The sequence below is a fragment of the Rutilus rutilus genome (assembly GCF_951802725.1).
Source record: "Rutilus rutilus genome assembly, chromosome: 14".
In the NCBI taxonomy this organism is placed as follows: Eukaryota; Metazoa; Chordata; class Actinopteri; order Cypriniformes; family Leuciscidae; genus Rutilus; species Rutilus rutilus.
In genome coordinates this window covers 34,121,491-34,193,579 of record NC_140219.1, presented here as the reverse complement: position 1 = coordinate 34,193,579, position 72,089 = coordinate 34,121,491, and the positions used below count along the sequence as shown (strand labels likewise).

Below are 72,089 nucleotides of genomic sequence, written 5' to 3'. Positions count from 1 at the left end.
CGGCATTTGGGCGAGATTATTCTTTCCCAGTTGACCTGAAGACCCAACTGGCTATGGAGCACTCGAAGGTTAGGACCATGTGCTGATACTTTGTATCTTTGAACGCAAGAACACAGTAAGTCTGTAGAGCAGAAGGATATAGATCTGAAGTACACGTCTTTCAGGTCGAACGCTGCAGACCAAGCTTGGGGACGGGGCTTTGAAAATGCAACTCTGTGTTTACAAGTGAACAAATGATAATAAGGGTACAATGAAGTACGGGCTCTGAAGCCAAACTCCATACAGGCTGGAAGGAACGGCTAGCACGCGTCCTTTCACCAGTAGGACTGCGGCGCACACACACAGGACAGGAGCTCTGCTCAACACCTAGGTGTGATGGATCTTAATAAAAAATCTTTTAGGAGCATTTCTGCTCAACACCTAGGTATGATGAATATCACTGAGCCTGGGCGGAAGCCGAGCGAAATGAATCACAAGCTGGGTCTGAAGGTACCGAATGGGGCCAGGCTGGGCATCGGTTGGAAGCATTTTAGACTTCGACAAAACCGGACCAGGGGCCAGGGAACCACAGACGTACGGAGGTGGGGCAGCGAGGTGGAGGACAGGGATCTGGCTCAAGAGGCCCGAAGGCAGCCCAAAGCGTTATTTGAGTGTGCGGGGGAACAAATACCTGACTCCACTAGGTGGCAGGGAATGCGTGAGAAGGCGGATGACTGGGTCCTCGAACCACACCCAGCTGCCAGCTGGTGAACAAGAGGGGGCTGAGGGGTGCAAGGCTTTACAGGGTCGCACACCACCAGACTTGCCCTCTTGGGGCCCAGGAACAGGGGAATTTGCTCTTTCTTTGAAGTGTGGGTACCGCTTTTTCTCCACCCTTTTTTTGGGAGCCAGCAGTGGAACAGACACACACAAACAAAGACTCCACCTGGCCCTCATCCGGGGGGAGGGAGTGGATGACCAACTCTAAAGCACCCTCCTCCATCCCTGAGCGGCACGCTCAGGAACGCTTTCGCTGTCTCTTGCCACCTGGCTTGGCAGCACCTAGAGCGGGCTGGGCATCCCTACTGCGGCCGGCTCTATGCTGAGGCCTGGCTGGAGGCTGCTGTGGAGGCCCAGCGGGAGCGACGGTAGAGGAAAACCCTCGGCGATGAGCAGGTGGAGGAACTGCCACCGGTGGCGGGGTGGCAGCACAGGGCCGCTGGGGCAGGATGTGCCGGATGGCCTCCGTCTTCGCTTGGGCGGCAGAAAACTGCTACAACCTGGTAAGCTCTCTATGCACTTCGGGGAAAGAAAGGCACTGGGGCAGCGAGCAGAGAACCAGCGCGGCCCGTCCCGAGATACCAATCATCCAACCGAGACTGTTCAGAACACGGTGGAAGATTACAGTCGAGCCCAACAGCCTCGGCAGCCCGATTCAGCCTAGCTGATGTTTCTGGATCTGGATCGGGCAACGTTACACTCTCAGAGGGAGACAACGTAGCCGAGTCATCATTTCCAGAGGTCAGCTCACCCTCCGATGCTGCAATCGGCATCCTGTCCCCTTGAGAGGCCCGAATGAAACAGCTGGTCCATTACAGAGGGACCAGCGTGCTCAACGGGGCTCCACTGTCTGCGATGTGATAGAGGAGTGAGGGGCCCACAGGGATTGGTAACCGGGCGGGGTAGCCTCACTATGATCCTCTGATCACCCATCCCACACGGCGCCATAGCTGGGAGGGGCGTGGTAATGGGGACTCCGGCTTCACGCATGAAGGTGAGTCTCGATCTCAACACCGTGATAGTCATATCCTCACAATGAGAACATAAACTATCCACAAAAGCTGCTTCAACGTGCTGAATATTTACACATAATATTATTTACACATATATAATACAAACACGTGATACAACCATTGTGATCGTCCATACGGGGGGACAGGGAATGAACGCATACAGAAATTGCATGTAAATAAATAGCCATGAATTTAATTCCACTTCCTGTCATTCCAATTCAAGTTCAGTTCAGCAGTCAGGGTCACCTTTTTATGAGTGTTTGAAATTGGACATGGTGTAAGTGCTAGAATGCACTTTGATGATTGGGGTGAATTGGCCTTTAGTTTTCTCTAAATCTATACAGTAAAATTACATGAAAATAAATACAGTAATAGTAAGGGTCACTATGAACAGGAATGGAATGAAAGAATGAGCAAACCTATGAAGGAACACTTTTTATGAGTGTTTGAAAATGGGACATGGTGTAAGTGCTAGAATGCACTTTGATGATCGGGGTGAATTGGCCTTTACTTTTCTCCAAAACTATACAGTAAAATTACATGAAAATGATAACAGTAATAGCCAGGGTCACTCTGATCAGGAATCAAGTGACAGAATGAGCAAACCTATGAAGGAACACTTTTTATGAGTGTTTGAAAATGGGACATGGTGTAAGTGCTAGAATGCACTTGATGATTGGGGTGAATTGGCCTTTACTTTTCTCCAAAACTATGCAGTAAAAGTATTTGAAAATAAATACAGTAATAGTCAGGGTCACTCTGAACAGGAAACAAATGGAAGAATGAGCAAACCAATGAAGGAACACTTTTTATAAGTGTTTGAAAATGGGACATGGTTTAAGCGCTAGAATGCACTTTGATGATTGGGGTGAGTTTGTCTTTAATTTTCTCCAAAACTATACAGTAAAATTACTTATAAATAAATACAGTAATAGTCAGGGTCACTCTGAACATGAATCAAATGAAAGAATGAGCAAACCTATGAAGGAACACTTTTTATGACTTTGAAAATGGGACGTTGTAAGTGCTAGAATGCACTTTAGTGATTGGGGTGATTTGGCCTTGAAATGACATGAAACTGATAACATTAATAGCCAGCGTCACTCTGAACATGAATCAAATGAAAGAATGACCAAACCTATGAAGCATAGGCGTAATTCTATGGGGGGACAGGGGGACACGTCCCCCCCAATATTCAAAGAAGGACATTTTGTCCCCCCCAATATTTGATCATACTGTATGATTATGCGGGCAATATCGATGTGATTGCAAATACGTCTTTCTTTCCAGCTCCGAAAATATAAAATCCCGGCCGGTCCATTTCCCAAATCCATTCGACTGGCCTTACACTATACATTAACAAAACCTATTTCTCCTGAAATCCATGTCATGTTTTCCCTATACCTTTAGTAGCTCGTGCACCGTCAGTGAGTTAGGAAAAACCAAACAGAAGAAGAGTTAGGAGCGCGAAATCTGACAGACATTTGGCCATACCTGTCAACACTCCCGTTTTTCCCGGGTTTCTCCCGTTTTTTAGCCCTATCTCCCGGACCCCTCCCGGTTTGTTATTTCTCCCGGGAAACTCCCGTAATTTGCATGGCCCAAACTCCTTTATGAATAATCGGACCAATATGTTTGTCTAATGTTGACCAGTTGCCAGATCTTGTACTAAATGCATTATATTCACACAATCCACACACCATATACAATTTCAACCCGTTTGTCACCTCAACCTGGCAACCTATAACCCAGTTGCGCAGTCGTGGAAAGTTTAACCCGAAAGCGAGCCGATAGACATGGCAGGTGACGGCGGTGTCCTCGCAAAGAAACCGAAGTACAGTTGTAAATTTATGTTTCCATTTATGGGTATTGCCAGAGTTTTTCCTGCATAGAGAATTATGAGGCGGCCGCCTCCGTCAAATTTCGTGCCGCCTCCGGCTCTCGACAAAACTCGGACAGACAGTCACATGGTCAGATACTCTTTTCCCACCGTGATGGTTCTGTTGCAGTTATACAAATATTTAAAATAATCTAATTTAATACAGTTATAATTTTTCAATGTAAATTATTTAATTTGATTGGTAACAGCCTGTGTCTTATTATTTTAATTGGATAAATTTATCAAATTTAAGAATTTGAAATGAAAGATGGAGCATACTGTTAATAAAATTTAAATATAATTTTGCCAAAAGAATAACTTTTATTTTAAATAAATGTTTATTTTAAATCAGCCTATGTCAGTGTGATATTTTACCATATTATCATGCTTAACACTAAGAATTTGAATAATTGTAATGTGATGATCAGATGCAGATATCTAAATCAGAGAATATCATATAGGTTCGGGCGGTTTGCGGGTGGATTATTTATTTTTAACAGTGGATTCGAGTGACTCAAAGTGCACCAGATTAATGAATTTACCTTTAAAATGTACAAAATTTTCTTCCGGGGGAGCATGCCCCCGGACCCCCCTAGAGGTACCAAGTACACTTAACAGCATGCATGAGCCAACACAAAAAGTCCCACAGCTGTCCCCCCCAATGTGTGATTGACAATTTCGCCCTTGCTATGAAGGAACACTTTTTATGAGTGTTTGAAAATGGGACATAGTGTAAGTGCTAGAATGCACTTTGATGATTGGGGTGAATTGGTCTTTACTTTTCTCCAAAACTATACAGTAAAATGACATGAAAATAAATACAGTAATAGTAAGGGTCACTCTGAACAGGAATCAAATGAAAGAATGAGCAAACCTATGAAGGAACACTTTTTATAAGTGTTTGAAAATGGGACATGGTGTAAGCGCTAGAATGCACTTTGATGATTGGGGTGAGTTTGTCTTTAATTTTCTCCAAAACTATACAGTAAAATTACTTATAAATAAATACAGTAATAGCCAGGGTCACTCTGAACATGAATCAAATGAAAGAATGAGCAAACATATGAAGGAACACTTTTTATGAGTGTTTGAAAATGGGACATGTTGTATGTGCTAGAATGCACTTTGGTGATTGGGGTGAATTGGCCTTCACTTTTATCCAAAACTATACAGTAAAATTATTTAAAAATAAATACAGTAATAGTCAGGGTCACTCTGAACAGGAATCAAGTGACAGAATGAGCAAACCTATGAAGGAACACTTTTTATAAGTGTTTGAAAATGGGACATAGTTTAAGTGCTAGAATGCACTTTGATGATTGGGGTGAATTGGTCTTTACTTTTCTCCAAACCTATACAGTAAAATGACATGAAAATAAATACAGCAATAGTAAGGGTCACTCGGAACAGGAATCAAATGAAAAAATGAGCAAACCTATGAAGGAACACTTTTTATAAGTGTTTGAAAATGGGACATGGTGTAAGCGCTAGAATGCACTTTGATGATTGGGGTGAGTTTGTCTTTAATTTTCTCCAAAACTATACAGTACAATTATTTGAAAATAAATACAGTAATAGTCAGGGTCACTCTGAACAATAATCAAATAAAAGAATGAGCAAACCTATGAAGGAACACTTTTTATGAGTGTTTGAAAATGGGACATGGTGTAAGTGCTAGAATGCACTTCGATGATGGGGTGAATTGGCCTTTACTTTTCTCCAAAACTATACAGTAAAAGTATTTGAAAATAAATAAAGTAATAGCCAGGGTCATTCTGAACAAATGAAAGAATGAGCAAACCTATGAAGGAACACTTTTTATAAGTGTTTGAAAATGGGACATGGTGTAAGTGCTAGAATGCACTTTGATGATGGGGTGAATTGGCCTTTACTTTTCTCCAAAACTTTACAGTAAAATGACATGAAAATAAATACAGTAATAGTCAGGGTCACTCATATGAGTGTTTGAAAATGGGACATTATGTAAGTGCTAGAACGTAAAATAAAATGGCAAAACTGTGACCTTTTATATATAAATATATAATATATATATATATATTCAAACACTGTGTGTGTGTGTGTGTGTTTTGAGTATCATATTTAATACATCAGGTATAAATGTTTATTTCATAGATCAGGTTTTTAGGCAATTCAATGAGAATTAACATTAAAAGGCACCAAAAGCCTGTTGTGTCATATTTGTCATTCACTTTAAAATGTAAGTAAATAAATAGATAAACAAACAAACATTAATACATGATGTATAATTAATGAATACTTTATATATACAAACATTAAAATCAGCAATAAAAATGCAAAACAATTAATGTATGATAATTAACATTAATCATTTTATTTACATAATTGTATTTAAATTTAATTCACATTAATTAATAAAGTATAATAATTAATGTATCATATATTAAACATTCAAATTGACAATAAAAAATGAATGATGTATAATAATTAACATTAATATGAACATTAATAAATTATGTAATAATTAATGTAAATCATATATAGGCCTACAATTATTAAAATAATAAAAAATAAACAAATATAAAAGTCATATCTTAAAAAAATCATGAAAATGTAAAAAAAAGAATGATGTATAATAATTAACATTAATATGAACATGAATAAATTATGTAGTAATTAATGTAAGTCATATATAGGCCAACAAACATTAAAATAATAAAGATTAAACACAATTAAAAGTCGTATTTAATACAAAAATCATGAAATTTAATTATTTATGTCCTAATAAGATGGAAAATAGCAGAAAATGTGTCTTAAAATCAATTTTGGCCTCTTACTGCAATAAAGTAGCCTACTATATTCTTTTTGGCAGAATTTATCATTATAATCAACTTAATTATTTCCTGGATTTTGTATCACCATAGTCCCTAAAGGTATGTAAATGCAGGAAATGTGATTAAAATTGTGAAAAACATTTTTGCTTTTTTTAAAGTGCAAAAACTTTTTCCCCCATTTTATGTGATGATCAAAGGTTGCCCAGATCGCGTTGAGTCTGCCACAGTCAAATGCGGATGCTGAGCGAACCTTTTCAGTTACTGGCCTAAACGAGACTGACACCAGGAACAGACTGGCACTTGATGGCACCCTGTGAGTGTTGGGAAGTTCGGATCATTTTACTCACTCGTCTGTTCGATCTCATTCATTAAAATGAACGAATCTTTTTTCAAGTCATTTCGTTCATTTAAGGGGCTTTAAATGTTATACTTTTAACAGCCAAATTCCCCGGACACATCCACCTACGCAGTCTTTATCATATTCTGAATTAAGAAATCATAATGCAGTCAAAAATAATTTACAGGGAACATAATTACTTTACTTTCCGAGTCTTTCGTTCATTTGTCACGTGACAGACGCAATGAACGTTCATGAACGGATTGAACCCTGCTTCAGATACGAGCTCCTGCAGAGGTGGTGAAGCAGGCTAACACTGCCACTATAGGCTACAACAGGCCTAATGTGTGGAATTTGTGTTGTGGTTTGCTGGGGAGGTGGAGTAATTATTATGTGTCCCTTTTGTTTTGAGATTTTTTATTATTTTGATGTTGTTGTTTTACATGTTTGTTATTTAATCACCTTTATCTTTATTTTTTTATAGTGCAATCAATAAATTAATTGTACATTTTGAAAACTTTTTTCTTCATAAATCAGGGTTTAGGCTATATAAGTAAACAAGACTGATGTTTTTAAAATTAGGGTTAGGGTTACGCGCGCGCGCACTGATGTTTTACAGAGTCTCACTCCAGCCAAAGTCCCAAAGTTGGCAACCCTGCCTCTGTCTCAATTAAACGCGTTGTGTTCATATTCTGTGCTCATCTGCTTTTCTGTAGTATGCATTATTAGTGAAAATCGGCCAATTCCGGTCACCAGCCGATCAATCGGTGCATCTCTGTCCCATGGCAAGCAGTTATCATATCTCCTCTGCCTTTAAAAAACAAAACAGATAAGAACAAATCAATTGTACAATTAGCATTGTGTGTCAAACACAAGGGTTAACCCTTTTTTAACCAACGTGGTCATGTACTTTGTAGTAAGAGCTGCCCTTGAAAGGAAGCTATTGACCTGTTCCACCAAAAAAATAAGATCAAGACCTTTATCATTCAAATCTTATTTATTAGTCTGTGTATCCTCAATTGAATTTGGTGCCATGAGCAAATTTTGAACATATAAAATGTTCTGAGGTAATAATGAAAGAAAAGCTTTCACAACTGCAGTCAGAACTTTTGGAAGGGTTTAGGAAGCATATCCTACAAACAGCCCTGCTGTTAAACCAGAATGATCAGAACTGTTAACAGTATCATCACTGATAGTAATGTTAACTATGTTTTAAAAGTTCATAAGCGTGTGTGTGTGTGTATATATATATGTGTATTGTAGTGACTATCCTTAATCAAATTGTCACTTCTTGGGTCTGTTGAGGGGTTAGACACTTCCTTAAAAATCAATTGTCCACCAAGTTGCACATGCTTTTCTTGTTGTTTATTATAAACTTGATTACAGATAATAAACTGAGAAAAGGTAATGCAAACTTAATGAAATCAAATCAACTTTTGCTGGCAAACAAACAGAAGGCAAGGTCTAAAGAGCATGTACTCCTACAAGCCAGGCCGAGGCCTTTACGCTTCTCCTGTCCTGCAGAGGGTGCACCTCTCAAGAAAGCACAGATTAACACAATTATCCTTTAAATAAGACAAATAATGGCTCCTACATATACAGTATATTCACCCAACACACACACACTAAATAAGTGGTTTTAAACTTGTCCTTGAGGACCCCCAGCACAACACATTTTCACTCCACATACTACACAATCTCACTTATATGACACACTTGATTTAACTCACAGCTCATTAGTAGAGACAGCAAGACCTGAATATGGTGTGTCAGATAAGGGAGACATACTGTACACAATGCAGTGCTGGGGTCCTCAGGACAGGTTTGATAACCACTGCAGTCAAGTATTTCACTAATGTGCACTAAACTGTTTCTGAAACATGCATATTTACAGAGATAAAAATCAAACTACATTTTGTCTGATGCTGCAAGGATATGTTTCTAAAAAACTGTGACGTAAACTTAACTCGCACACTGTACCTAACATTTGCCAGTGTGAGCCTTGGCACGCATTACAGATAGAAAAGGCTTCATCATGGGAAGTGGTTGGAGCTCAGATAACTTTTCTGCCATCTACCGTAAGGAGACAAACCAGGACCTATGTGACTTGTACAATTCCTGTAACCAATCAAAGATCACTACAGTATGTAGTCATATGTATGGTAATCTGTGGTATCAGTAGTATCATATTAACTTTCTAAGTCCATAATATATTAAATGTGTGATTTTTAGCTAGTCATGGTGTTATTCCCATGCATGACATAGATTTAGAAGGTACAACATCAGTAAAAACTTCGGTAACACTTTACAATAATAGTACATGAATAATCATGTACTAATACCTGAATTAATAATTACTTTACTATGAACTAATGATGAGTTAAGACATGTATTAATGAGGTACTAACCTTAATTACGACATGAGTATCATGAATTCCTACATGAATATACCATCTTAACTACGCGTTAGTACATGCTTGTTAATTAATGTATTAATTAACATTTCGAGGTAAAGTAAATCAAACATGCTCTAGATCAGAAGAAAGATGTACTAAAAGGGCACAATGCTAAATTGTTCATAAATTTGACACCATCAATTGTCACATACATCAGTGAATGACACAAGATGTCTTGAAATATTTATATTAAACCTACTCATTGAACACACAATGATGCATTCTTAATTAAAACTATCTCATTCCGTTTTAAGTGATTCCACTGCTGCCTTCAAGTGTAAAATACCTACTACACTAGCATATTCATTAAACAGATGCAATTTTCAAAATTAAAATCAGTGATAGCACAGATGATGGTTATTTTCTGGATTTGTTTACTGTCTTTATATCATAATGTAGTCGGATGTTAGTCTTGTTTGCTGGCTCTTCTTTGGGGCCACTATTGCCCCTTCAAAATTTGTCCACTTTTTTCCTACCGTTCAGTTCCTTCTCCATCTAAATTCAGGCACAGCACCTCTGCTCTTCCACTTCTTTACAAACCACCGACAAGCACCAAATGATATCTGATTTAGAAGAGCTGAATATGTATAAAACATGTGTAATTGATACATTTTTGAAGATTTACTCTTGGAGGGCCAAGACAAGAAATTACATGATACATTAACAAATCATGAATTCATGTTACTTTCCAAGTAATTAATGATGAGTTAGTAATGATGTGCCCCTCCAAGTAAAGTCATGACATTATGATACATTAACAAGTCATGAATTCATGTTAGGGTTAGGGTTTAACATTGTGCCCTTTTAGTACATCTTTCTTTTGATCTAGAGCATGTTTGATTTACTTTACCTCGAAATGTTAATTAATACATTAATTAACAAGCATGTACTAACGCGTAGTTAAGATGGTATATTCATGTAGGAATTCATGATACTCATGTCGTAATTAAGGTTAGTACCTCATTAATACATGTCTTAACTCATCATTAGTTCATAGTAAAGTAATTATTAATTCAGGTATTAGTACATGATTATTCATGTACTATTATTGTAAAGTGTTACCAAAACTTCAGTTATCATTTGGCAATGGCTATCTACCGGCAAGCAATGTCCATACAAAAGAGTATTGCATTTGTAGCTTGTGCCAGCTCCTTCTGCAGGAACATTGGGTTGGCATATATTTCACCACGCTAGTGATTCAAGCCTTGCAGCGAGATTCATGTCTGCACACAGCTATTCTTAAATTTACTTCTGTGATATTTCTCTGCCTGCTGGAAATGTTGCCGTCAACAGACATTATGACCTGTCCTCTGAAAGTAGAAACAATATGTTACGTGTAATCCCAGGAAAAGTAAAAAAAGAAAAAGAAAAAAAAGAAGGGTTATAGAGTTGAATAAATCACTACACTAAACATCTGGCTTCTTATTTGCTCAACAAAGGCAGATACTTTGGCATCTTGTGCGATGAACAGTCCATCAAAAAGAGATGGTTCGTCTGTCCTGTTAAATAAGAGGAATTCATCACCAACACAATTATATAATCATAATTAAATGTTGTATTCACTTAAATTAATATGACAATTAACCATAAAGGTGCCACACATTTTAGTCTGTGTGAATCACATTTGATCTGGAACACTGTGTTTAGAGAATCAGCTTTTATTTGTCCTGTGGAAATGAATAATTTGGCATTGACTTGTGTGAGAAGTTAAAAACATACTGTTTAAAGTACAAAAATAAATAACATCTATATTGTTGTTCATGTCTTCAGGCCACAGAAGGGAGACAAACTTCCTGAACAACTTACCAGATTGTTGTCACTGAACTGTAATATCACAAGCTGGTTTAAAACAGTGCTATATCTTTCAAACACTTTTGTAATTGTAAAAGCATTTACGTTTGAATGTGAAGCAATCACACATTTGACACATTTTGTTACTTTCCATGAATTTCAAATAAAAGTATAATTATATAATGCCTAGAGCCAACATTTTTATGTCAAAGAATTATGTTCAGATACCACAAAATGATTGTTACATGTTATAGCAATAAGGTGCAGCATAGTTTCTCTATAAATAACTATCAGTCCATCCAACCAATAGCTGTACTTGCTTTTCCTTTAGAGGGTCATGGCATGGGGGTCTAGAGCCTATCCCATCATGCACTGGTTGAGAGGTGAGGTGTAGCATGGACGTATCTGCCGCTCTATTGCAGGGCTACACAAATAGACCACTGCACCACTCTGCCACCCTATATCTAAATTGTAAAACAAAAAAACAATTCCACGGACTCTTTGGACTTCTTGAACCGGTATTGTTTTCTATTGCCATCTACAGTCTGGTGTGCATGCTGGGTATTTATAGGGCTCCATCAGGCACAGATCTTTTTTCTTAAAATTGCAGAAGGCAAACTCCCGAAAGACTCTATGGAAGGTATCACCACAAATACTACCCGTCTGGAAAGAAGGATGGTATTATTTTGGTTAATAAAAGATTTTAAAGTCTGGAATTCAAAACCTTTGGAAATGAAAACAGCCCTTACCCAACCCGAGCAAAGAGATCGATGTTCAAGCATTTTGAGAAATGCTTGTTGGGATAAAGCTGGGCTAGCTAATTTCATCTGCTCAAATCATGTGAACACATCAAACTTGAACAGCATTTGGCAGCGGGTGGTTGCTGGCCAGTACTAGCAAGTCACTAATCCCAGGAGTCTATTTAGAAGAACAAAGTGGACAGCATATACAAGGCAGGCACAGGTTGTATGGACCTTAAAACAAACATGTGTTTACTATTTGACCAGTATTTGTAGAGAACAGGACAAAAGTATAAGTCAGAAGTCAGAAGAGTCAATATGCTTGACTTCATCTGGTCGGATATAAAAAGGTAGAAGGAAATGACAACACATATTGTTGATAGTCACCAAGACAGTCTGCATTCCTGGGATAACTGTGAAGTCTTGGTTTGGACCGCAGGAGCAGATTTGCATCGGTGGAGGAATCGGAAGCATACACACTGCAGTAAATCAAATTTCAGAAAGTAATATCAGTAATGTCTACACATTTACTCAACAAAGTAAAAAAAAAAAAAGTTAAAGGAACTGCAGAGGACACACCTACTACATTATCTGAACATTCCTTGTTCACTGAGTTGATATTGGCCACTTTCATCAACCACCACTAAGGATGTTGTTGGATTAGGTTTTAAAAAACCATCAAACATAGCTTCTCGATCATAGAAAAAAAAAACTATTCTGTGGATCTCAGAGTCACATGTTGAACAGAAACCCTGACCTCCAGAAGGAACACAGTCTAGGCACCGGACAACAGCATCAACAGTTTTGCATTGTTGACAGCAATGCTGGGTTACTGTCTCTGCAGCCATCAGGTTGAGCCTGGTTAGTACCTGGATGGGAGACTCCTGGGAAAACCAGGTTGCTGCTGGAAGAGGTGTTAGTGAGGCCAGCAGTGCCTCCAGCAGTGGTCCGTGTGGGTCCTAACGCCCCAGTATAGTGATGGGGACTCTATACTGTAACAAGCCGTCCTTCGGATGAGACGTTAAAACAAGGTCCTGATTCTCTGTGGTCATTAAAAATCCATCCAATGGCCCTTGCCAGTCATGGCCTCCTAATAATCCCCATCTATTGAATTGGCTCTATCATTCTCTCTCCTCTCTACCTATAGCTGGTGTGTGATGAGCGCACTGATGCCATTGTTCTGTAGCTGCCGTCGCATCATCCAAGTGGATGCTCACACTGGTGGTGGATGAGGAGATATTCCCCTGACATGACTGTAAAGCGCTTTGGATGAACAGTAGTACATATGAAAAGCGCTATATAAATGCCTCACTCACTCAATCTCAATCTGCGTTCGCACCCTCACTCATCTTCCCACACCTGTTTCCCATTTGCCCTAATATTCTTGCTATTTAGATCTGGTGTTCTTCTCCCCTCTTTGTCGGTTTATTGTTTGTTCATTCATGCCCTTTACAGACGTGATTGTGATTTACCTCTGCCTAATATTGTCCTGTTCCGTCCTGTGTGTGTATCAGACGAGAGATATCACCTGTTATCCTGTGCCAAGCATGCTAGTCTGTGCTGCTGTATCCGCAAAGTGGAGTCAGAGCTCATCATCTCCTGTGTGAACTTCCTGACAGCAACTACCTGTGCCTTTCACCCTGCCTGGTTGTAGCCTGGTCCTGTTCAGTTTAATTGTCCTGTTCTGATCCTCAATAAACCTCTCAAAATAAACCAACCATGATGGACAGAGCGAACGAGACGACCATCCGCTCAGCTGTTGATATGTGGTGTCCCTTCTTACGAGTCAAGCCCGGGATTGGGGAGCAGCAGTCTGGGAGGCGGGGGCTGATTGCTGTGAACAGTTTGATTTATTCAAGGAGGAGATGTTGAAGGTTTTTGACTGTTCCGTCTTCAGTCGCGAGGCTTCTCGCCAGCTGGCAGCACTTCGTCAAGGAAGGCGCTCCGCGGCTGATTATGCCATTGACTTTAAGACTTTATCTGCCACCTGTGAATGTAATGAAGCAGCAGTCACGGCACGCTTTTTGGAAGGCTTGAATGAGGAGCTGAAGGATGCAACATTTTTTATTTTTGAGAGTGTCCCTCACACCTGGATGAGCTGGTGGAATTATCCATTCGTATTGACAAACGTTTTGATCTGCGCCGACGTGCCAGCTTCGCAGGGGTACCACTTCTGTCACCTGCACATCTGCTCTAATTGACTCAGGGGCTGAGGGTAATTTTCTTGATGAGACGTAAGCTGTTGAACATGTTTTCCCCCTTCACGAGTTAAAAGAGACTTCTACGGCTTTCGCCCTGGATGGCCGCGTACTTTCTAATATTCATTTGTCCACCGTCCCGGTGAGTCTCACCACATCTGGCAACCACCAAGAGACAATTGTCTTGTCTCTGCTGATCCCTCTGCTTCCTCTTTGTCTGTTTTTCAGGCAAATCGATTGATGGTTCCGTATAAGTACCACAATCTGCGAGTGGTGTTCAGTCGTTCCCGGACCGCTTCTCTCCTTCCCCATCGCCTGTATGATTGTAGGTGCATCGATTTGTTGCGTCGTGTTCTGTCTGTGCCCAGCAGAAGTCCGGTAATTCGCCTCCTGATGGTCTGCTTCGTCCCCTCTCTATTCCCTCCTGCCCTTAGTCCCATATTGCCCTGGACTTCGTCACAGGGCTTCCCCCCTCCAGCGGCAATACAGTGATTCTTACTGTCGTTGACCGCTTTTCTAAGGTGGTTCATTTCATTCCTCTCTCTAAGCTTCTGTCGGCTAAAGAAACTGTGCGGGCGGTCGTGGACCACGTCTTTAGGATTCACTGGCTTCCTTCTGATGTGGTTTCGGACAGGGGACCCCAGTTTGTCTCTAACTTTTGGAGGGAATTCTAACAGATTGGTGCCACTGCCAGTCTGTCGTCAGGGTTTCACCCAGAGTAATGGCCAAGCTATAGCGCGCTAATCTGGACCTCAGTCGATGCTCCACTGTTTGGCGGCTCATAACCCCACCTCCTGGTGTGAACAATTGACATGGGCAGAGTACGCTCATAATTCTCTGCCGTCCTCATCCACTGGCCTGTCCCCAATTTTTTTGTTATCTGGGCTACCACCCGCCTCTGTTTCCCTCTCAGGAACCCCATGCCGCCGTTCCCTCGGTCCAGGCCTTTATACTGCGCTGTCGTCGCACTTGAGGTCAGCTCTTTGCCGGACCAGGGAACGCACCGGTCGTATCGTCAACCGTCCCCGGTCCAAAGCTCCCAGGTATGTGTGTGGACAGAGAGTTTGGCTCTCCACGCGCAATTTACCCCTTCAGGCACCCACTCGGAAATTGGCTCCCCGTTTCATTGGGCCTTATGCCATCACTAAAGTTATCAGTCCGCTTAACAGGAGCTCCTGACATCACATCTGTTGTGATCAGCTGCTTCCCAGGCACATGAATTATGTTCATACACATTGTAGACTCTTTTGAAGGTGGACAGGGGTCATCATAGGCACTCTGATTGGTCTTTGGCCCTATATGCAGCAGAATGTGATGCACTGTGTGTTGTGACACATTCCTCCCATGTAAAGCGACCTTGAGCTATGGAAAGGCGCTGTATAAATAAAACTACTTCTTCTTCTTCTTCTTCTTCTTCTTCTTCTTCCCAAAACATCATTAGTTGACCAGACGGGATAGGCTTCATTGCCCTCGTCCATCGATGAGTCTTGGGTGTCCAACATCTTGTCGCCGGTGTGTGTTCGTCCCTCCTCGGACACTGTTGGTCAATCCTCACCACTGCTGACCGGGAGCGACACACAAGCCTTGAGTTTCAGAGATACTCTGACCCAGTCACCTCGCCATAACAATCTGGCCCTTGTCAAAGTCGCTCAGATCTTTATTCCTGCCCATTACACTGACAAAGATTTGAGCATGACAGAAAATTAATGTTGAATTTTATGATTGGTGTTTTTGATGTAAACTCCCTTTGAGCTCTCTTTTTGTTTTTTTAGATATTTATTCTGTTGTACAGCACAATGGCCAACTACTGTTGTTTTTATGTGCTACATAAATACAATTTTATTTTATTTGATCATGACAGACCTGGAGAAACTCTGACAAATAAAGAGCAATAAATAAAACATGTATAAGCATTTTGAGTTCGTTTATAATGAATAGTTTTGTATTGTAATTGTTCTTTTGTGTTTTATTCAAAGTTTTACAGCATTATTTTTTAACATTTCAATGCATGTCCATTTTAAATACATTTTACCTGAAGAAATCCTGATGTTCCTGTTTGATCTGTTTGTAAACCCAAAGGTGATCATAAACTCCTCCCTCTTACAACACTAACCAGGAAGAAACTGACTTGTTATTTCTCCTTTCTGTCACACCGACTTTGGCTCAACAAAAGCAATAAAGAATAAGCAATCAATGTTCTCCACACAGAGAAAAACTTTACAGAAGGATTTTTGTGATGTTCATTTCTGAACAGACAGCAGATCTTTGATTCTCATCTTGATTCATTTTTGAAAACCGTCGTTCAGAAAGTAAAAGTAAAGTTTAGTTTGCGAGACTCAAACGGTGAAAATGGCTTCAGCAGCTGAAGATGATTATATTTGTCCTGTTTGCTATGAAATCTTCAAGGTTCCTGTTCTTCTGTCCTGTAGTCACAGTATTTGTAAAGAGTGTCTACAACAGTTCTGGAAAACTAAGAAAACTCAGGAGTGTCCTGTCTGCAGGAGAAGATCCTCAAGAGATGATCCTCCATTCAATCTGGCGTTAAAAAACTTGTGTGAGTCATTCCTGAAGGAGAGAAATGAGAAACGTTCATCAGGATCTGAGGAGATCTGCAGTTTACACAGTGAGAAACTCAAACTCTTCTGTCTGGAGGACAAACAGCCTGTGTGTTTAGTCTGTACTAATTCACAAAAACATGACAATCATAAATTCAGACCCATCGGTGAAGTGCTTTCATCTTACAAGGTAAGACAAATGTTTCTTGTTTCACATGTAAAGAACAATAATTAGTCATAAACATAGATATCATCACATTCATGCATTACTATTTCAATGTCATTTTACTCAACTTTATATGACATTTACTGTGCTGTAAAAGTATTTGCCCATCCTGATTTCTTATGTTTTTGTGTCTCATACTAAATAGTGGCGCCTTTTTCATAGATATCATTATTTTGCAAAAAAAACTAACAAAAAAAAACACAATTGAGCGGACAACTTTAGTTCAGCCTCATTGGAGGGTTTTCAAGCATGAACTCCCTGTTTAAGGTCCTGCCACATCATCTCAATTGATTTCAAGTCAGGCCTTTGACAAGGCCACTTTTGAGCCGTTCAGAGGTGGATTTACTCACTATTCTTTGAATCATTGTCTTGTTGCTTGAGCTTCAGTTTGCAGACTAAAGATAGGATATTGTGCTTTAGCATTTTCTGATAGAAAATAAGAAAATTCAGTTCTTATGATGTTGTTCTTGGCCCTTTGGTGACTTTGAGCCACTTCTGGGAAGGTTTGCTACTGTGCCGAGTTTTCTCCATTTGGATATAATGGCTCTCGCTGTGGTTCTTTGAGTCCAAGAGCCTTTGAAATAGCTTTGTAATCCATCACAGACGGATGTATTTCAATCACCATCTTCATCATTATTCCTGGAGTTTCTTTCACCGTTGTCAATAGTGTGTTACTGTTTAAGACCCTTTAACCAACTTCATGCTGTTAAAAAAGTCCTATTTAAGTGTTTATTTGATTGAACAGGGCTGCAGTGATCAGGACTGGTTGTGTTTAGTCCAACTGAACAACATTATAAATACAGTTTCAGAGATTTGAGGAATTAGTAACTATGGGGCCAAATACATTATCACGCAGGCCCAGTTAGTATTGGATAACTTTTTTGCTTCAGTAAATAACATTGTCATTTACAAACTGTACTTTGTGTTCACTCAGACTGCCTTTGTTTTATGGTAAGTTTTAATTTCTGAATCAGTTTAGTATGAGATTTACACAAAAACAGAAGAAATCAGGGTGGGGGTCAATACTTTTGCACAGAATTGTATGATCATATCACTGTATTTTCTTCTCTTCACTGTAATCTGGTGTTTAATGTATTTTTGTTCAATTCTAGGAGGAGCTCAATACAGCACTGAAGTCCTTACAACAGAAACTTCAACACAATGAAAAGAAGAAAGGAGAGTTTGAGGAAACAGCTCAACACATCAATGTGAGGAAACAGAATCAAGAGTCATTTTCATTACAGCTGGAGGATCACTTTATACTGTTATAAATTGATATATTTAATATAATGGATTCCAGTTGATTATTTCTGTAAATGACAAGCAGCTTCTGCTTCTGGATCCGTTATATGTCGGGTATCCGAGATTTGTGTTGATTGAGATGATTGAAGTGAATGTGATTTGATTTCAGTCTCAAGCTGAGCACACAGAGCGTCAGATTAAAGAAGAGTTTGAGAAGCTTCATCAGTTTCTCAGAGATGAAGAAGAAGCTACAATCACTGCACTGAGAGAGGAAGAGGAGCAGAAGAAGCAGAGGATGAAGGAGAAGCTGGAGGAGATGAACACACACATCTCAGCTCTTTCACACACAATCAGAGACATGGAGGAGATGATGAAAGACAATGACGTCTCGTTTCTAAAGGTGACAAATCAATCTGGCTTCATTCTTTGTGCATAAAACAACTTGTATAGAGAGACTCACTGACAATGAAGAGTGTTTGATAAGATATTAAAATGTTTCAAACTATATTTTCCAGAACTTTAAGGCCTCAATGGAAAGGTAAGTGAGCTGCTCGTATCTCTTCTCTCAGTGGATCTGAACTCAAATTCACTGCAGTTCTGACTCCTGAATGTTCCTCAGAGTCCAGATCTCACAGCCGGATCCACGGATGAGTTCTGGAGCTTTGATTCATGTGTCGCGTTATCTGGGTAACCTGCCGTTCAGAGTCTGGAAGAAGATGCTGGAAACTGTCCAACACAGTGAGTCTCAGCAGATTTGACACCAGTGCAGAAGATAGTTCAGATATAAACACACACAACATCAACATTTGATGAGAAATATTGAGAAATATATTTAATAATCACTTGAATTACCAAGTGAATGTAAACTGAATTTCAGAAAATCATCAGATCATACAGCGAACTCATAATGAAAAGTCTATTCCTCATGGTTTATGTTTATGTATTAGGATACAATCGGGTTTATTGAATACTGATATTAAACCTGAAGCCTCAATCCGTTCTGACAGTAACTGAGAGACCATTGTTATGATAGCATGATTTATGCTATTTAACTCTTTCAACAAAAGAAAAATGTTTTACATTTACATTTCTAATACATCATATCTCATCCTGTAATCTGATGTTATTCTCTTTGCAGCTCCGTTGACTCTGGATCCAAACACAGCAGATCCTCGTCTCACAGTCTCTGCTGATCTGACCAGTGTGTCGTACAGTGATGTTTATAAATCACTTCCTGACAATCCAGAGAGGTTTGACTATTATATATGTGTCCTGGGATCTGAGGGCTTTAACTCAGGAACACACTGCTGGGATGTGGAGGTTGGTGACAATACACTCTGGAGTCTTGGAATAACAACAGCATCAAACCAAAGGAAGGGAGAGGATTTCTTGAAGTCTAATGTCTGGTGTGTAGGGTACATGGACAGCGAATACATCTCACAATCCCCAGAGCAACCCAGCACTTACTTTCCTGTTAAACAGAAGCTTCAGCGTGTGAGAGTTCAGCTGGACTATGACAGAGGAACAGTGTCATTCTCTGATCCTGTAACTAAAGACTGTCTGCGCAGATTCAGGACATCCTTCACAGAGACTGTCTTTCCATTCTTATCTAATGGCTGCACAACTTCTCCTCTGAGGATCTTACCAGTTAAACTGTTTATTACAGCAGAAAATCACAGTTAAATCTGCTTCAGCTTCTAGATTAATACAGTTTTGCAAATTATGCTTCAATAATAACACTGTAATCAAAGGGTCTCATTGATCAATCACACTTCAATGTAAAGTTTACAACCAAATTAACCCTTGTGTTTCCTTAAGGACATGTTTGTCTCTTTCAGGGATTTCTTTCAATATTTTTTTTTCCTGTGTTAATGCCAACTACATCAATTTTGGCACAAGTGTATATTTTTATTTGAATTTTCTTCTTTCCTTTCCACATTGTACACAAAATATTTACACTCAGGACCTCAAGGACAAAAATGTCCCCATTGAAACCCGTTAAAACTGCCAATTTCTTTTTATCCCAGGGCCATTTAACTATAAAATGATGCAGTCTTTGTTAATAGACTTTTGTTCTGTTGGCAAGGCTTCAAAATAAAAATAAAAACTATATATTTTTTTACAAGATGATGCCATTTTCTCAGGTTTGGCCTATAAAGTTTTCTACTTCTGCATATTAGAGTCAATTGGATAAATTGTGTAATAATTGTGTTTGTGTTGCTGTGAGGTTTTGTGTGAGGAAACTTGGAGTAACTACAGCATTAAACCAGAGGAAGGGACGTGATTTCTTCAACAGTGATGTTTGGTGTGTGGAGTATGGATGTGTTATTGAGTCTGGATTTCATATTGAACAGAAGCTTGATCGTGTGAGAGTGTATCTGAACTATAACAGAGGAACGGTGTCATTCTCTGATCCTGTAACTAACCACACATCTACACACATTCACAACCACCTTCACTCACACACTCTTTCCATTCTTCTTGAGTTTAGACTCTCTGAGGATCTTCATATGGCGCTTTTCCACTGCATGGTACGGTACGGTACGGCTCTCTTCGGCTCGCTTTAAATGGTACCACCTCTGTTGAGGTTCCAAGCGTACCGTACCGATACTAAAATGTGACGTGAAAACACTGCAGATCACTGATTGGTCAGACAGAAACATCACTACCAGCGTCATTGTATTTACGACAGGAGACACTAAACCCGCTAGATTTAAATAGCCAGTAGACAACAGCCAACGCTGTAGCACTTGTTTTAAAAGTACTTGTTTTACTTGTTTTAAAAGAGTATAAACTTCAAAAAAAGAAATGGCTGAATCGTGGTCAGTGGACGAGGTGCGTACCTTCCTCTCGTTGGTTGCCGAGGAGCGGATGGGGTAACACGGAATGAAAAATTCGCATTTAATATGATGATGTCTTTGCAGTAAAGACAGCAACTATAACGATCAGTCCCACCCACTTTGAAGCGGTACTAACTGCAGTGGAAAAGCAACCGAGCTAAAGCGAACCGAACCGTGCCGTACCGAGTCGATTCGTACCACGCAGTGGAAAAGCGAAGCGAGCCAAACCGTTCTGCGCCGAGTCGAACCGTACCGAGCCGAACCGAGCCGTACCATGCAGTGGAAAAGCGCCAATAGTGAATAGTCAGTAAACGTTACTCCTGTAGATCTGGATCTTCCTGCTTTGATCATGTTTCCAATATTTGATCAATATCAATATAACAACACACGTTTTCATTTATATTTCACTTTACATAATTAGAGCTTTTAGAGACCATTTTAGCATTCATGTTTTCAGGCTAATTATCATTTACCAGATACATTTTCTAAAATTTTCACATGATAATAAAGTATAATTATATTTCTAGTCACTGAACCAGTTAATTTTAAACATTGAGTGAGTGAGGCATTTATATAGCGCTTTTCATATGTACTACAGTACACTCAAAGCGCTTTACAATCATGTCAGGGGAATCTCTCCTCATCCACCACCAGTGTGAGCATCCACTGGGATGATGCGACAGCAGCTACAGAACAATGGCACCAGTGCGCTCACCACACACCAGCTATAGGTGGAGAGGAGAGAGAGTGATAGAGCCAATTTAATGGATGGGGATTATTAGGAGGCCATGAATGGCAAGGGCCATTGGAGGGAATTTACATCCATACTCTTTATGCCATGGGATTTTTAATGACCACAGAGTCAGGACCTCGGTTTAACGTCTCATCCGAAGGACGGTGCTTGTTACAGTATAGTGTCCCCATCACTATACTGGGGCGTTAGGACCCACACAGACCACAGGGTGAGCAGCGCCCCCTGCTGGCCTCACTAACACCTCTTCCAGCAGCAACCTGGTTTTCCTAGGAGTCTCCCATCCAGGTACTAACCAGGCTCAACCCTGCTTAGCTTCAGTGGGCCACCAGTCTTGGGCTACAGGGTGATATGGTTGCTGGCATTGTGTTCAGCGGTGCGAGAGCGCATGTTAAGGAGAGGGAGAAGAGAAACAAGCTGAGGAATCAAACTTGACTCCTGACAGTGCAGAGTCACAAAAGTCACAGAAACAAGGCTGAAACAAATAGTTGAAGAACAAAAAGCTGACTCCGTGTGTGAGAAAATCCGTCAGTCCTGCCAGTCTGGGTGGCCAGAGAAAAGTCACCTGCAGAAAGAGCTGTAGCCATATTAGCAAGAACGAGGGCATTTTTCCATAGCTGGAGACCTCCTTTTAAGAGGACAAAGGATTGTCATATCCAGATACATGTGGCAAGAGATACTGAATATTTTTCATGACGTTGGAGAAAATGCAGCGATCTGTGATGTCGTCAGTCCTGAGATCTTATCTGACTGGCACAGAGAATGGAGTGATTCGGACAATCCGGGCTTATCTCCGCCCGATTCATCAGTGAGACAACCCGTGCCTGAACAAACTGAGGGACGTTCTTATGTGACCCGCTCAGGAAGAGTGTCACACCCACCTAAGAGGATGGAAAAGGAAAAAGACGAAAAGAAAAAAAAGATTGATACTTAAGTATACTTCATGAAATGAACTTGAAGTATTCTTCTTTTTCGTAAGGGTACTGTTGTTCACAAGTGTTTATGCTTTTAGTCAGCAGTAATGTTTGTGTTTATGCATTACATTTTGTGTTTGCAGTTAAACCTGTCGGCACTAGGGAGCTCTCAGAGGTTGAGGAGGTGCAAATTAATGACATTCCGCAAGAGGTCCCAAGTCTTAGTAAGCATATTGAATTGCAAGCCTAAATAATTTCAGCCTTTATATTTAAATTAAAAATGTCACATATAGGCAACTGTCAAATGTACGCCCATTTCCAACATGCATATGAAGAGTCAAAGCCATATAAGAAATTGCTAATTTGCAGCCAATACACCTAATTGACTAGATCAACATCTTCAGAGACTAAAAAACCTGCTAACTTCTGTCACTGTCTCTGTATCAGTGGAAGTAGAAGAGACATCCACCATGTCTGAATGGACCTAAAGACAGGTCATCTCTGAATAGAAATTCAGGGCTGCAATGCCAGAGATCTTGAATTGCATGTTGGCTGCAGAAAGTTGATGCAGTTGTCCGGTGCCTAGACTGTGTTACCTCTGGAGGTCAGTTTTTCTGTTCAACATGTGACTCCGAGATCCACAGAATTTTTTTTTTCTCCATGATAGAGAAGCTATGTTTGATGTTTTTTAAAAACCTGATCCAACAACAATTTACTTAGGGGTGGTTGATGAAAGTGGCCAATATCAACTCAGTGAACAAGGTATGTTCAGATAATGTAGTAAGTGTCCTCTGCAGTTCCTTTAACTGATTTCTTTCTTTTTTACTATATTGAGTAAATGTGTAGACATTACTGATATTACTTTCTGAAATTTGATTTACTGCAGTGTGTACGTGTCAGGAAGCATACAACGGATCCAGTAGCGAGTCGAAATAAGGTTTACTGTAAACAGTTAGAAGAACAAACAGAATGGCTGGCTAATAATGGGCACCCAGCAGGTCCTAGGAAACACAAGAGCTGCAGAGTAGAATCCAAGCAGGGTAGAGGAGAATTGACGCATCCTGAATGTCCTCAACACAGGCAGACCACAGCTCAGGCAGGACGTCAAACAGGAGATCCGTGCGAACCAAGAGCAGGACCAGAACTGCACAGAACAGACATCAGCACAAGAACCAGCAACCAAAACGATCTGACACAGAACATGAGTAACACAGCTCTACATATAGGACTAATAAACGAGACACACCTGCGACTGATCTGATCGCTCGTCAGCGCAGCTGGTGCTGATAGGCAATCAGATCAGCGCAGTACACACTGAGGCTGCGTTCGAAACCGCATACTCAATGAGTAGGTACTTAATTTCAATAAGTACTTACTTAACGAGCGCTAAAAGAGTACTTTATAGCCAGATCTCGTTGAGCATGAATGCGAACCGGACATCTGCCATGTTGACGTTATCATGTGACCTACGACGCGTTATCACACACGCAACAACTTAAAAGATTTGAACGACACGTTTAATTCATATATCTGTAAATATCTTGATATTGATTAAACTTGCTCATTTTGTGGTCTTTTTGAAGAAACTGCTGCCCATTTATTTTGTGAATACATTTAGGGTTGATTTAAGTTCCTATATTTAACTCTATTATGTGACCCACCGTTTTATCCTTAACGATATTATTTATTTTTATTACGAAATCGTAATAAAACGAATTGTCATCTCTTGAATATGTTGTTAATTTTACATCCAAACATTTTCATCCACAAGCAAAAGTGGCTTACTGCTTTATGTTTTTCTCTTTTTCTTGTTGAATTTAACTGTCGTTTCATCCCTCAGGCAAAAAATGCTTTTTTAAATGTATTATGATGAATTATTTAAGAAAATATATATTAAGATATTCAACCTTGTAGGTTTTTTCCTGTGTAAAAAATCTCATATTATGTATGCAAACCCATAATATATATATATATATATATATAAATATATATATATATACCTCATAACATCAGTAACTCTACAGCCCTACCTGGTTTTCCTCAGCGTTTGTAATGTCTGCACAAAGGGCAGCTGTGTGAAGATTCGCCTTTGGAGGAAAACTGTTGATTTTGTACTCGAAAAATTTAAGTATCATTAATATTAAAAATTAATATTACCTCAGAATGAATTGCATTGCTATCCCACCCCAAAACAATCAATAATAACAATGATAAATGCTGACCAATACTTAATTATATTACTTTTTACTGAAAATGATATAATTCAATAAAACAAACAAAATGTAATGTATGTCATGACATAGCTATGCATGATTGAATACACTCTAGATGTGTATAATGAACATATCTACATTTTCTTTCAAACAATTAAATAAAACATTATTTAAATAATTATATTTTATTTACTGACAACAATGAGAAATATTAATACATTAGTAAAAGAATGAATGAAAGTCACCATCACAAAATAAACAAATGCATATACAAGTGAACACATGAAACAAAGCTTTATTCAAACTACAATAATGTATGTAGACTACAGGCGCTGAACCCCACATCCTTCTGCCATCTCAACACAGCGGTTCCCATTCTGCGGCTTTATTCTGATGAATCAGCTGACCGCCAGAGTTGTTGCGTGTTGTGTTGTGCTTCACAATCTGAGGCAATAAGGGCAGGTGGAGTGATGGAGGGTCTTATAAGGGCAGGTGGAGTGATGGAGGATCACATAAGGGCAGGTGGAGTGATGGAGGGTCTTATAAGGGCAGGTGGAGTGATGGTGGGTCTCGTAAGGGCAGGTGGAGTGATGGAGGGTCTCGTAAGGGCAGGTGGAGTGATGGAGGGTCTCATCCATGGCACCATCTCCAGGATTCAGCTCTGGGCTCCTCATCCTCAGTGCTCACACCAGCCTGCTGACATTTCAGATCCTACAAAAATACATAACACAAAAGAAGTCATTTTAACCGCACAATGTCATTTGATTTCAGTATTATTTAGAAGACAAAAACGCTTTTTCACAAATGCCGCCATCATCTTTCCTTGCAGGTCCTGCTCCACCACAAAAGCTGTGCAGCAAATGCACAGAAATCAAGAATCAGAAAAGTGCTGTGATAGCTCTGTTTGAAATTACAATAATTAAAATAAACTACAACTTAATATTTAAATAGTTGTTGTTATTCATTTCTGTAGAATGCTCACTCAAAGCCTTTGATGGCAGCATTCAGCTTCATGAGCCACTCTCCACCGGATAAACACACATCTGTTCATCTGTCCCTGTAACATCCAGACAAGATTCACAAAACCTCTGTGATTTATGAGCTCAACACTACATTTAAATGTTGAGGTTGTTTTAACTTTTTATCCAACATAAATGTCCCTCAATTTATCAACAGTAATGGACAAATAAAATAGATAACTTATGTTTAGTTAACTGTTACTTATAGATTTGTTCGTACATAATAGCACACATTCATCACTCAGATGTCTATTTCATGTTACATTTCAAGATTTTCCTGTCAGATGTAAATAGACATTTAAAATAAGCGTCTTTATGATGTATATGTTTTATGTAAATCCACTTTAGAGACGTAACTTACGTGTCCTTACTGGAGCTCCCCTGTTAGCTAACGTTATACATAATAAAACGTGTTTTTACAGCAAAATCACAACTATACTTTACTGTGTAACGTCTTTACACCTTCAACAATTCAACAGTTTACTCTACAGTAGTTCAACACATGCAATTTTAACAAAAGGAACCGTGTTTACTCACATTTGAAATCACCCGCGTCACTGATCTCTTCTTCTTCTTCTTCTTGAATTTTATTGGCGGTTGACAAACAACAAAATGGTGTATTTCCGCCACCAACTGGTATGGAGTGTGGATCAAGACGACTTCTTTTTTCTTTTTTTTTTTGCGTCGCTGATCTCTGCGATGTTTGATAATGACGTATCCTCTCGCGTGGCCTCCTGGGATAGAAGAGTATCCATCGGTCGAGCACTCGAAAATCTGGCCGAAAGCAGTAAGCCATCCGGGAACTTCTCGCCTACTCTTTTATGAATACTGATGTTTCGAACGTACTGCTTCCTTCACGTACTGTTTTCGCCAACTATATAGTAGGAAAGTAGGCATATTCGAACGCACTTAAGTCCGAATCTCGCGATAATTAGTACGTCACCCAGGTAATTCTCGCCTACTCTTTTGGATCCGTACATACTTTTTCGCTCGCCTACTCTTTTTCCCATACTAAATAGTAGGGAAGTATGCGGTTTCGAACGCAGCCAGAATGAGCAAGCAAACCCGTGAACCGTGGCATGTCAACCGCCAATAAATTTAAAGAAGAAGAAGAAGAACCCGCGAACCGTGACAGTATGCTTCCGATTCCTCCACCGATGCAAATCTGCTCCTGTGGTCCAAACGAAGACTTCACAGTTATCCCAGGAATGCAGACTGTCTTGGTGAGTCTGTGATCAAAGGGTCTCATTGATCAATCACACTTCAATGTAAAGTTTAGAACCAAACTAGATGTACCGCATGGCGGTACAAAATATGACCGCCGCTCAGGCCTGCACTGGCTTTCCACAAAAATAAATGACGTGGAGCAATTTGGCTGTATTGCGTGTTTATGTATATACCTAAAAAAAGTAGTAGTATGTGCATGTCTGTGTGTGTCTGTGTGTGTGTGTGTCTGTGCGTGTATGTATGCGTGCGTACATGTGTGTGCGCGTGTGTGTGTTTGTGTGTGTGTGTCTGTGCATGTGGATTTGTATGTGTGTGTATGGGTGTGTGTCTGTGCGTGTGGATGTCAGTGTGTGTGCATGCTTGCGTTTGTTTGTATTCCTGCATGTGTGTGTGTGTAACAGTTAGGGTTGCCAACTTCAGAAAAGGAAAATGCGGGACAATCGTGGTTATTTATAGGAAAATGAGGGACACTCAAAATATTTGTACTGTATCACACAGTGTACGTCATTTCAGTGTCTGCAGTTAAGTTTGTGTTTAAAAGGTTATCAGACATAAACACATTTGTATTGCTTAACCTATTTATGTATTAAATTCTAAAAATAATTTTAATGTCATACATGAAAAAAGTCACATTACAAACAAACCATAGTTCAAAATAACAGCATTTATCTAAAATAGAAAGCTTTTTTAACATTATACACTAGGCTTACAGTTCAAAAGTTTGGGGTTAGTAAGATTATTTTTTGGGAAAAAAAATAAAGAAAGTAATTGCCTACTTTTATTCAGCAAGGATGCATTTCATTAATCAAATGTGACAGTTAAGATAATGTTACAAAAGCTTTCTATGTACTTTCTAAAAGCTTTAAAACATTAATAATAATCAGAAATGTTTTTTGAGCATATTATTCCCTCAGGTAGATTACATGTTTTCTTGCGTGGCTGGATGTTAGACTCATGAACAATAATCACGTTGTTTGCATTCGCCAAAATTGATTAGCCGAAATCAAAACGTGGACAGTGGAAAGAAATTACCGTTAGCGCGAGACGAGTCCGGCTTGAAGCGGAAGCGACCAGACGGCAGAGGATGTTCGCAAATCAAACAATGATTTGTCTCAAAACAGTGATTAAAAAAAGCTGTGATTGGATGATGACAGGTGTCGGTGATCATTCTCAAGTGTCGTGGTCAGCACTGCTGCTGTTGCTGTTGTATCAGTCAGTGGTTTATCAGCTTGTCAAAAAACGGGACACGGGAGGTCACGCACGGGACAAATAAATTAGGCCATAAATCTGCTCTAACTGTCTCCGGGGCTGAGGGTAATTTCCTCGATGAGACGTGAGCTGTTGAACACGGTTTCCCCTTCACAAGTTAAAAGAGACTTCTACGATTTTCGCCCTGGATGGCCGCGTACTTTCTAATATTCATTTGGCCACCGCGTCTGGCAACCACCAAGAGACAATTGTCTTGTCTCTGCTGATCCCTTTGTCTGTTTTTCAGAAGGAATCGATTGATTGATCTGGCGTTCCGGATCAGTACCACGATCTGCAAGCGGTGTTCAGTAGTTCCCGGGCCGCTTCTCTCCTTCCCCATTGCCTGTATGATTGTAGGTGCGTCGATATGTTGTGTCGTGTTCTGTCTGTGCCCAGCAGAAGTCCGGTAATTTGCCTCCTGATGGTCTGCTTCGTCCCCTCTATATTCCCTCCCGCCCTTGGTCCCATATTGCCCTGGACTTCATCACGGGGCTTTCCCCGTTTTTCTAAGGCGGTTCTTTTCACACCTCTATGTAATTTAGAGCGTAAATGGAAACAAACTAATTTAGAGGTCTTTAGAACCGCGTGGAAAGACAGTATGTCACGTTATAAAAAGGCCCTAAAAGCGGCCAGGGCTGAGCACCTCCGCAAACTAATAGAAAACAACCAAAACAATCCAAGGTTTTTATTTAACACCGTGGCTAGACTAACAAATAAACAAGCGTCATCTGAACAAAATATCCCGTTACAGTTTAGTAGTAATGATTTCATGAACTTCTTCACTGAGAAAATAGAAAGCATCAGAACCACAATTGTAAACGTTCGATTTTCAATCGCGCCTTATAATTTAGCCTCAATTATCACCCCGCAAGAACAATTACAGTGCTTTACAACTATAGAACAAAAAGAGTTAAATAAACTTATCACTTCATCTAAAACAACAACATGTTTATTAGATCCTATACCAACTAAACTACTGAAATAAGTGTTACCTATAGTGGAAGAGCCTCTCCTCAATATTATTAACTCATCTTTATCTTTAGGTCATGTTCCAAGAACATTTAAATTGGCAGTTATAAAACCACTCATTAAGAAACCACAATTAGATCATAATAACCTAGCAAATTATAGACCCATTTCAAATCTTCCATTTATGTCTAAAATATTAGAAAAAGTTGTGTCCGCTCAACTGGGCTCTTTCTTGCAAGAAAATGACATCTATGAAAAGTTTCCGTCTGGATTCAGGCCGCACCATAGCACTGAAACTGCACTCGTTAAAATCACAAATGATTTACTTTTAGCTTCTGACCAAGGCTGTATCTCAATATTAGTTTTACTTGATCTTAGTGCTGCGTTCGATACTATAGATCACACAATACTCTTAGATCGACTACAAAATTATACTGGTGTTCAAGGACAAGCATTAAGCTGGTTCAGATCATACTTATCTGACCGCTACCATTTTGTCTATTTAAATGGAGAAAAATCGATCATAACTTCAGTAAACTATGGAGTGCTGCAGGGATCTGTGTTAGGCCCTCTATTATTCTCAATATACACTCACCTAAAGGATTATTAGGAACACCTGTTCAATTTCTCATTAATGCAATTATCTAATCAACCAATCACATGGCAGTTGCTTCAATGCATTTAGGGGTGTGGTCCTGGTCAAGACAATCTTCTGAACTCCAAACTGAATGTCAGAATGGTAAAGAAAGGTGATTTAAGCAATTTTGAGCGTGGCATGGTTGTTGGTGCCAGACAGGCCGGTCTGAGTATTTCACAATCTGCTGAGTTACTGGGATTTTCACGCACAACCATTTGTAGGGTTTACAAAGAATGGTGTGAAAAGGGAAAAACATCCAGTATGCGGCAGTCCTGTGGGCGGAAATGCCTTGTTGATGCTAGAGGTCAGAGGAGAATGGGCCGACTGATTCAAGCTGATAGAAGAGCAACTTTGACTGAAATAACCACTCGTTACAACCGAGGTATGCAGCAAAGCATTTGTGAAGCCACAACACGCACAACCTTGAGGCGGATGGGCTACAACAGCAGAAGACCCCACCGGGTACCACTCATCTCCACTACAAATAGGAAAAAGAGGCTACAATTTGCACGAGCTCACCAAAATTGGACAGTTGAAGACTGGAAAAATGTTGCCTGGTCTGATGAGTCTCGATTTCTGTTGAGACATTAAGATGGTAGAGTCAGAATTTGGCGTAAACAGAATGAGAACATGGATCCATCATGCCTTGTTACCACTGTGCAAGCTGGTGGTGGTGGTGGTGTAATGGTGTGGGGGATGTTTTCTTGCCACACTTTAGGCACCTTAGTGCCAATTGGGCATCGTTTAAATGCCACGGCCTACCTGAGCATTGTTTCTGACCATGTCCATCCCTTTATGACCACCATGTACCCATCCTCTGATGGCTACTTCCAGCAGGATAATGCACCATGTCACAAAGCTCAAATCATTTCAAATTGGTTTCTTGAACATGACAACGAGTTCACTGCACTAAAATGGCCCCCACAGTCACCAGATCTCAACCCAATAGAGCATCTTTGGGATGTGGTGGAACGGGAGCTTCGTGCCCTGGATGTGCATCCCACAAATCTCCATCAACTGCAAGATGCTATCCTATCAATATGGGCCAACATTTCTAAAGAATGCTTTCAGCACCTTGTTGAATCAATGCCACGTAGAATTAAGGCAGTTCTGAAGGCGAAAGGGGGTCAAACACAGTATTAGTATGGTGTTCCTAATAATCCTTTAGGTGAGTGTATATGATGCCACTTGGAAATATTATAAGGAAACATGGAATTAGTTTCCATTGTTATGCTGATGACACTCAAATATATATTTCATCACGGCCGGATGAAAACGCTAAATTATCCAAATTGACAGAGTGTGTTAAAGATACAGTGCTATGCATAAGTTTAGACACCCATGCTAAAGTTGACTAAAAAGAGGAATAAAAATTTATCTTTTGGAAATTGAACTTAATGCCTTAATTAAAAAATTTAGGAAAAATCCAACCTTTAAGGACACCAATTTTCTTTGTGAATGAATAATGTATCGTAAATAAATAAATGTTCTTCCTTAAAATACAGGGTGCATAAGTCTGGACACCCCTATGTTAAATTCCCATAGAGGCAGGCAGATTTTTATTTTTAAAGGCCAGTTACTTCATGGATCCAGGATACTATGCATCTTGATAAAGTTCCCTTGGCCTTTGGAATTAAAATAGCCCCACATCATCACATAGCCTTCACCATACCTAGAGATTGGCATGGTTTTATTTCACTTAGCCTAATAGCTGGTTTGATTTGCATTGAGAGATGATCTTATGGAAAGTACTCCATGCCAATCTCTAGGTATGGTGAAGGTTATGTAATGATGTGGGGCTATTTTAATTTCAAAGGCCAAGGGAACTTTATCAAGATGCATAGTATCCTGGATCTAGTATAGTATCTATGGGAATTTAACATAGGGGTGTCCAAACTTATGCACCCTCTATTTTAAGGAAGAATATTTATTTATTTACGATACATTATTCATTCACAAAGAAAATTGGTGTCCTTAAAGGTTGGATTTTTCCTATTTTTTTTTTAAATTAAGGCATTAAGTTCAATTTCCAAAAGATGATTTTTTATTCCTCTTTTTAGACAACTTTAGCATGGGTGTCTAAACTTATGCATAGCACTGTATAAAAGATTGGATGATGCGTAATCTTCTTTTATTAAATCCAGACAAGACAGAGGTACTACTTATCGGTTCAAAAAACCACCCACAAAGCCTCTCACAATACAACTTTAACATAGTAGGATGTCCTGTTACTTTATCCTCTACAGTAAAAGACCTGGGTGTTATACTAGATTGCAACCTGTCTTTTGAAAATCATATTTCATGTTACAAAAACAGCCTTTTTCCACCTTAGAAACTTTGCTAAGCTACGTAATATGCTATCAGTTTCTGATGCAGAAAAGTTAGTTCATGCATTCATGACCTCGAGACTAGATTACTGTAATGCTTTATTAGCTGGCTGTCCTGCATCCTCAATAAACAAGCTACAGTTAGTCCAAAATGCAGCCGCTAGAGTTCTTACTAGATCAAGAAAATATGATCATATAACACCGATTTTAACATCACTACATTGGTTACCTATAAAGTCCCGTATTAATTACAAGGTATTGCTACTGACTTATAAAGCCCTAAACGGCTTAGCTCCAGTCTATTTAACGGACCTTCTATTGCCCTACAATCCATCGCGCACTTTAAGATCACTAAATTCGAGGCTTTTGGTCATACCTAGGATATCCAGATCCACCAAAGGAGGGAGAGCATTTTCACATTTAGCTCCAAAACTCTGGAATAGCCTTCCTGATACTGTTCGTTGCTCAGACTCGCTCTCCCAGTTTAAAACTAGATTAAAGACGCATCTCTTAAGCCAGGCATTCATCTAAAAATTTTAATCTTACAGTTAAATCCGGCCTCTAGTTCATAAACGCCAAAGGAGAACTGGCCCCCTGACTGAGGTTTTTTTTTCTCCATTAGGTCACCTGATGGAGTTTTAGGTCACCATTAGGTCACTTGATGGAGTTTTTCGGTTCCTTGCCACTGTTGCCTTTGGCTTGCTCAGTTGGGGATATTTTGGGGATATTTAATTTAATTTTATCAATCAATAAATTCCACTAGAAACAAACCTTGTTGCATTATTTTAATTTAATACTGTGAAGCTGCTTTGATACAATCTGTATTGTGAAAAGCGCTATACAAATATACTTGACTTGACTTGACTTGACTCTCTCTAAGCTTCCGTCGGCTAAAGAAACTGTGTAGGCGGTCATGGACCACGTCTTTAGGATTCACTGGCTTCCTTCTGATGTGGTTTCAGACAGGGGACCCCAGTTTGTCTCTAACTGTTGGAGGGAATTCTGCCGACAGATTGGTGCCACTGCCAGTCTGTCGTCAGGGTTTCACCCTCAGAGTAGTGGCCAAGCTGAGCACGGTAATCAGGACCTCAGTCGATGCTCCGCTGGCGGCTCATAACCCCACCTCCTGGTGCGAGCAATTGACATGGGCGGAGTACGCTCATAATTCTTTTTGTTATCTGAGCTACCATCCGCCTCTGTTTCCCTCTCAGAAACCCAATGCCGCCGTTCCTTCGGCCCAGGCCTTTATACTGCGTGAGGTCAGCTCTTTGCCGGACCAGGGAACACACCCGCTGTATCGCCAACTGTCGCCGGTCCAAAGCTCCCAGATACTGTATGTGTGTGGACAGAGAGTTTGGCTCTCCACACGCAATTTACCCCTTCAGGCGCCCACTCGGAAATTGGCTCCCCGTTTCATTGGGCCTTATGCCATCACTAAAGTTACAAGTCCACTTAACAGGAGCTCTTGACATCACAGCTGCTGTGATCAGCTACTTCCCAGGCACATGAATTATGTTCATACACATTGTAGACTCTGTTGAAGGTGGACAGGGGTCATCATAGGCACTCTGATTGGTCTTTGGCCCCATACGCAGCAGAATGTGATGCACTGTGTTTTGTGACACATTCTTCCCATGTAAAGTGACCTTGAGCTATTGAAAGGCTCTATATAAATAAAACTTCTTCTTCCTATAACATCATTAAAGTTGTGTGTGACTTATGACACACTAGACCTTCTGTTGGCTCGGACCAGTCGGGATAGCCTTCATTGCCCTCGTCCATCGATGAGTCTTGGGTGTCCAACACCTTGTCGCCGGTGTGTGTTCGTCCCTCTTCGGACACTGTTGGTAAATCCTCACCACTGCTGACCGGGAGCGACACACAAGCCTTGAGTTTCAGAGATACTCTGAGCCAGTCACCTTGCCATAACAATCTGGCCCTTGTCAAAGTCGCTCAGATCTTTATTCCTGCCCATTACACTGACAAAGTTGAGCATGACAGAAAATTAATGTTGAATTTTCTGATTGGTGTTTTTGATGTAAATTCCCTTTGCACTCTTTTTTTGTTTTTTAGATATTTATTCTGTTGTACAGCACAATGGTCAACTACTGTTGTTTTAAAATTTGAATTGATTTGATCATGACAGACCTTGAGAAACTCTCTGACAAATAAAGAGCAATAAATAAAACATGTATAAGCGTTTTGAGGTCGTTTATAATTAATGGTTTTGTATTTTAATTGTTCTTTTGTGTTTTATTCAAAGTTTTACAGCAATATTTTTTAACATTTCAATGCAGGTCCATTTTGAATACATTTTACCTGAAGAAATTCTGACGTTCCTGTTTGACCTGTTTGTACACACCCAAAGGTGATCATAAACTCCTCCCTCTTACAACACTAACCAGGAAGAGACTGACTTGTTATTTCTCCTTTCTGTCACACCGACTTTGGCTCAACAAAAGCAATAAAGAATAAGCAATCATTGGAGACCAAAGAGAAAAACTTTACAGAAGGACTTTTGTGAAGTTCATTTCTGAACAGACAGCAGATCTTTGATTCTCATTGTGATTCGTTTTTGAAAACCATCGTTCAAAAAGTGAAAGTAAAGTTTAGTTTGCGAGACTCAAACGGTGAAAATGGCTTCAGCTGCTGAAGATGATTATATTTGTCCTGTTTGCTGTGAATTCTTCAATGTTCCTGTTTTTCTGTCCTGTAGTCACAGTTTTTGTAAAGAGTGTCTACAACAGTTCTGGAAAACTAAGGAAACTCAGGAGTGTCCTGTCTGCAGGAGAAGATCCTCAAGAGATGATCCTCCAGTTAATCTCACGTTAAAAAACTTGTGTGAGTCGTTCCTGAAGGAGAGAAATGAGAAACGTTCATCAGGATCTGAGGAGATCTGCAGTTTACACAGTGAGAAACTCAAACTCTTCTGTCTGGAGGACAAACAGCCTGTGTGTTTAGTGTGTATTAATTCACAGAAACATAACAGTCATAAATTCAGACCCATCAATAAAGTGGTTTCATTATATAAGGTAAGACAAATGTTTCTTGATTCACATGTAAAGAACAATAATTAGTCATAAACATAGATATCATCACAATCATGCATTACTATTTCAAAGTCATTTCACTCAACTTTATATGACATTTACTGTGCTGTAAAAGTATTTGTCCATTTTCTTATCTTTCTATTTATCTATTTCTTATGTTTTTGTGTCTCATACTAAATAGTGGAGCCTTTTTCATAGATATCATTATTTTGCAAAAAAAAAAAAAGTGCACAATTGAGCGGACAACTTTAGTTCAGCCTCATTGGAGGGTTTTCAAGCATGACCTCCCTGTTTAAGGTCCTGCCACATCATCTCAATTGGTTTCAAGTCAGGCCTTTGACAAGGCCACTCCAAAACTGTAATTGTGCTTTTTTGAGCCGTTCAGAGGTGGATTTACTTACTATTCTTTGAATCATTGTCTTGTTGCTTGAGCTTCAGTTTGCAGACTAAAGATGGGATATTGCCCTTCAGCATTTTCTGATAGAAAGTAAGAAAATTCAGTTCCTACGATCAGTTCCTTCTTGGCCCTTTGGTGACTTTGAGCCACTTCTGGGAAGGTTTGCTACTGTGCCGAGTTTTTTCCATTTGGATATAATGGCTCTCGCTGTGGTTCTTTGAGTCCAAGAGCCTTTGAAATAGCTTTGTAATCCATCACAGACGGATGTGTTTCAATCACCGTCTTCATCATTATTATTCCTGGAGTTTCTTTCACCGTTGTCAATAGTGTGTTACTGTTTAAGACCTTTTAACCAACTTCATGCTGTTGAAAAAGTCCTATTTAAGTGTTTATTTGATTGAACAGGGCTGCCGTGATCAGGACTGGCTGTGTTTAGTCCAGCTGAATAACATTATAAATACAGTTTCAGAGATTTGAGGAATTAGTAACTATGGGGCCAATTACATTATCACACAGGTCCAGTTATTATTGGATAACTTTTTTGCTTTAGTAAATAACATTGTCATTTACAAACTGTACTTTGTGTTCAATCAGGTTGTCTTTGTTTTATGGTAAGTTTCTGAATCAATTTAGTATGAGATTTACACAAAAACAGAATCAGGATGGGGTAAATACTTTTGCACAGAATTGTATGATCATATCACTGTATTTTCTTCTCTTCACTGTAATCTGGTGTTTAATGTATTTTTGTTCAATTCTAGGAGGATCTCAATACAGTACTGAAGCCCTTACAACAGAAACTTCAACACAATGAAAAAAAGAAAGGAGAGTTTGAGAAAACAGCTCAACACATCAATGTGAGGAAACAGAATCAAGAGTCATTTTCATTACAGCTGGAGGATCACTTTATACCGTTATAAATTGATATATTTAATATAATGGATTCCAGTTGATTATTTCTGTAAATGACGAGCAGCTTCTGCTTCTGGATCCGTTATATGTCGGGTATCCGAGATTTGTGTTGATTGAGATGATTGAAGTGAATGTGATTTGATTTCAGTCTCAAGCTGAGCACACAGAGCGTCAGATTAAAGAAGAGTTTGAGAAGCTTCATCAGTTTCTCAGAGACGAAGAAGAAGCTACAATCACTGCACTGAGAGAGGAAGAGGAGCAGAAGAAGCAGAGGATGAAGGAGAAGCTGGAGGAGATGAACACACACATCTCAGCTCTTTCACACACAATCAGAGACATGGAGGAGATGATGAAAGACAATGACGTCTCGTTTCTAAAGGTGACAAATCAATCTGGCTTCATTCTTTGTGCATAAAACAACTTGTATAGAGAGACTCACTGACAATGAGAGTGTTTGATAAGATATTAAAATGTTTTCAAACTCTATATTTTCCAGAACTTTAAGGCCTCAATGGAAAGGTAAGTGAGCTGCTCGTATCTCTTCTCTCAGTGGATCTGAACTCAAATTCACTGCAGTTCTGACTCCTGAATGTTCCTCAGAGTCCAGATCTCACAGCCGGATCCACGGATGAGTTCTGGAGCTTTGATTCATGTGTCGCGTTATCTGGGTAACCTGCCGTTCAGAGTCTGGAAGAAGATGCTGGAAACTGTCCAACACAGTGAGTCTCAGCAGATTTGACACCAGTGCAGAAGATAGTTCAGATATAAACACACACAACATCAACATTTGATAGAAATATATTTAATAATCACTTGAATTACCAAGTGAATCTGAACTGTATTTCAGAAAATCATCAGATCATTCAGCGAACTCATAATGGAAAGTCTATTCCTCATGGTTTATGTTTATGTATCAGGATACAATAGGGTTTATTGAATACTGATATTAAACCTGAAGCCTCAATCCATTCTGACAGTAACTGAGAGACCATTGTTATGATTTATGACCTCTTTCAACAAAAGAAAAATGTTTTACATTTCTACCACATCATATGTCATCCTGTAATCTGATGTTATTCTCTTTGCAGCTCCGTTGACTCTGGATCCAAACACAGCATATCCTCGTCTCACACTCTCTGCTGATCTGACCAGTGTGTCGCTCAGTGATGGAGATAAAACTCTTCCTGATAATCCAGAGAGGTTTGACAGTTATGCATGTGTCCTGGGATCTGAGGGCTTTAACTCAGGAACACACTGCTGGGATGTGGAGGTTGGAGACAATACATGCTGGAGTCTTGGAATAACCACAGCATCAAACCAAAGGAAGGGAAAGGGTTTCTTTAACTCTAATGTCTGGCATGTGGATTACATAGACAGCAAATACATCTCAAAATCGCCAGAGAAACGCCTCACTGTCTTTACTGTTAAACAGAAGCTTCAGCGTGTGAGAGTTCAGCTGGACTATGACAGAAAAACATTGTCATTCTCTGATCCTGTAACTAAAGACTGTCTGCGCAGATTCAGGACATCCTTCACAGAGACTGTCTTTCCATTCTTCTGTAATCTCTGCACAACTTCACCTCTGAAGATCTTACCAGTTAAACTTTTTATTACAGCAGAAAATCACAGTTAAATCTGCTTCTGCTTCTAGATTAATACAGTTTTGCAAATTATGCTTCAATAATAACATTGTCATCAAAGGATCTCATTGATCAATCACACTTAAATGTAAAGTTTAGAACCAAATTAACCCTTGTGTTTCCTTAAGGACATGTTTGTCTCTTTCAGGGTTTTTTTTAATAGTTTTTTTCCTATGTTAATGCCAACTGCATCCATTTTGGCACAAGTGTGTATTTTTATTTTGAATTTCCTTTCCACATTGTACACAACATATTTACACTCAGGACCTTAAGGACAAAAAATGTCCCCACTGAAACCCATTAAAACTTATTTTTATCACAGGGCATTTAACTATAAAATGATGCAGTCTTTGTTAATAGACATTTGTTCTGTTGGCAAGGCTTCAAAATTAATAAAAAAAAAAAAAAAAGTATTATTATTTTTTTACAAGATGGTGCCGTTTTCTCAGGTTTGGCCTATAGAACGAATACTCGCTTTTTTCCTGTTTTCTGCTTCTGTATATTAGAGTCAATTGGATAAATGATTGTGTAATAATTGTGTTTGTGTTGCTGTGAGGTTTGTCTATATGTACTAAAAGTTGTATTTGTGCATGTAATAGTTGATTTATTTATAGTTTATATTGATTTATATTTGAATTATAGTATTGTAAAACCCAAATCCCAAAGTAATTATTATTATTATAAATTTAATACTTAAGTAACCATTAAACAAGTCATGCAATAATGAAAGTATGTTTAAATTCATGTTTACAATTTTTACAATATGTAAGACAAGATAAAGCATTGACACATTTTAGTAATCTTCTTGCCAGTGAAATCCTCATACGTTCATATGTATATTATCCTATAACTCGAGCTCTGAAACATATGAATGTACTGAGGCAGCAGCTGTTTATATATTCATGTTATGATGTGGAAAGATAAGACCCAAAAGCGAAGTGCAAGAACAGTCTCTTTAATTGAGAGAAAAAGTCAGTCCAACAGAAATATATTCTTCTTCTTAGAAAAATAACAGAAAAGTCACCATCAATGCTGACGCTCCAATAACATGAAACTGAAAGTCTCTTTCCGAGTAGACAGCAGCAAACAGTCAGAGAAAGGGATCCAGCGGGCACTGTCCTCTGATCTCCTTAGAGAAATAGTGGCAAACAGTTGGAGAGGAGAATGCTCTGGGTGTTCGTCAGCAACTGGCAGGCTGGACAGAGTGTAGAACAAAAGGTTACAAACGAACAGATTGAAATAGACCTGTGCCTGGCTGGATGTGTGATCGGCCTTGCATAAGAATAGACTCGGACAGCACTCAGACAGGACACGGACAGGACTCGGACAGGACTCGGACAGGAGGATAAGGTGAAGCCACTTGCATGAGTTGAGTACGAAATAATCTGGCAAAGAAGCAGGGAAAAGGGGAAGCTAGAAGTAGCAAGCACAATTAGAGAGAACAGAGAACAGGTGTGAAGGAATGAGCGTGATGAGAAGTAGTAACTAGAAACAGCTGGGGATGAGTAAAGGTGAGCTAAGGTTATGTGTGTGTGTGGGTGTGAGTGTGTGTGTGGGTGTGACCAGAAGAGGGAGACAAAGAAGGATACCAGAATGATGACAGTACCTTAGCGTATCTAGGGCTCCTGACACAACGTTTGTTAGCGGTTCTTTGAGTACGTGCCCTTGAACGACAGAGAGTCGACCTAACTCTTCTCCAGGTGCACTTACAACGTTGAATAAATGCCTTTACCGATGGTACATTGGATTCGGCATCCTGAGAGGAAAACAGAGGGGGCTGATACCCTAAGCAGCAGTGAAACGGGGAAAGGCCGGTAGCGGACGTAGGCAAGGAATTATGGGCATATTCGGCCCAGGGTAGTTGTTCTGCCCAAGATGAGGTGTTACGAAAAGCCAAACTACGCAGGAGTCGACTGATGATCTGGTTGGTGCGCTCAGCCTGACCGTTAGTCTGGGGATGAAACCCAGACGAGAGGCTGACGGACGCACCGATTAGACGGCAAAACTCCCTCCAGAACTGTGACGCGAATTGAGGTCCCCTATCCGAAACAATGTCTGAGGGAAGACCGTGAATCTTGAAAACATGAGTAACCATTATCTGGGCCGTTTCTTTGGCAGAGGGAAGTTTAGCGAGCGGAATAAAGTGCGCAGCTTTAGAAAATCGATCCATGACGGTCAGGATGACGGTATTACCGGTCGACGGGTGAAGACCAGTAATAAAGTCAAGAGCGATATGGGACCATGGACGAGACGGAACGGGGAGAGGTCTAAGAAGACCGGCCGGCGGAGAATTACTTGACTTTGTCTGAGCGCAAATGGTGCACGAGGCAATAAAGCGTCGCGTATCACGTTCGAGAGTGGGCCACCAAAATCGTTGACGAATGACGGAGAGCGTGCCCCTAATGCCGGGATGGACAGTCAATTTAGAGGAGTGAGCCCACTGAAGCACCGCTAAACGTGTAGTAACTGGTACAAAAAGAAAATTCCTAGGAATGTTACGTGGAACGACAGAGCGGGAAAGAGCGCGCTTACCTAGTCTTTCGATTCCCCAGATAGCCGCTCCAATTACTCGACCTGGCGAAACGATCACCTCGGGAGTCGAGGCAGCGTCTGTGGGATCAAAGAGGCGAGAGAGAGCATCGGGCTTTATGTTCTTAGAGCCTGGGTTAAAAGAGATAGTGAAATCGAAACGACCAAAGAACAAAGCCCAGCGAGCCTGACGAGCGTTAAGTCGCTTGGCGGAGCGGATGTATTCTAGGTTCTTATGGTCTGTCCAGACAACAAATGGAACTGTAGACCCCTCTAACTACTGTCGCCATTCCCCCAAAGCCAAACGGATGGCGAGCAGTTCTCGATTTCCAACATCATAATTACGTTCCTCGGGCGAGAGACGGTGGGGAAAAAAAGCGCAATGATGAACCTTGTCGTAAATAGAAGAGCGCTGAGAAAGAACTGCTCCGACGCCGACCTCAGACACGTCAACCTCGACTATAAATTGTCTTGTAACATCTGGTGTCACAAGAATGGGAGCGGAAGTAAATAGAGACTTTAAATGATCGAAAGCCTCCTGGGCAGACTTTGACCATTTAAAGCACAACTTGACTGAAGTAAGAGCTGTAAGGGGCGCAGCTACTTGACTAAAGTTACGTATAAAACGGCGATAGAAATTCGCAAAACCAAGAAAGCGCTGAAGCGCAACACGAGAGTCAGGAACTGGCCAATCGGTTACCGCCTGTACTTTAGTGGGATCCATTCCAATGCCCTCTGCCGAGATAACGGAACCCAGAAAGGTGACCGACGGTGCGTGAAAAGTGCATTTCTCTGCCTTAACAAAAAGACGGTTCTCTAGGAGACGCTGAAGGACTCGGCGTACATGATGTATGTGAACCTGGAGAGAGGGGGAGAAGATCAATATGTCGTCAACATACACAAAGACGAAAATATTGAGCATGTCCCTTAGGACGTCATTGATTAAAGCTTGAAAAACAGCGGGAGCGTTTACCAGCCCGAACGGAAGAACCCGATATTCGAAGTGACCTAACGGAGTATTAAACACAGTCTTCCACTCGTCCCCCTCCTTGATGCGAATCAAATGGTAAGCATTACGCAGATCCAATTTAGTAAAGACTCTTGCCCCTTGTAACAACTCAAAGGCAGATGACATAAGCGGCAAAGGATAGCGATTCTTAATGGTTATGTCATTGAGCCCCCTATAGTCTATACAAGGGTGCAAAGAGCCGTCTTTTTTCTTAACAAAGAAAAAACCTGCGCCGGCCGGAGAGGAGGAAGCAACTATAGTACCGGCGTTGAGAGACTCAGAAAGATACTTCTCTAAAGCATCGCGCTCGGGAGCAGACAAGGAGAAAAGCCTTCCGCGGGGAGGTGTGGTACCGGGAAGGAGATCAATACCGCAATCGTAGGGATGGTGAGGGGGGAGAGAAGTGGCCCGTGAACGACTGAAAACCGCCCGCAAATCATGATACTCCTCTGGGACCCCGGTCAAATCACCCGGTTCCTCCTGAGACACAGAGACAAGAGAAACAGGAGGATTAGCAGACAATAAACATTCGACATGACAAGACAAGTTCCATGAGAGAATACAATTATTAGACCAGTTAATGTGGGGATTATGCTTAACTAGCCAAGGGTGCCCTAGTACTACTGGAGAGTAAGGGGAGTGAAAAACTAAAAAGGAAAGAGTCTCTTGGTGGTTGCCTGACACAGTGAGCGATAAGGGAATGGACTGCAGATGAACCCTAGGAAGGGAACTACCATCTAGGGCAAAAAGGGGAGTGGTCTCCTCACGTCTCTTCAGGGGAATACCTTGTTTAAGCGCCCAAGACTCGTCAAGGAAATTCCCTTCGGCACCAGAGTCAATCAAAGCGTTACGTGAAACGAAGGAACCAGACCAGCGTAGGGTTATAGGAATGATGGTGCATGACTTCGATGGAGAGATCAGAGAGGTAGCGCTCGCCAGTAATCCCTCCCCTACTGGCGAGTGCTGGCTTTTACTGGGCATGCAGATACAAAATGGTTAGGTGCCCCGCAATACATGCATAGACGATTGATGACGCGGCGTTCCCTCTCCTTGGCGGAAATGCGAAGACCACCAAGTTGCATAGGCTCAGGCTCAGGGTTGGAAGGAAGGGAACCGGAGACAGCTGACACAGGAGGTTGCGAGGCGGAATCCATACATCTGGCGCGACGGCGGAGATCAAACCGCTTCTCTATACGGATGGCCAGTTCGATAAGAGGATCAAGACGGGTGGGTAGTTCGCGGGCGATTACCTCATCCTTGACGTTGGCGTTAAGCCCCTCTAAAAAACGTGCGACTAGGGCTGGCTCATTCCATCCACAGGTGGTCGAAAGGGTGCGAAACTGAATGGAATAATCAACTACAGTCCCTCTGCCCTGGCGGAGAGACGATAGAATGCGAGAAGCCTCCTCCCCATGGGCAGAGCGGTCAAACACCCGTATCATCTCCTCCTTGAATGAATCAAAACGGGTGGTGAAGTCTACACCAGCCTCCCAGGCGGCGGTCCCCCATTCACGAGCACGTCCAGTCAAGAGAGAGATGACGTAAGCCACCCGGGCTCGCTCCCTCGAGTAAGTTGTAGGCTGAAGGGAGAACACAACCTCACATTGAGTGATAAAGTGATAACCGGCGTAGCATGGGGGGTTGTTAATTCTGGGCTCAGGGGCTTCCAACGACCTGGAAGGAACTGGTGGATCACTTCTGAACTGGTGGACCTGTAAAGACAGATCTGTGAGTTGGGCAGCCAGCGTCTCAACCAGCCAGCGTCGGGCAGCGGTCAGCTCCTCATCATGTCTGCCGAGCATGGCACCTTGCAATTCGACCGCCGTGTGAATCGGACTCTCCTTCGCTGGGTCCATGTTGGCCAGATTATTCTATGATGTGGAAAGATAAGACCCAAAAGCGAAGTGCAAGAACAGTCTCTTTAATTGAGAGAAAAAGTCCAACAGAAATATATTCTTCTTCTTCGATATATAACAGAAAAGTCGCCATCAATGCTGACGCTCCAATAACATGAAACTGAAAGTCTCTTTCCGAGTAGACAGCAGCAAACAGTCAGAGAAAGGGATCCAGCGGGCACTGTCCTCTGATCTCCTTAGAGAAATAGCGGCAAACAGTTGGAGAGGAGAATGCTCTGGGTGTTCGTCAGCAACTGGCAGGCTGGACAGAGTGTAGAACAAAAGGTTACAAACGAACAGATTGAAATAGACCTGTGCCTGGCTGGATGTATGATCGGCCTTGCATAAGAATAGACTCGGACAGCACTCAGACAGGACTCGGACAGGACACGGACAGGACTCGGACAGGACTCGGACAGGAGGATAAGGTGAAGCCACTTGCATGAGTTGAGTACGAAATAATCTGGCAAAGAAGCAGGGAAAAGGGGAAGCTAGAAGTAGCAAACACAATTAGAGAGAACAGAGAACAGGTGTGAAGGAATGAGCGTGATGACAAGTAGTAACTAGAAACAGCTGGGGATGAGTAAAGGTGAGCTAAGGTTATGTGTGTGTGTGGGTGTGAGTGTGTGTGCGTGTGTGTGTGTGTGTGTGTGTGACCAGACGAGGGAGACAGAGAAGGATACCAGAATGATGACACATGTATAATGATTGTCAGAATAACAAGACAAACTAGTCTAAAACAGTTTGAAAATGTTTGAAAATGTGTATATTTTTACTTTATATATATTTATATATATATATATATATATACACTCACCTAAAGGATTATTAGGAACACCTGTTCAATTTCTCATTAATGCAATTATCTAATCAACCAATCACATGGCAGTTGCTTCAATGCATTTAGGGGTGTGGTCCTGGTCAAGACAATCTCCTGAACTCCAAACTGAATGTCAGAATGGGAAAGAAAGGTGATTTAAGCAGTTTTGAGCGTGGCATGGTTGTTGGTGCCAGACGGGCCGGTCTGAGTATTTCACAATCTGCTCAGTTACTGGGATTTTCACGCACAACCATTTGTAGGGTTTACAAAGAATGGTGTGAAAAGGGAAAAACATCCAGTATGCGGCAGTCCTGTGGGCGAAAATGCCTTGTTGATGCTAGAGGTCAGAGGAGAATGGGCCGACTGATTCAGGCTGATAGAAGAGCAACTTTGACTGAAATAACCACTCGTTACAACCGAGGTATGCAGCAAAGCATTTGTGAAGCCACAACACGCACAACCTTGAGGCGGATGGGCTACAACAGCAGAAGACCTCACCTGGTACCACTCATCTCCACTACAAATAGCAAAAAGAGGCTACAATTTGCACGAGCTCACCAAAATTGGACAGTTGAAGACTGGAAAAATGTTGCCTGGTCTGATGAGTCTCGATTTCTGTTGAGACATTCAGATGGTAGAGTCAGAATTTGGCGTAAACAGAATGAGAACATGGATCCATCATGCCTTGTTACCACTGTGCAGGCTGGTGGTGGTGGTGTAATGGTGTGGGGGATGTTTTCTTGCCACACTTTAGGCCCCTTAGTGCCAATTGGGCATTGTTTAAATGCCACGGCCTACCTGAGCATTGTTTCTGACCATGTCCATCCCTCTATGACCACCATGTACCCATCCTCTGATGGCTACTTCCAGCAGGATAATGCACCATGTCACAAAGCTCGAATCATTTCAAATTGGTTTCTTGAACATGACAATGAGTTCACTGTACTAAAATGGCCCCCAAAGTCACCAGATCTCAACCCAATAGAGCATCTTTGGGATGTGGTGGAACGGGAGCTTCATGCCCTGGATATGCATCCCACAAATCTCCATCAACTGCAAGATGCTATCCTATCAATATGGGCCAACATTTCTAAAGAATGCTTTCAGCACCTTGTTGAATCAATGCCACGTAGAATTAAGGCAGTTCTGAAGGCGAAAGGGGGTCAAACACAGTATTAGTATGGTGTTCCTAATAATCCTTTAGGTGAGTGTATATATATATACTGTATATATATATATATATATATATATATATATATATATACTATACTATACTATACTATACTATACTTAATACTATATATATAAGCACCACACCAGATGCAAAATGATGGACACCAGATGCACTTCAATGGATTTGAACATTCCGTCAATGAATCTGTAATTTTTTTCCCGTCATTTTTAGGAAAACCGTAAGTCTGATCATTTATAAAAGATAAAGCAACCTAAGTCAGAAAAGTGTGAAGGTCTGAGCCTAATTTGGTGGTTGTTAGGAGTTACAATTGAAACCTTTAGCCTCAGATTAATAATATTATATATGTATATAATAATATAATACTTCTGTGTCTTCAGCAAGCGCTCTCTGTATATCTGTCCTTGTCATATTTATTGTTGTCTATTTGAGTTGTAATAGGGGGTGACTGTGTGCATTGCGAGAAGCTGTGAGGAGGACGGTTCGGTTTGCGTTCCCCGAGGTGCGAGTCCTGCTGCTGCCGAGGCACAGCGGCAGCTCACATCTTGGGGTTCGCAGATGGATCTAGCAGCGTGGTTTGAGATGGGCCCCGCCCTATCTCAGCCCTTACCTGCTTGATCCAGTGCCTCTGCCCAGGAAGGAGCCCACTCTGCGGTTTCTCCTCCCCAGGTTGAGGCACCAATGCTGCGGCTATCCAGTTCTGAGAAACTGGATGTCTTAAGTATTGATACAGTGGATTATGAGTCTTCGCCAGCTCATACCTCTGGTGATGAGGAGCTTATGGAGGTTATTTCCTGTGCTGTAGCTAAATTATATAAACCGGCATCTTTCAGAGTATTTAACCCTCAGACAATCTAATTATAGTAATGTTATGGGAATATCACATCATGGTTATATGACAATGCCTCAGGCGGAAGAGACGCTTGCGAGCTATCTCTCCCCCGAGTCAGCGCCATCATTGAAAGCCCCGACGTTACCCTAACTTTAGTTAGGACACTTAGGCACTTCGTGGGACCTCGGCCCATTCAAATAAGTTGCCATATGACGAATAGGCTGTACAAGGGATCGTAGGCTACATTTGGATCCATTTTCGCACTTAAAGGAGTCATGACCTCGTGTTACCTTGGATACCCAACGCTCTATTATAGTCTTTCAGGCACTTCTAAAAAAAAAAAGTGGAAAAAAAATAAACACAGAGCTCCTCAGACCCTTATTTCTAAAGGCATTATTGTCTCGCGAGATCTGATGCGATGTTTTGGCTGTCGTGGACGGTCATTATAATAATGCAAATGAGGGGCGCGTTGATTGGTTGCAGGAAGGAGGGGGGTTGACAGCGTTGCATGCTCGTAGTTTCTTTTGCCCTTGATCAGTGAGGCGATACACAGCGCGGGCGCCTCCGCATTTACGCGTGTATTGAGTGTGCGCTCCGAGCACAGGATAACGGCTGACAGGACAAGAAAGTCAGTTTTTCTGAAGTGAAAGACTTCATTTCAGCGTACACTAATGTCACTGTCTGGTAGTTCCTATTGTGCTGGGGTTTCTGAAGTAGTCATAATTCATCTCTCATAACATAACATGCTCTAAACACGCACGCAGAGTGGAAAAGGAAGAGCGGAGGCGCGGGGAGCAGAGCGCAAATTTGAACTATATCGATATATGCGATATGGTCTAGCAAACAGTTTTAGCCACTGACCATGGACTCCTGTACCATCACTACTGTTGTGTAAAACAAAGTGGAAAGATGTGGATAGCATTCGTAGAGTCCATTCACCGTGTTTATCTCGAAGCTAACGTTACATACAATAGCCGCATTAGCAGTTAGCTGATGTTTGTTAACGTACAAACAGTAGAGCAATAAAAACACAGTCTTACCGTTTCAATTTCAGGCAGGTCTCTGATGGTGGGGATGGCACCTTTTCCCAAACGGAGCTTCGAGGCCAACTTCGCCTGATATTGTCCCAAATTACTAAATTAATCCTGTGTAAAATGTTTAGCGCAGACACCAAACGTTAGGCCAGTTGAAAGGGTTGTTGGGACAGCGTCATTAAAAATGAATTTCATCCACTGATCCCTGATAGTTTCGTCCGTTTTGGGTAGAGAAAACACATTAGAATGCTGTTTATGGCAGTCAACCACAGAGCAACGCAGGTGTGCACTTGGTTTCTCCATCTTTCTTTGCCGAATGAATATGAGGGGGAGAGGGGTAGGGCGTGGCTTCCTGCTGCGCTGTCCATATATGGCATATCCTCCACCGTCGTGACGTCAAGCCAGGGTAGAAATCAAAATCTCGTATTTGAGTGCGCGTGCACGTGGGATATTTTACAAACCCTGAGGTAAACAAACGCTTCACTTTTAAATATCGGCTTCCCGGCCAGTGTATAATCGTTAGGCAATCATAACATACATTGATTCTCGTGGAAAAATGCAAAATGTGGGTCATGACACCTTTAAATAGGTTACGAATTGGATGTTTTTCCCTAAAGACGTATATGAGCGCCAGCTGTAAGTGGCAGCTCCTCCAGTAGCTTTGTTTGTGCTCTTGTGTTTTGGGGTTTTTATAGCCTAATCTTATTTTTAACTGTGTTATTTATACGTTTTTATTCTATCCTATGGATATGGATTTTATATTGTTATATTATATTATATTTTATATTTTATATTATATTTTATATCACGGTGAACGGATTTTTTTTCTTGAGCACGTCTATAAACTGAAACAAAACTCAGCGAATACTTGTCACACATTTATGAGCCATACACCTTTATAAACATTTAAGTGTGTACTTTTAAATGATCGGATTCAAACTGAAAACAAATATTCTCTGTTTAAGTAATTTGTATAAAACCAACAAGATGTCCAGCTTCTCAAACGCTTCCTAATTACTTTTAATTTGAACACGCCCACTCGCGCAAAAGATATTCACATGCAAATCTCCACATGGAACGCGATCGCACTCATTACCTCAAAAACAAAACACCAAAACACTTCATCAGGCCCCGTCCACACTACTGCGTTTTCGTTTAGAAACGGAGAATTAAAACGAATACGATCTCCGTCCACACTAGCGTTTCCACACTTCATTAACCCTCTGGGGACCAAGCTGTTTTTGGGGCCCTTGAGATGTTCTGACATGCTCTGACATTTGTGCTTTTTTCAGTTATTTATAAACATGTTAATGGCAAAGGTGTAAATTCACTCTATATAGCACAAACAGGCCTACCATAATGTGCGAGCAACATGTATGTAGATGTTTGTATTTTTAAGAGAATAATGTTTATGCGTGGTTATTTAAAAAAATTAAAATGAAAGTTGCTGAAATAAGACCACAAAACTCATACAAAATATGTGCCCACAAGACTTTTGACTAATGGATGTTGTCTCTTCGAGTTCTAGCTTCAAAATTATGTGAAAATAGTCTTGCTTTATCGTTCACAAAAAAAAATACATTGATTTAAATGGTGTAAAACAGGTTTTGCTTGGAAAGCCAATATGCGAGGGGGAGGAGTAGTTTACACCTTAGATTACAGTGTCCCACCCACTCTGCATAATGACTCTGCATAATTAGCCATTCATTCAGGTGTGACACTGACTGAGCCACAATGCAAGGACAAAATATATATTTTGAAGAAGACTTATATTGACCATTTAAGATTAATTTGCTTACATCTATCTTGTAAATATGTTTTGCTATTTTATTAAAAAGGTTACAATTACAACAATAATTACAATTTCAGCAATATTTCTGCAAAAAAGTACTCTTTCTTTGTAAAAAAAAAAAAAAAAGAAGATTATAGGCCTACATTTTATCATATGTATTCATTAGTTTGAATATAGCCAACATTGGAACATCTTAGTCTATGATTTTATTTTTGACAAAATAGTATTTTATATATATGAGCAGAAAAGCTTATTTGATGTGACAGTATATTCTACAGTAAAAACTGTACCCAAATCTAGTCAACAAAATGTTGTCTTTCATACTTCGCCTGACTGTAACGTTGTTTTTATGAAATATTAGGGCATAGCCTATAAATGTTAATTTGCAGTTTAATACGTTGCTTATACAAATACATTTTATTTCAACATATTTCAGTCGATTTTTACTCATCTCAGTAGGCTATAGCAAAGCAGTTTATTCTTTCACACACAGACGCGCGATTCATATTTAGGCTAAACAGTCTTTACAAATATGTACCCTTCATTCATCTCACAGAAACGCGATTCATATTTAGGCTAAACAGTCTTTACAAATATGTACCCTTCATTCATCTCACAGAAACGCGATTCATATTATAGAAACACGATTCATCTTTTTGTTTACATAGGCCTACACTAACGTTATTCCATAACGTTATTCCACATTAACACTTGAGAAAGGATAACTTAGCCTACCTCACTCCTCAGCGGGATCTGCTCCTCATATTGCTCCTCATATCAGCACGGAAACTTTTCTCCATAAGGTAGGCTATATTATGCCTCTTTGTTTACAGCTGATGTGGGGGCGTTTCACAGACTGAAATGGTTCTCAGAATTTGCGTTTGAATAGCACGCGCTCTCCGGGGCGTGGTCAAATTACTTTTGAATGGCTCGTAATGAGCTCGACTGGAGTCGCTCTCTTTTTATACAGATTACAGAAGCTGATAATATTTGTTTTTTATATAAATTACTTCATTTAAAAGCTGCGATCTCAAGCTTTATGCCCGTGGGTCTGTTTGCCTGTTTGACTGAATCTTCGCGGAGTTATAGATCATTTTCGAACGCGTTTCAAATGGGAGTTTACTGACAGAGAGAAGGCAGAAATAGCATCATGTTAATTTTTCTTTATTTGTCAAAAAGCAAAACACTTTATTTTTATTGTGAGTATACAGAAAAAAAATAGAAACTGAACAGGATCGATTGATGTATTACACGAAAATGAAAGATCAAAATTAACAGAGCATTTTGTGTTTATTTTTCATTGCTAAAAAAAAAAACGAGCAAAACGCGCGGGCGCGTTTTTGGTCCCCAGAGGGTTAATCTCCGTCCACATTAAAACGACTGAAAACGCGGATCACGTGACCATTCACCAACACTGGGCATGCGCGTGCCGGTGTAAACAGGAAACGGATTGACTATTCCTCAGATTTGATTAAGAAGTAGCTAACGTTACCTCTGCAAAGATAAAAAATGTCGAAGACCAGAGATTTCTTGTCATGGACCGATGACGAGGTGGAACTTTTACTTAAAGTTACAAGGGAATACAAAACAGCCATGGCGGCAGAAAACACAGACTGGGAGTCGTCGCAAACCAAATACGGTGACATATTGGAAAGGTACCGGGAGCATTATCCATCGCCAGAGGAAGCCACAACAATGGGAAAGGTGTACCCCCACAATAAGGACGAAATCACTAAAGGTATGTATGGTAGGCAAAACTTTAACTATAACGTATAACGTATAGCCTAACGGTCGATTTTGGGGGGGGGGGGCTAACGCTAGTTGTACAAAAACATTAACGTTAAACTGTTTCGTGTTTTGTGTTCACAGGGCAATTGACTACAAAACTCAAGGCAGTACGAATCAACTACAGGCGAGCTGTCGATGCTGGTCGTCGAAGTGGCCATGGGCGAGTAGTTTTGCTCTATTTTGAGCTCTGCGAGTCGATTTGGGGAGGCTCTCCTGCAACGCATGCGATTCATGGGGGTATCGAGACCGGCGACGTGGCGGTAGAGGCCCCGGAGGTGGTCTCCAGCCCAACTGGCGCTGGGTCATCGCCGGACCAGTTTCAAGAGAGTGCTGTGTCTCCCGAGATGACGGAGAATCGACGCCAGAGACTCACCGCTACCCTGTGTGGCCACAGGAGAGAACGACTAAAGAGAAAACTCTCCGCAGCTTCCGTTGCACAGGAAGACCTGGACATAAAAAGACAGCTCCTTAACAGACTACAGGCAACAGATGACGACTTTGTGCAGATAATGGGCCGGTGGTCATCTACAATGGACCGTCTGAACTCAAACATTGAACTGCTAGTACAGCATATTGTGGGTTCAGGCAGGCCTACACCTCAGTATATGCCTCCACAGTCACCACACACCATTCACGATAACCCATATAACTATGGACATATGCCAATAAGAAGGCCACTCCAGGAATACAAATCCCCTGGACATAGGTCCACCTGCAAAGCACAGAGACTACACACATTTGTAAATGTTTTTTTAGTACAGCCAACTTAAAAAGCAGTGCTCTTGTAGTTTTGTATTTGCATAGTGTGTTTATTTGGGTGTTGTAAATTATTTCAATAAAGACAATAAAAAAAACTTATTCATTGTGTATTTGCTGTCTTTTGCATCTATAAATATCTGTACCTCTAGGTATATAGATATATCTACAGAGATATTTAGATACAGTACAGGTCAAAAGTTTGGAAACATTACGATTGTTTTATATTTTTGAAAGAAGTCTCTAATGCTTTCAAGGCTGCCTTTATGTTATCAAAAATACGGGGAAAAACAATATCTTGAAATATTATTACAACTTAAAATAATAGTTTTCTATTGTAATATACTTTAAAAAATAATTTATTCCTGTGATGCAAAGCTGAATTTTCAGCATCATTACTCCTGTCTTCAGTGTCACATGTGACATCCAGTCTATCACATGATCCTTTAGAAATCATTCTAATATTCTGATTTATTATGAGTGTTGAAAACAGTTCTGCTGCCTAATATATTTGATGAATAAAATGTTAAATGATTAGAATGATTTTAGAATGATTCATAAAGGATCATGTGATAGACTGGAGTAATGATCCTGGAAATTCAGCTTTGCATCAAAAAATAAAATAATTTAAAGTATAATAAACTGAAAACCAATTATTTTAAATTGTAGTAATATCACAATATTACATTTTTTTCTGTATTTTTGATCAAATAAATGTAGGCTTGATGAGCAGAAGAAACTTTTCAAAAACATTAAAAATAGTAATGTTTCCAAACTTTTGACCTGTACTGTACACACCAGAAAGAGAGGATGACAACATCTATTTCATCAGTGTACAAACTCACATACACAATTTTAGAGTCAGAAATTGTACTTTTTATTCAGTCACATCTTTTTTTAGGTTGCATTTAATAATAATAATAACCATATACACATTTAAAAAACACACGACAGTCAGAGCAAAGGGGAAAGGAATACTTTCACTGTACTGGGAAACCTGTTTTTTATAAACGTTAAAAATAAACCTTTTAGTTAAGGGTCAAGAAATGTCTTCAACACACGTCTCACTCGTTTCCCTTCGTTTTCATTGCTATCTGCTCTCACACTACAATCTCTCACGTGTGGCTGGAAATCCCTGTCGTACTGGTGTGCAGCATTTATGCATTGCTCGTTTACAGGTTCATTGTGCATTTCACAATAATTGTGCAGAACAAAGCAAGCATATATCACAAAAGGAAGGTCCTTCATGTTTATGTCCATCGGCCTTCTCAAAGCCGCAAACCGTGCCTTCAAACGTCCGAATGAACATTCAATCACCATGCGCGCCTTGCAAAGAGATAGGCCGTAATACTGCTCCTGTGGAGTAACTCCGCCGGTGGGGTACTCCTTCATAAGGTACGGCATAAGGGGATAAGCTGGATCCCCCAGAAGATACACGGGGACAGCATCTTCACCTTCCACTAACTCTCTAGGGCAGGAGGGTATTGTCTCATTTTTTAGGTCAGCACACAGTTTTGAGTTGGCAAATATGCGCGCGTCGTGCACACTCCCCGGCCATTTTACAACAACATCCATGAAACGATACTGGTGGTCACACAAAGCTTGTACATTCAAAGAATGTTTTCCCTTTCTGTTGATATAACTTAGTCTGTTGAGTTGGATAAGGGTTGTTTGATCTCAATGTGTGTACAGTCAATTGCCCCCAGGCATTGTGGCATCCCGTGTGTCCGATAGAAGTTCACAACAAGATCCTTCACCTCGGCCTCTGTGCTCGGTGTTTTAATGTAGTCTGGACCCATGAAAATGACGATGGCCTTACAGACCTGTCGGATGATTAATGAAACAACTTGTCGGGATAGTCCAAACGCATTTGCGGTTTTCCGAAGTCTCCCTTCGTCACTCAGGTAATATAACGTGCACGCTACCTTTGTTAGTACATCCACGGGGGCCCTCATTTTTGTTGTTGCTCCTTCCAAGTGCAGACGTAGTCTTTCGCTGAGGTTGATAAGTGCCAATCTGGACATTCGAAAGTTTTGGCACCATTCCTCAGGAACCACAACTTCATTAATAAAATTATCCCACCATGCGCTGGTTCTTCCCGGCTTAACCCAAAACCGACGCTCCATGTACGGTCGATACCGCCGCTGCACACGAGAATTGTCAAAGATCGATCGAACAATAGCTTGCCTCCGGCGCATGTAGGCAGTTATAGCATTGTAAAATGCAGAATTTACTTGAACAACAGCTGCTAACAAAGACATCAAAGTCAGTAACGCTTGTAATTCGTTATCCATGTTGCAGTCTCTAACGTAACGTACTCCAGGCTGTTTTTGTTTGTTTACTTCCGGGGACGGGTCATGTGATGGGTGGCTGACGAATCAGGGAAGGATTCGCCATGATCGATGACACCCAATCATAGAGCCGAGCGTGAGCTTCTGCGTCATCGTTTCTAAAGTCCTCCGTTTTGACCCGTCCACACTAAAACGCCCTCCGGAGATTCAAAACGAAAAACGGGTCGGCAGCGTTTCTAAACTTCTAAGACGGGAGGTGCAAACGGAGCAAAAGTTCTCCGTTTTCAAACGAAAACGCAGTAGTGTGGACGGGGCCTCAGTCTCTGCTTTTCGTCGAGTTTGAAAGACGCGCCTGAGCTTACATTGGATTTAGGCTACCTCAGAAGAAGAAGAATGCGATTTGAAGACAAGAAAGATGTACAAGGTAAGAAATTCTTACATATTAGTTTGTTATTGTTGCATAAATTTCACATTGCAGTTGAACTGTTGCTAGATATATGGTGAATATTGTAATATTTAGACCCGTGTTTACTGTTACTGTGTTTGTGGATATCTGCTCAAACGTAGATATGTATATGGTAACCATAATGTTTTATATTTGAGCGCGATCGCGTTTGAATGTATCATATTTGATACATGCGAAAAGCAAAACGCACCAAACGGCTTCATGCTTTTACTATTATCTCATTTCATATCATCATAACGAATGGAAACATTTGAAGTAACATGATAATCAATATATTTTTCTCTTGCTTAGTTGTTACTGAAATATTTTGGAAGATTTATAGGCTGCTATGGTTATTGTTATTATTATTTTATGCAGCACTGCACATAGCCTATGCTTACAAGGCACAACAAACCTGGTGTTCATTATATTATTGTTGGAAACATTTGTGTGTGTGTGTGTGTGTATTCTGTGAATTTTAAAAAGCAATTTTAACCAGAAAAATCTATATCTAAATGTATTCCCAAAATCGTGCAGGCCTTTCTCTTGATATCAGTATGTTCACTTTTTTTTTCTTTTTCAGGGCCCAGATGCCACTGAGTCCTGCTGACTTCAACATTCACATCAGTCTCTGTACATGGACATGGTAAAGTGAAAATCAAACACCTTGGAAATGAAAGGTATGTACAATGTTTTTAGGAATGGCACAAAGGTCTCTGTCTTTGGATCATTGGTTATCTTTGGATTATGTTGTGTTGTAAATAAATCAAACAATCTAAAAGCCATTCTTTTTTAAATCTCCTCATTCTTTGTGCAAGTTTGCACAGAATGACAGGGGCCTGATAGCTCCTAATAGGGCCGTTAGGGGAGTGTCTTTGTCTTTCTCAGGTGTGAAAAGCTTACATATTAATGAGCTCCCGCATAAAGCTTTGTGGCACAAAACACGTCGTAAAATTTTTAAATCAATATATTGTCTTATCTGAATGAGCAGTCAGGGTGATTTTCACATAGTTTTAGAGCTAATATTCTAGGCTACGTGATACAATTTTCAAAAGTCTTGTGAAGAAATAATCAATATGGGTTTCATGGCCTTATTTCAGTGAGAATTTTTTTTTGTATTTTCACAAACCACGCATAAATGTCATTATCTCAAAACTACAAACTTTTACATACATGCTGCTGATATATTATTGTAGCAGAGTTTGTGCTGAATACAGTGTAATTAGACTTTAGCCATGAAAATGTCACAAGTAACAGAAATAAGCACAAATGTCAGAGCATGTCAGAACACCTCCAGGGCCCAGAAAACAGCTCAGACCCCAGAGGGTTAACATTAGGGGTGGGAATCTTTTACCATCTCACGATTCGATTCGATTCCGATTCTTGAGGCCACGATTCGATTCAAAATCGATTTTCGATTCAAAAAGATTTTTGATTCAAAACAATTCGATTTTATTCATAATGATTTCTAATCAGGTTTCTGATCATGATCTACTCTCATCTGCTTTGCAATACAGAATGACAAACGGAGACATTAAAGTGTCTTTTTCACATTTATTAAGTTCAATTCTCAGGGAAGTGCCTTTTATCAAAAACATTGAAAAAATATTTTTACTTGGTACTTTTAAAGCAAAGTATTTATGATGACCCATAACGAACTTACTTCCAATACTTCCTATATTAATTGTATTAATAAAACAAATGGAAGTGATTTGGCAAGTCAACTGTAAGGTTACATTTGCCAGCATATGTCCCAACATTGCTGAGAACCAACAGGAAAATAAATGTGTGCCTGTACTAGCAGCATTGTAGTAAATTAATACAAACTTCAGCATATTCTGAATCTCTAGCATTTAATAATAGACTTCTAACCAACATCCTCTTGTAATTTCCAATGAGCAATATAATCCTTCAGACAAAAAAAAAAAAACATTTTGCTGTAGCAAATTCACAAACAGTTTTCGTTCAAAAATATAGAATTATGTACCAGAAGCTATCATAACGTATAATGCTTGTGGACTTATGCATATTCTGAATAATTAGTAACATACAAAGTCACTCTTGACTTATACACAACTAAATAATAAAGAGTTATGACTTGAAATGTTTGCTGTATACCACAATCAAAAATAGCAAAAAAAAGTGAATGAACATCTGCAGAGAGTAACTTACAGTCAAAATGTAACTTTTTGTGACTGGCATTGCACATACTGTATTGCATACAGATCAGATCGGTTTACACAGCATATTGATGTGAAAACTAAACAATACAGAAATTAGCTCTCATACAAAAAAATACTAAATAGATCACAATGAAATTGCCAATGTTCCATACGTTAGCTTTTAACGAAGACATTCTCTGGTGCCGTTCGGATTTGGCGCTCAGCCATCATGCGTCTGTTATGTGCGCGTCTCTGTTATGTGCACGCCACAGACTGTCCGCGCACTGCACGTCCGCTTCAGAGTTCCGCCTTTTGCGTTCCTTCAATGTTACGTTATTAGATTTTTTTATTTATTTTTTTAAATCGATTTTTGACATTTGTGAATCGATTCAGAATCGTCCACGTCCCGAATCGCGATTCATCTAAGAATCGATTTTTTTCCCCACCCCTAGTTAACATGTTTATAAATAACTGAAAAAAGCACAAATGTCAGAGCATGTCAGAACATCTCAAGGACCCCAAAAACAGCTTGGTCCCCAGAGGGTTAAGAAGAGGATCTATGACCTCTGGAAGCATCTCTTTCAGTAGCTTAGTCGGTATAGGGTCTAACATACATCTTGTCGATTTAGATGATTTAATGAGTTTAGTAAATTCTTCCTCTCCTATAGCAACGAATGAATCAAATTTTTCCTCAGGGAGACTACAATGCACTCCCTGATGCGATACTGTAGTAGATGGTTGCATAGTTATAATTTTGTCCCTGATATTATCAATCTTATAAGTGAAGAAGTTCATAAAATCATTACTGCTGTGCTGCTTGGAAACTTCGGTGCTTGAAGCTTTATTTTTCGTTAGTTTAGCCACCGTTTCAAATAAATACCTAGGATTATGTTTATTTTCTTCTAATAGGGTTGAAAAATAAGCAGATCTAGCAGCTTTTAAAGCCTCTCTGTAAGTAATCGAGCCCTCCTTCCATGAAATGCGAAATACCTCTAGTTTTGTTTTCTTCCAGTTGCGCTCCATTTTTCTGGCTGCTCTCTTAAAGGTCCCGTTCTTCGTGATCCCATGTTTCAAACTTTAGTTAGTGTGTAATGTTGTTGTTAGAGTATAAATAATATCTGTAAAATTATAAAGCTCAAAGTTCAATGCCAAGCGAGATATTTTATTTAACAGAAGTCGCCTACAGCAAACGGCCCGTTTGGACTACATCCCTCTACTTCCTTCTTTAATGACGTCAGTAGAACCGTTTTTTGACTAACCTCCGCCCACAGGAATGCTCCCTAAACTCTACCGAAATTCGCTTATGTACTTGCGCACTTCTTATAACTTACTGTGTTTACACAGCTCTTACGGTGATTTTCTGAAGTAAAACTGACACTTCATCTTTTGTGTGATGTACAATAAACTTTATTAAACTCATCAGTATATGTTTGATCATCATTCGGACCTGGTCCGAAACAGCAGACTTGTAGGCTATTAATAAATAATGGATACATACAAGCAGATGACAAATACGTTATAAAAAACGTAATTAAACTACTAAACTATACAGGTTCCATCTCTATACAGCACTCTGACTCTGTAGGCATTATTGTCTGACTCGAAATGAGCACCGTTACTGAGAGTTTCTGATATTATCATCATTCCGTGAGATGAAATTGTCCTGAGAGACTGAGCGCGAGCTCATGAAGCTCCGCCCCCTGTGTCGTGCAGCAGCAGCTTATTTGCATTTAAAGGGCACATACTAAAACGGCGCGTTTTTCTGAGCCCCAAAAAATGACAATTTAAACATGCTTTAAAAAATGATCTGTTGGGTATTTTGAGCTGGAACTTCACATACACACTCTGGGGACATCAGAGACTTATTTTACATCTTGTGAAAAGGGGCATAATACGGGACCTTTAAGGGCCCGAGTGTGCTCGTTGTACCACGGCGTTGGACTAATTTCTTTAATCTTCTTTAAGCGCAACGGAGCAACTGTGTCTAAAGTGCTGGAAAAGAGAGAGTTTCTGTTGCAATATCGAGTTCTTCTAAGCTATCTGGGATGCTGAGATGATGAAACTGATCAGGAAGATTATTAATAAAGCAATCTTTAGTGGCAGAAGATATAAAAGATTGGATGACGCGTAATTTTCTTTTATTAAATCCAGACAAAACAGAGGTACTAATCATCGGTTCAAAAAACCGCCCACAAAACCTCTCGCAATACAACTTTAACATCGTAGGATGTCCTGTTACTTTATCCTCTACAGTAAAAGACCTGGGTGTTATACTCGTGTCATGATTCCTGTCCTGTGTTTCCCTTGTCTAGTGTGCACTTTTGTTATTTCCTGTTCTGTGCCATGTTTTGTAGTCCTTTGTAGTCTTTCTTGTTTATTAGTCTCCCCAGGTGTTTCTTATTAACCACGCCCCCTTATTACTTAGTTAAGCTTGTTTGTCTCTGTATTTATAGCCCTTGTGTTTCACTGGTTAGTTTGAGTTGTTGTACATGTATGGGTGCTTCAAGTTCAGTCCTTCTCGTGGTTTTGTTTCTTTGTCCTTCGTGTTCTTTATTTGTACTACGTGTTTCTTCATTAAAACCCTGCTAATAGATCCTCGCTTCCGCATGCTTTCTCCGGCACACAACAGAACAACTCACCAACATTATGGATCTAGCAGGTAGTAACCGGTATCCACTGAGCAGACTTTGTTCAATTTATCAACATGATCACAACATTGAGAATTACGTGGAAGAGTTCCTTTTTTACAGTCACCTCGTTCCTGGTGACGATGCGATGCTTAAGGACTGTTTCTGGAGTGGACTGGAACTGGACATTAGCCTGAATCTACCGGAGGAAGACCCCAACTGGACCCTGGCACAGTATCTTGATTTTGTCCTGCTGTTTTGTGGATCTTCCTTCACTGTAGGAGAGGTGGAGAAGGAGGTCGTCACTTCTGCCGATCCAGAGACTGAGCTTCACGTCACTTCTGCCGATCCAGAGACTGAGCTTCACGTCACTTCTGCCGATCCAGAGACTGAGCTTCACGTCACTTCTGCCGATCCAGAGACTGAGCTTCACGTCACTTCTGCCGATCCAGAGACTGAGCTTCACGTCACTTCTGCCGATCCAGAGACTGAGCTTCACGTCACTTCTGCCGATCCAGAGACTGAGCTTCACGTCACGTCAGCCGATCCAGAGACTGAGATTCACGTCACGTCCGCCCGTCAAGAGTCTCGTCCCGCCGAGACTGAATCTGTTACTGTGCCTGAATCTGTTCCTCTTCCTCTTTCTGCGCCTGTGTCTTCGGACAAGATGGCCGACTCCACGCCTGTGTCTTCGGACAAGATGGCCGCCGCCGAGCCAGTGTCTCTGGACAAGATGGCCGCCGTCGCCGAGCCAGAGTCTGTGATGGTCCTGCCCAGCTCAAAGCCCTCTTCGCCGCTGGTCCCGTCCAGTCCAGAGCTTCCTTCGCCACTGGTCTCGTCCAGTCCAGAGCTTCCTTCGCCGCTGGTCTCGTCCAGTCCAGAGCTTCCTTCGCCGCTGGTCTCGTCCAGTCCAGAGCTTCCTTCGCCGCTGGTCTCGTCCAGTCCAGAGCTTCCTTCGCCATTGGTCCCGTCCAGCCCAGAGCTTCCTTCGCCGCTGGTCCCGTCCAGCACAGAGACTTTTCCGCCACTGGTTCTGCCCAGTCCTGAGCCTGTCTCCATCCCAGAACCTCAGCCCTCACCAGAGATGGCCGCCAGCATGCCAGAACCTCAACCCTCACCAGAGATGGCCGCCGACGTGCCTATTCTTGAGCCGGTGTCTGTTCCTGAGCCGGTGCCTGCTCCAGCCTATGACTCCGTAGCTGTCCCCAAGAAAATTTTGGGGGGGGGCAGTAGGTCCCGCGATTGGACCATGGAGGCCGCGCCGCCATGGTCGCCTCTTCAGCCAGCTCCGCCCTGGCCGCCCGAAGGGTCGTCTCCGCCCTGGCCGCCCGAAGGGTCGTCTCCGCCTGAAGGGTCGTCTCCGCCCTGGCCGCCTGAAGGGCCGTCTCCGCCCTGGGGGTCGTCTCCGCCGGAGGGGTCGTCTCTGCCCTGGCTGCCTGAAGGGTTGTCTCCGCCTCAAGGGTCTTCTCCGCCCTGGTCGCCTGCACTGCCTGCTCCGCCCTGGTCGCCTGCACTGCCTGCTCCGCCCTGGTCGCCTGCACTGCCTGCTCCGCCCTGGTCGCCTGCACTGCCTGCTCCGCCCTGGTCGCCTGCACTGCCTGCTCCGCCCTGGTCGCCTGCACTGCCTGCTCCGCCCTGGTCGCCTGCACTGCCTGCTCCACCCTGGCCTCCCGTACTAATGCAGTCTCCAGGCCCTCTTCCGCTCCACGGGCCTGGCCCTCCATCCCGCCCCCCGGGTCCGCCTCCGCTCCACCACCCTCCTGAACTATTTCCTGAGGAGCGTCTGGAATCCGCTCCTTAAGTGGGGGGCTATGTCATGATTCCTGTCCTGTGTTTCCCTTGTCTAGTGTGCACTTTTGTTATTTCCTGTTCTGTGCCATGTTTTGTAGTCCTTTGTAGTCTTTCTTGTTTATTAGTCTCCCCAGGTGTTTCTTATTAACCACGCCCCCTTATTACTTAGTTAAGCTTGTTTGTCTCTGTATTTATAGCCCTTGTGTTTCACTGGTTAGTTTGAGTTGTTGTACATGTATGGGTGCTTCAAGTTCAGTCCTTCTCGTGGTTTTGTTTCTTTGTCCTTCGTGTTCTTTATTTGTACTACGTGTTTCTTCATTAAAACCCTGCTAATAGATCCTCGCTTCCGCATGCTTTCTCCGGCACACAACAACTCGACTGTAACCTGTCTTTCGAAAATCATATTTCATATGTTACAAAAACTGCCTTTTTCCACCTTAGAAACATTGCTAAGCTACGTAATATGCTATCAGTTTCTGATGCAGAAAAGTTAGTTCATGCATTCATGACCTCGAGACTAGATTACTGTAATGCTTTATTAGCCGGTTGTCCTGCATCCTCAATAAACAAGCTACAGTTAGTCCAAAATGCAGCCGCTAGAGTTCTTACTAGATCAAGAAAATATGATCATATAACACCGATTTTATCATCACTGCATCTGCATTGGTTACCTATAAAGTTCCGTATTAATTACAAGGTATTGCTACTGACTTATAAAGTCCTAAACGGCTTAGCTCCAGTCTATTTAACGGATCTTCTATCGCCCTACAATCCATCGCGCACTTTAAGATCACTAAATTCAAGGCTTTTGGTCATACCTAGGATATCCAGATCCACCAAAGGAGGGAGAGCATTTTCACATTTAGCTCCAAAACTCTGGAATAGCCTTCCTGATAGTGTTCGTTGCTCAGACTCGCTCTCCCAGTTTAAAACAAGATTAAAGTCGCATCTCTTCAGCCAGGCATTCATATAATATTTTTAATCTTACAGTTCAAATTACAATCCGGCCTCTAGTTAATAAACGCCAGAGGAGAACTGGCCCCCGACTGAGCCTGGGTTCTCCCAAGGTTTTTTTTTTTTCTCCATTGGGTCACCTGATGGAGTTTTAGGACACCATTAGGTCACTTGATGGAGTTTTTCGGTTCCTTGCCACTGTTGCCTTTGGCTTGCTCAGTTGGGGATATTCTGGGGATATTTAATTTGATTTTATCAATCAATAAATTCCACTAGAAACAAACCTTGTTGTATTATTTTAATTTAATACTGTGAAGCTGCTTTGATACAATCTGTATTGTGAAAAGCGCTATACAAATATACTTGACTTGACTTGACTTGACATATAAATCCTATATTGCCGACAGAGAAGGCTATGCTAAACATGTGACATGAAGTGCAGGTGACAATAACAGGACAAGTCATTACTCACTGTGTTTGTTGACTGATTCCTACTCACCTGAGCTTTTTATGAACTCAAAGGCGCGGGCGCAAAAAAAAAAAAAAAAAAAATAGCTGAGCGCACGGGTGGCGCGTTAACAGGCTAGCAAATTACTAGCGTGTTGTGCTAGTAGTAACGGAAGCTAGCGATGTCAGGTTAATCTGAGATGTTGAGTAAGATATATTTTAGTAGTATAAACAACTACAAATTGTAGTAAATGATAGTTCAAAACAAAGAAATACGAGGCTTAAACGGAGCTTACAGCACCGAAGCAAACACACTCACAGCAGGCAGCGAGGCAGACAGGAGCAATCGATCAGGAGCAATCACTCCTGGTCACTTGCGTAACCCTGGTTCTCTGGGAACAGAGCAAGGTATCTGACCAAGCTTCCCTACTCGCACAACACAGGGGAAGAGTGCGCTTAGAATGCCGTTTTGGGTTTCATAGCTGTATATATAGAGAGGGGATAGGTTCCTTATCATGAGCTGTGATTGTAACTGTGAGCTGTGGTGTAATTGGTGCTTCCAAAGTCTATCACGCCTGGGGATGTATAGTGAGATACATCGCACTGTTCACAGAGAACCAGGGTTACACAAGTAACCTAAGGTTTGCTAATACTGTGCATATTTACAGATTTTAAGATGATGACGACAGGAGTGAATGAGATGAAATATTATTGAGAGATGACAGAAGTGTTGCCGTTTATGATAGTTATATCCAGAAACATATACTGTATGTTTCCAAGGTGCAAAATCTATGGTCTTGTTTATTGAATGTGATACCGGTTTATTGGAAATGGAAAATATAATTAAAATTCTTATTTTATTTGGGAAATATAATATACATAAAGCAAAGTACGTCAACTGTACCGAATGGTAGACAGTTTTCCACTGACTTAAAGATCTTTTACAATTCCCTAACCTCAGTAGAGGACAACTTGTAAAGCTGTTAAGACAAACAGGCTGTTGAAAAGATAACTTATGTTTTAGATTTATGATTTTGATACAAAATTTAGATTTCATTGTTTTATAGATTCAAGTGTTTTTATGGCTCTGTATTCCCCCACTGAATAAAAATGATTGAGCCTAAATTCTATCTGTTCATCATCTATATATATATATATATATATATATATATAATTTATTTATTTTTATTTTATTTTTTTTAAGTGGCGTTGATGTAAGCATGCATGGCTGTTTTCCCTAGTTGCTTGAAACATTGTTGTTAGTCAAAATTACTTGGATCCGCATCGCAAGTCAATCAGCAATTGTAATTCAGTTTCCAATTCTAGACATGCCCCTGTGTCTGTGTATGCTGTGTCTCTTCATACTCTACACAGATTTATGCCAGTAGAGATCCACTTCCTGTAGAGTTTAGGTGTAAGAGGTTATTCATAGCAACAACTTGTAAACGTGGAATTTTCTGAGAGCTCCGACTTGTACCATGTCATCGCTGTACCACCTGACCATTTTGTTATTGATAGTGTTGCCATAGAAACAATCAATCTTCTAATTATTTTCTAATTATATCTTTACTGACAAATACACACAGGGTTTACATAAACACAGTTGGTTATGTCTAAAGTGAACAAAAACAGTTGAGAGAAAATCGCAAAGTGACAGCACCTAGTAAACATGCTACCGCTTGTCCTTAACGGGATAGTTCACCCCAAAATTATTTATTTTTATTTATTTTTATTACAGGGACAGTGAATATTAATAAACATTTCTGTCAATATGCCAGAATTAGCCAAAAGGCTATTTTTCATCTGCAGTCCCTAGACAGAAATTACATATTTACATAACAATATAAAAATTACGGTAACGCTTTAGATTACAGCCCGGAAAGTACTGCGTAATTAAAATGAAAGTACAGTGTAACTTTCGGTAATTACAGTGTACCTATAAAGTACTTACGTGTAAGTATAGGGGAACAATATGTAAAGTCTTGGGAATAAAGGGGTAACAACCAGGAAAATACTGCGTTATTAAAACGAAATTACAGTGTAACTTTCGGTAATTACAGTGTACCTATAAAGTACTTACGTGTAAGTATAGGGGAACAATATGTAAAGTTTTGGGAATAAAGGGGTAACAACCAGGAAAATAACAAATTATTTAGGCAAATTATTTAGACTAAGTATTTTAGAATCTTACTTTTGGGAGCAATTTAGCGAGTACATACACTGCACCTTTTTGTAATAATAGTGTACAAAAATACATAAAGGCTTTTTTTAAATCACGGGGTACATATCAGTGCATTTATAAAGTAGGCTAATTTGTTATTATTGCAAAGGTGCACTGATTAAGTTTCAAGGCAAGTAAAACTATTGCAACTTTTTTTTTTTTTTAAATGCTGGGAAAATATACTCTTGTTCCATGTAGTTACAGGGTAAGTATGACATTGCGGGCTGTAAATTAAAGTGGTGTTTCTTACCCTCTTGTTCCGTGTAGTTACAGGGTAAGTATGACATTGCGGGCTGTAAATTAAAGTGGTGTTTCTTACCCTCTTGTTCCGTGTAGTTACAGGGTAAGTATGACATTGCGGGCTGTAAATTAAAGTGGTGTTTCTTACCCTCTTGTTCCGTGTAGTTACAGGGTAAGTATGACATTGCGGGCTGTAAATTAAAGTGGTGTTTCTTACCCTCTTGTTCCGTGTAGTTAAAGTGGGGCTTCTTACCCTCTTGTTTCATGTAGTTACAGGGTAAGTACAATAAAAACACATGTACACACACAATCTGATATCACTCGGAAAACTTTATTTGAAAAACAACTTATTTCAAAACGGATTTACAGCACTTTGTTTCTCTTGCTTGGTTTCCTCCTCCTCTTGTTCCTCTTCTTCTGAAGTGAAACGATAAGCGTTTGTAAGAAAAATACCAAATATTTTACATTTTTAAACTGTTGACTATCGCTTCCGACCAACTGTCACCTGCGCGTTCATGAGAGGGTTGAGAGAAAGTATAAATACAAGTTGTCCGCGTCCGAGCTGCGCAGCTGTCGTGTACGCGTCCAAACTGGAGTATAACAGAGGCTTAAAGCCTCTTCGGTATTCGTTTTTCGGTAAGCGCACCGAAAAACCAATGTTGAATTATTATTTTTTTTAATGTTTTTATTATTGCTCACAACAAAATACAAACAATAACAGATAATAATAATGAAAAACAAACCATGCAGAAGAACAGAGACACCAGTTCTCGTGCACGTTTCACATCAAACTCCCGCGAGAATGCAATGAACGCTTAAAGCTTCACCAAACGCGAAGCCATTCAAGCCGCCCCTATGAAGCCGACTCTCATGCACTCGCTGGTGAAAGTTGGTCGGTAGCGAAAAGATGAGTAAATTATGAGAACATTTCTGGGTGTAGGCTACTGTATTTTCTTGTAATACATAATACAGAATAGAAAAAGACTCCTTAAGATTAGGCTAATAATCAGTGGAACGATAGAAAAAGAGGAGGACCAAGAGGAGGAGGAAGCCATGCAAGAGAAACAAAAAAGGACAAAACATGCTACTTTCTGTCAGGACTTTAGAATTTGAAATGAAAAGTTGATTTAAAAAAATGATAATAAATTAAATAAATTAAATAAATAAGAAGTGTAATATGTTGTAAATCTGTTTTGAAATAAGTTGTTTTTCAAATAAAGGTTTTCCAAGTGATGTCAGATTGTGTGTGTACATGTGTTTTTTATTGTACTTACCCTGTAACTACATGAAACAAGAGGGTAAGAAACACCACTTTAATTTACAGCCCGCAATGTCAAACTTACCCTGTAACTACATGGAACAAGAGGGTAAGAAACACCACTTTAATTTACAGCCCGCAATGTCATACTTACCCTGTAACTACATGAAACAAGAGGGTAAGAAACACCACTTTAATTTACAGCCCGCAATGTCATACTTACCCTGTAACTACATGAAACAAGAGGGTAAGAAACACCACTTTAATTTACAGCCCGCAATGTCAAACTTACCCTGTAACTACATGGAACAAGAGGGTAAGAAACACCACTTTAATTTACAGCCCGCAATGTCAAACTTACCCTGTAACTACATGAAACAAGAGGGTAAGAAACACCACTTTAATTTACAGCCCGCAATGTCATACTTACCCTGTAACTACACGAAACAAGAAGGTAAGAAGCACCACTTTAATTTACAGCCCGCAATGTCATACTTACCCTGTTACTACATGGAATACTTACAGTCTAAATAATTTGCCTAAATAATTTGTTATTTTCCTGGTTGTTACCCATTTATTCCCAAAACTTTACATATTATTCTCCTATACTTACACGTACGCACTTTATAGGTACACTGTAATTACCGAAAGTTACACTGTAATTTCGTTTTAATAACGCAGTATTTTCCTGGTTGTTACACCTTTATTCCCAAGACTTTACATATTGTTCCCCTATACTTACACGTAAGTACTTTATAGGTACACTGTAATTACCGAAAGTTACACTGTACTTTCATTTTAATTACGCAGTACTTTCCGGGCTGTAATCTAAAGCGTTACCAAAATTACAATACATTTAGTAAGAAATACTATTATGTTAATATATACAAGCGAAACACTGCAAACCAACAATCAAACGAACATCAGACAAAAACATGACACATACACACACACAAGGCAAGAAGCCAGCAGTGGGCAGCGAGAGCAGGTCTAGAAGTAAGTTAATGTTGACAGCTCTGATAATCAATTAACCATTTCTTTAACTGGATCTTAAATGTACTAAATGTGTTTAGATTTCTGATGGATGATTTCTGATTTCTGATGGAACAGAAAAAGCAGTTTGACCAAATACACTTTTCCTAAAGGGAATGATACAATCTCCCCTCGCTGCACCTCTGGTTCTGCTGTGATCAGCTGTTCGAATGTTAACAAACTGATGGAGAGGAGGGGATGATAAACCATGAATCATTTTATACAGAAGAATATTGAATATTTGACCATGTTTTCCCAGCTGAGTATCTATATTTTTGTAATATTGGACAATGATGAGAAATACACGGTTTCTTATCCAGAATTTTAACAGTTTGTTTGTAAAGTGATTGTGTGATGGCCGACGACGTGGCCACACAGCAAGGCGTTTAAGTTGCTTACGTGGGAAGAGCAGAGGTTTGGCACTGTCTGGGACGCTGCGCTCCGGTGGAGGTCCATTCCAATAAAGGACCGACTGGCGTCAGTTGCTGCCATTTTGTTCTGTTGGGCTAATCCATGTTGCCAATTAGCTGGGGGGTGTATGATTGACTGTATGTTTGTTTTGTTTATTATAATTCTATTTGTATTTTGTTGATTATAATTATTTGGGTAAATTACTTTGGTTTATGACCTATTTCTTTATTTCTGAAGTTAATTACTTTATTTATTGTAATTGTGTTAAGTGATGTTTGTGGTGTTCCCTGTGTATGTGTAATGGACTAGTCCTTTGTGTATATAAGTTCCCCTTGTGTGTCATTTGGGAGGTCATGTTGTTTTGTTAGTTGGTTTGATTACTGTTAAGTTGGGTTCTGTTCAGTTGATCCTTTTTATGGGCCCAGACCTGACTTTATTTTGTTCAGTTTTTCAAACTATTTAATTTGTAACTTTGTTTTTGTATTTAATAAATAATTTTTGGTTGGAAATCCTGTGTCCTTTGCCCTTGACTGCTTGGTCCCTCACATATGGTGTCAGAAGTGGGATCTGCAGAGGGCGCAGGTTTCCTATTTTTTGGTTTTTCCCCTTTTCATCCTCCCTGTTTTTTTGAGTGATGAGTCGGCCTGGAATAAAAGGGGCACAAAGGATGATGCCAAGGGAAGCACAGGAAGGAGAGGTGGAGACCATAGAGGATGGTGAGGAGATTGTCACAGAGGAGTCTGGAGGGCGGGAGCCAACGCTGGCAGATCTGACAAGTTTGTTCCGGGCCCACATGGCGCAGATGGATGCTCGGGAGGCCGGGAGGGCCCAAGAGCAAAAGGAACAAGAACGACGATTTAAGGCATTGCAGCACCAGTTTGGCTTGCTTCAGATGGAGGTGCAAGCTCATACTCATACTCCGCCCACCCCTGATCCACTTTCTATGCATCCGAGTCCAGGGGTAATGCAGGATGGTGACCCTGATTCTGATCGACCATTCCCTAAAAGGAGTGAAAGAGAATTTCACCACATGGACCATGATAGAGGTCAGTCCTTGGTCAAAGAGCCTAGATTAGAAAAATTAAGTGACTCTGATGACATAGAACATTTTTTGATAACCTTTGAGAGGATTGCTGCAGCGTGTTGTTGGCCTAAGGCTGACTGGGCGTTCCGCCTGATTCCCCTATTGACTGGTAAGGCCCGAGCGGCATATGTGCTTATGGACATTGATGACTCTCTGGAGTATGATTGTGTTAAGTCGGCTATTCTGAGAAAGTACGACATTAATTCAGAAACTTATCAACAAAGATTTCGTTCTCTGGAGGTTGAATCATCTGAGAGTCCCAATGAACTGTATGCCAGGCTGAAGGAGCTGTATGGGAAGTGGATTCGACCTAAAGGTAAAACTGTTGAGGAAATTGGAGAAATAATTGTTCTAGAGCAGTATCTCCGAATGCTCTCTCCTGAGCTTCAGGTATGGATCCGTGAGCGGGGCCCTGATACTGCTGCTGAAGCTGCATCATTGGCGGATGTGTTCGTTGCTGCCCGGGGAAGGAACCAGCCATGGAGTTGGCGGGGTGGGAGAGATTCTCGCAAGCCTCATGTCTTTCACCCGCCCCAGTACTACAACTCTGGTAAGCCTCCTGGAGGAGGAAAATCTGAATCTGTGTCTTTTAAACCACCTAAGAAAGTGCCTATTTGTTACCTGTGTGGTCAAGAGGGTCATACCAAACCTGTTTGCCCGAAGAACGTTGTTAAGCTCTCTCAAGTGTGTTATGTGCCCAGAAATAATGCAGCTTCGGTAAAACCTGGACGGTCCTTAAAGATGACCACTGTGGAAGTGAACGGTAAAGAACTCCATGCTCTGGTTGATACTGGCAGCGATCAGACATTGGTACACAGACAGTTTGTTTCACCTGCCTTGATTAATCCTTCTGACAAGAGACTGATATGCTGTGTCCATGGCGATGAGAAACTGTTACCTACCGCGGGTCTTTATATCAAAATACAGGGACAGACTTATCTCCTGGACGTTGGGGTTGCAGATAATTTGCCGTATCCTGTGATTCTGGGGCATGATTTACCAGTGCTTCTGGATTTACTGCAGCCGGAACAGCTTTGTAATGTTGTAGTCACCAGGGCCAAAATGAAACGGGCAGAGGAACCGACGCAAACGCTCTGTACTTTACCTTTCTTTGATGTGGATCTCGAAGTGGAACCTTCAAAGACGCGGAAGTCCCGTAGTGAAAGACGACGGGACAAGCTTGCATATAATGTTTCCAAGATACCAGCTAATCCCTCATGTGACTTGTTTCAAAGTTTCCAGGTGCCCACTAATATGATCCAGCTCCAGCAGGAGGACGTCAGCCTGGCTCCATACCTCAAGAAAGCAGAACATGAAGCTATAGCCAATGCTGATGACACTGACTCTGCCGAAAGGTATTTGTTCCAAAAAGGTATTCTTTATCGCCAGTTTGAGTCTACAAACCAGCTTGTCGTGCCACAATGTGTCCGAGAGGTAATACTCCAGTTGAGTCATTCAATTCCCTGGGCTGGCCACCTAGGAAAACACAAGACCTTAGCTCGCATCAAAAGACACTTCTATTGGCCAGGACTAAGAAGGGATGTGACTCGATACTGTAAAAGTTGTCCTGAGTGTCAGAAAGTCTCCATGAGAAGCCCTTCCCGAGCTCCATTACAACCTTTACCTGTTGTGGGTACACCATTTGAGAGACTGGGTATGGATATTGTGGGCCCTGTAGAAAGAAGTCGGGCTGGAAATAGATTTATGCTTGTTATAACTGATTATGCGACTAGATATCCCGAGGTGTTCCCAATGAAGTCCATTAAAGCCAAGTACGTAGCAACATGCTTGATACAACTTTTTTCCAGAGTGGGGTTCCCCTGTCAGATTCTTACTGATCAGGGCACTAACTTTATGTCCACTCTCTTAAAGCAGGTGTATCAGCTTCTGGGTATCGAGAGTTTACGTACAACTCCTTATCATCCGCAAACAGATGGCCTCACAGAACGTTTCAATCAAACACTCAAACAAATGCTTCGCAAGTTCATCAGTGAGTCAGGCAAGGATTGGGACCAGTGGTTGCCCTACCTCCTGTTTGCATATAGAGAAGTTCCCCAGGCCTCGACTGGGTTCTCTCCCTTTGAGTTATCTTATGGACGTGAGGTGAGAGGCCCTCTGACCCTGCTTCGTGAGCTGTGGGAAGGAACCCAGGGTAGCGGGGACTTGGTAAATGTGATCTCTTATGTTGTGCAGATGAGGGAACGGTTGGAGGCGATGGCGAAACTGGCTCAAACTCACATGGCTGAGGCACAGAGATCCCAGAAGTCATGGTATGATCGGTCTGCATGTGAACGGAGTTTTAACCCTGGCCAGCAAGTGTTGGTGATGTTACCAAGTCAGGAGAGCAAATTATTGGCGAAATGGCAGGGTCCATTTGAGATCCAGCGGAAGCTGGGACGCACCACTTACGAAATTACCACACCAGGCTTGGACCGGCCTAGTAAAGTCTTGCACATTAATTTGCTGAAGGAGTGGATTCCTCGTCCTGAGAAGGAGTCACAAGTTTTAAGGATTCAACAGGTGATGGAGGAAGAGGAACTGGAGGAGCAATACTTGCCTCAGCCGGTCGCAGAATGTGTTAACCTGAAGCATTTGCCAAAGGATCGCCAATCCCAGGTGAGAGCGCTTTGTCACCCTGACCTCTTTTCTGAGTATCCTGGAGCCACAACATTGATTGAACATGAGATTGGGTTGAAAGGTGATGCTGTTGTTAAAAGGATGAGTTATCGAATACCTGAGCGATTACAGGTCTCCTTGAGGGAAGAGATTGATCTGATGCTGACGTTGGGAATCATCAAGCCGTCTAAGAGTGAGTAGTGCCACCCAGTGGTTTTAGTCCCTAAAAAAGATGGAACTTTACGGTTTTGTATTGATTTTCGATACCTGAACTCTGTCTCTAAGTTCGATTCCTATCCAATACCCCGTATAAGCGACCTCATTGACCGCCTAGGTCAAAGCAAGTATCTGACCACCATTGACCTCGCCAAAGGATATTGGCAAATTCCTCTTACTTCTCAATCTAGAGAGTTGACTGCCTTTAGAACTCCATGGGGGCTGTTTCATTTTAAGGTTCTTCCTTTTGGCCTGCATGGGGCTCCAGCCACTTTTCAGAGGCTCATGGACCAGATTTTGCATGGTTTGTCTTTTACGGCCGCCTATTTAGATGACATTGTTATCTACAGTGACCTACAACATCTTCAAGAAGTTCTACATGAGGCCTCCAACTAGCAGGCCTCACCATCAATCCGCTGAAATGTGCTGTGGCCCGAACTGAAGTTGAATATCTGGGCTACATCATTGGTAAAGGGGTGGTCAGACCTCAGGTA

The 72,089-nt window shown here is 40.9% G+C and overlaps 3 protein-coding genes across 3 annotated transcripts in view; all 3 read left to right on the top strand.

Annotated features, from left to right (window-relative positions):
• Positions 1–18,367: 18,367 nt before the first annotated feature.
• On the top strand, positions 18,368–20,100 carry LOC311303333 (zinc-binding protein A33-like; the record flags this gene model as incomplete). The annotated part of the gene is made up of 4 exons (XM_084429759.1): positions 18,368–18,409; positions 18,525–18,547; positions 18,629–18,747; positions 19,148–20,100. 4 exons carry the CDS (start codon positions 18,368–18,370, stop codon positions 19,690–19,692), a joined length of 729 nt encoding a protein of 242 aa, XP_084285885.1. The 3' UTR covers positions 19,693–20,100.
• A 14,453-nt stretch (positions 20,101–34,553) lies between these two features.
• On the top strand, positions 34,554–38,538 carry LOC311303510 (E3 ubiquitin-protein ligase TRIM35-like). The gene is made up of 6 exons (XM_084430032.1): positions 34,554–35,186; positions 36,363–36,458; positions 36,662–36,892; positions 37,010–37,032; positions 37,114–37,232; positions 37,602–38,538. The coding sequence occupies exons 1-6, from the start codon at positions 34,791–34,793 to the stop codon at positions 38,144–38,146; spliced, it is 1,410 nt and encodes a 469-aa protein (XP_084286158.1). The 5' UTR covers positions 34,554–34,790; the 3' UTR covers positions 38,147–38,538.
• Positions 38,539–68,349: 29,811 nt separating this feature from the next.
• Positions 68,350–72,089, top strand: part of LOC311303332 (uncharacterized protein) — a gene marked incomplete at its 5' end in the record, with an annotated part of 4,419 nt that continues 679 nt past the window's right edge. The window contains one exon of the mRNA XM_084429758.1: positions 68,350–71,283. Coding sequence (XP_084285884.1) covers positions 68,350–71,283 — 2,934 coding nt within the window. The remainder of the gene's footprint in view (positions 71,284–72,089) is intronic.

Coding starts and splice junctions, on each gene's coding strand:
- LOC311303510 (XM_084430032.1), top strand. CDS start 34,791: ATGGCTTCAGCTGCTGAAGATGATTATATTTGTCCTGTTTGCTGTGAA. Junction 36,459..36,661: donor AAACAGCTCAACACATCAAT/GTGAGGAAACAG, acceptor ATTTGATTTCAG/TCTCAAGCTGAGCACACAGA. Junction 37,033..37,113: donor TTTAAGGCCTCAATGGAAAG/GTAAGTGAGCTG, acceptor AATGTTCCTCAG/AGTCCAGATCTCACAGCCGG.